Source organism: Cyanistes caeruleus, chromosome Z, assembly GCF_971803275.1.
Source record: "Cyanistes caeruleus chromosome Z, bCyaCae1.hap1.1, whole genome shotgun sequence".
NCBI classification, from domain to species: domain Eukaryota; kingdom Metazoa; phylum Chordata; class Aves; order Passeriformes; family Paridae; genus Cyanistes; species Cyanistes caeruleus.
In genome coordinates, this window is record NC_141732.1 from 35946757 (window position 1) to 36007704 (window position 60948).

Genomic DNA, 60948 nt, shown 5'->3' on the forward strand with positions numbered 1-60948 from the left:
AGAACATCTATTTGGCTTCCATCACTACACAAAAGAAGCCAAACTCCATCCAAGGCCATACAGACAATCTACAACAAAGCCAGGAATAAAAGCCAGACCTTTTCAGTTCAATTGTAGTTTTTCAGCCACTGGAGTTTTACTGATTTAATTTATGAAAGAAGAGGAGGGCACTGTCTGCCTGCATTCCAGCCATAGTGGGTGGCCCATGGTAGTGCAGCAGTCTGCCTTGTAACAGCACAGAGAGGACCTAATCTCTTCTCGTAGTCTTATGAACAGGAATAAAGGGACATTAAATTAATTCAAGGTTTTGTTGTGTGGGTTTTTCTACATCCAATACATTTATTCAACTGTGAATGATCAGCAACTTACACAGTTTAAATCGGTATATTGCAAGAATTCAGACAGTATTCCCTTTGAAACAGCAATGAGAAAACTCCTGCAGACTGATCTTATACCCATGAAAAAGCAGCTTCTGCATGACTGCTCAGTAGCTTCAGGTATCCTACATGATCTATTGCTCAATCTGTCTGATTTTGCCAGCACCTAAATGGACACTGATCTATCCTGTTGGCTCTTAAAACTGTATCCATCAGACTTGGCTTATGCAAAGGCTGTGCCATCCAGCAAGAAAGCAAAAGGAGAGCAAGTACTACATCACAGATGAAAATATCTAGTTAGAAAAAAGTGCCCTGAAAAAAGCTAACAAATAATAACATTTCACGCTCCCTACTGCCATATCAGGGACACTTCTCACATACTGTTAGTATTAAATAGCAATAAATCAAGATGTTTATAAATCAATCGTCTGCAAACCTGTACTAACTATAGAAAGTAAATGCCTTAAATTTGCAAGCCTGAAAGTCTTCCAGATAAATTCCATTTGCTGTTACAGAGTTACATGTTCTCATTTTGGTAAGCTTTTTCTTTAAGAGCCTTAATTTACTGCCTTTAATAACTATCACCGAAAATCTTCTGCTTCCTAATGAGAGTATTTATTTTGAGAGAATGCAAATTCAGTAAAAAATTCTTTTACTTGGTGGAAGAAAGATTGTTAATTACCATGAAATTCTGCAAAATGCAGTTCTACTATCTTACTGCCAAGATATTCAACCTGGCCTTTAAACCTGGCCCTGGGAAAATGTTGATGTTGCCAGTTGTCACTGCAGAATGTGCTTTGGGGACTGGATTTTTTAGAATGTAACAATTTGCAAAGGCTAAAGTCAGAGCAAGCATCTATTAATTTTCCTTTTTTTTTTTTCCTCTGACAAAAAAAAAACCAAAAACCCAACAAACAACGCCAAAATAAATTCAAAACAACAAAAATCCCTTACATTTCTTGAATAAAAGATACTTCCCCCATTCCCTTATAATGGAATTGTTGTCAAAGTGACTCTTAAAAGACTGACAGCTCCTGAGAGACTAGAAAACGTAATGAACTTTTTGTGTTTTTAAACCCAACTGCATTTCTAATGACATCTTAAAGTGTAGCATTCGTGGCTACACTTTAAGTGTGGCTATACATTATCCTTGTCTGCTGATGTTCTTCTGCATCTGAAAATAATTCTGCACTCAACAAATTTCAAAAACCCTCAATAGCAGACAAAATGTCATAAAAATTGTAAATATCAAGAAGTTTCAGAAACATGAGAGTATAGAAGATACAGATCCTAGCAGTAATTCACTGAAAAGGAAAATAAAATAAAAGCTTGATCCTTGTTACGGTCAATCCAGATAAGAGAGTAGAATCCATGCTCCACCAGCCACCACAGTGTACCACCTCTCTCAATTTCCTTTTGTAATGCAGAGTCTTTTTTTGCAGACAGCAAATAAGGCAGAATAGAAAGATCACCTTTTTCATGTGTACCTGCCAAAATCACCCTTTCACCTGTGGCTTCCCCCCTCTGAAGTAAGGAGTGAGACTGCCATTATACTCAGTATGATTTAGAATTTTTAAAAAGCAACTGAACACCCACCTGTGGTGAACCCCATTAAGCACTTGTTATTTACTTTAGCACTTTTCCTTATTTTTCCCTTTAGAAAAGAAATCATATTAGATGACTCCACGGAAGCTTTGTGAGCATGGTCTGACAGTCCATCTAAAGGGCATGAGATGATCTAAATTAACCCTACAATCATCCTGACATAAAGTAACAGGGACCCAGGAAGTCAGAGATACACCTGTGAAGGAGAGAGGCTATTTCATGTAGCTATCCTGGACCACAGTTTTATGACTTCTTTGACAAATGAAGTCTTCAGGGAAAGGGAGAAAAACAACAGTACTTTCTGCAGTGGAAACACATTGTCCATTGCAGTGAATACACACTACATAATGTGTCCCTTGTTTCAAGGACTTGTGGATACACCTTACCCTCCAGTCTTCTAAGACAGAGGTGGCCCTAATGCTTGATAGATGCTGGGACTCCAGAAATTAAAATTTTGCAGGAGAAAGAACGTGTGGGTGAGGCAGAATGTTTGGAGGTTCACAAGAACCTCCACTGTACAAAGTACATGAGGACAAGTATAAGTATAAAAAGTATAAAGTACAGAAAGTAGTAACTTTATGGAAAAAAATGGCCAGGAAAATGTAACTGTCTCTTAATGCCCCCTCCCTGATCTTGTCCTAATACCCCCTCCCCCGTGTCCTGATCTGTCACATACCAGTGGCTTTGAACTTGAGGCAGCCAGTGACACCCTCAGTGCACAGACATACAAACATAGGAGACATAGTGCTAACGCAGTTAAACATTAGTAAAAAGCAAATACCTGAAAAAACTTTTAAAACAAAAACAAAACAAAACAAAAAAACAACCAAAATCACACAAACCAAATCAAAACTAATAAAAGAAAATCACAACAATAACAACAAACAAGCTCTTAAAGAAAACCAGAGCTACTGTGTGGCTGCAGCTGGGAAGTCCCCCTGCAGACCCTCTAGCTCAAACTTCCTCTTCTAAGCAAAGCTCATGAGAGCAGATTTCTCTGCATACAGTCGGACTCCCTCTAGGTAGTTTTCTGATTGCTGATGATGCCCTCTGTCCCTCAGCCAAGGCATTCACAGAGATTCAGAAAAGCATTAACCCCAGTTTCCATCCTGGTATGTTGCTGTGGTGATGGGCTTTTAGCTGGACTTTGTGCTACTGACCACAGAATGGTTTGGGTTGGAAGGGATACTCAAAGGTCTTCTAGTTCCCTGCAATGAGAAAGGATACCTTCCAGTAAATCATGTTTCCCAGAGCGCTGTCCAATGTGATATTGAATGTTTCCAGAGATGGGGCATCTACAGCTTCTCTGGGCACCCTGTTCCAGTGCTTTATCCTGCCCCCCACAAAAAAAAAAATCTTCTTTATTTCTAGTCTGAATCTATCCTTGTTGAGTTTAGAACCATTAGCCCATGTCCTATCAGTATGGCCCCAACTAAAATGTCCAGACCCCTTGTTCTTATAAGCCCATTTAAGTACTGAACGCCATAATAAGGTTATGCTGGAGCCTTCAGTATTGATGAACAGCCCTAACTCTCCCAGCCTTTCCTCATAGGATGTGCTCCATCCCTCTGATCATCAGCCATCCCTTCTCTGGACTCACTCCAGCAGTTCCGTGTCCTTCCTGTGCTGTGACCCCAGAGCTGGATGCAGGGTTCCAGGTGGGCTCTCACCAGAGCAGAGCAGAGGGGCAGAATCCCCTCCCTCCCCTGCTGCCCACGCTGCTTTGGATGCAGCCCAGGACACGTTTGGCTCTCTGGGCTGGGAGTGCCCATGGCTGGGTCATGTCCAGCTTTCTATCCAGCAGTACTTACAAGTCCTTTTCCCTTACAATACTTGAACCCTGGAATCAGCTGCAACGAAGGAAACTTCAAGGAAAGATTTTTTTTGTTTGCTTGGTTTGGTTGGTTTTTTTTGTAGTTTTGTTTGTTTTGTGGGTTTTGTTTTGATTTTCTACCTGTAGGCAGATATAAGCCAATGGCATTTTATTGTTTGTGGATGTACCTGGATACACTGACTGCAAACAGCTTCACCTGCTACACTGACTACAAATATTCCCTCTAAAATTTCAACACATTCCTGGTGTTGTTCTATCTGCTATGGCTGATGATGCTCCCTTCCACAGTGTATTTACATGTCTTCTTTTCTGTGTTCCTGAGGAAGAGATGAAACCTGCCAGCTTCCTGATTAGAGTCCAGGAGACCCTTTCTTTATGGGCCATGTTGGCCCAAGAAAGGCTGCTTCATTTTGGCTGGCAGTGACTACCTGTGGGGGTGGCATGCTGCTGGGACAAGCACCTAGACCCTCACATCCAAGTCGGCTAAGGTGATGTGTCACTGCAGGTGGCTGTATCTGGGGAGTCCTTTAAATGTAAGAAAATGCCCAAGAGGTAGGTTCTATGCAGTGAGCAGAGCTTTTCCAAACCCGCCTCATGACTTTTGGGGAACTAGCTCTGAAGCCCTTTGGCTACAGATTTAAGGACACACAGCGGGAAATAAATTCAGACAGAAAGCAGGTTTAGTGACACTATTTCCCTTGGGGACGTGGTTTCTTCTTACCTTCAGATATCATGGAGAAAGAACAGTTTAAAGGAACTAAGCACCTGCAAACAAGAGGGTTCCTCTTTAAAAAGCCTAGCTTTATGGAAAGGCCAAGAAAATGCAGGATGAGTTTTTGAATATTTCAGGCTATTTCAATGGAAATTTTATTTCTTCTGAACCTATTGAAGTTTTATTACCTCCTGTCACACTGCTGTGCCAACCTGGCTTGAATTGTGAAAAGTCCCTTGCCACTCCACAGGCACACAAACTGTCATGAACCAATTATCTTGGCTCATGAGATCTTTCAGATGATCTGACTGAAAGTCCTGCCATACCTGCACATCCAGAAAGAACATGCAATCATGAGGAGAGCTTGGCCAAAGTGTCCTCTGAGGCCATGTCCTTTCCTGTGGTGGGACAAGGCCTTCTCTCCAAAGGTTAAACTCAGCTGAAGCCCCTTCTCTGGCTTTAAAACAGCTTCTCCTTTGGGTGGCTGTGCTTTTACCACAGTCAAATGGCACACATGGACACAACAGCCTAAAGCTAAGTTAAGATGCTTTAGACCTAGACTGACAGTGACTAATCAAACTTCTTCTTAGAAGGGGTTGTCAAGCACTGGAACAGACTGCCCAGGGAAGTGTCTGAGTCACCATCCCTGGAGGTATTTAAAAGATGTCGAGATGCTTAAGGACATGGTTTAGTGGTGGACTTGGCAGTGTTAGATCGACAGTTGGACTTGATGATCTTAAAGGTCTTTTCCAAACCAAATGACTGTGATTATATGACCTTGCAGTAGTCTGTCAGCTTTTGAGATTAACTGATGGAAAAACAAGAAATAGAGCAATGAAGAGTTTGTTCTTCATCACAAAGCATCTCTTGCTCCCAAACAAACTGTGATGATGAAGTGAAATTTACTTCAGAATAGAAAGATAAAAGTGTTCAGTCAGTTTTTTTTTCTGAAAACGCGTATAAAAACTTACAGAAAGAAAAAGAAAGAGGAAGAGTCTTTCAGGTACTAATTTTTGTACCGCACCAGTAGCTCCAATACAGGAGCTTTTTTAGGATACACTTTTTCCAAGGTAGTCCAGCCCAATGAATCCTGTACTTAAAAGATAATGGTTATTTAAGTCACAGAAATGGCTGCTAAAAATAAGAAAATTCCATTATCATGCACTTCAAAAAAAAAGAAAAAAAACAAAAAACCAAAACCCACAGCTGAAAAAAAAAAAAGAAAAAAAAAAAGTTAAAAAAAAAAAAGAGGAACTTCTGCAACCTTTGAAGTCTGGATTCACAATGTGATGCAGTTCCCTGAAATGCAAGTTTAAAGCTTGAGGATCATAAACACAAAAAAATCAGTGATAAATCCTGTTTAGCCATGAAAAGAACTTTTTAAAAATCTTGAACCATATGTCAATTTGTGTATAAAGTAGCAAAATATGAGGTAGTGTGTCCAAAAGAAGTGCCTAAGAATTAGCACATACAAAAATTGCTAGTCTTGGCAAGATGGCCAAGTAACTAACAAAGGGGATTTTGAATTAACCCAAAATTTCTAGTATATAACAGAATGATGTTAAATGTAGGGTTCAAATCCAATCATTTCAGAAATGTAGATGGGTGCTGAATTGACAAGACACATTTCATGGAGACACCATTAAGATTCTGAATTGTAAAGGTTCATGCTGATACACTGAATGTTAAATAATTTACTTAAAAGTACTCTTTTTCAACTTGCACAGATTGGAGATTCAATTCCTACCAGAATTTTCTTTAAAAAAAATAGAAGACAAACAAAAAAATATTTCAAGGCATCGTGGGGTATTGTATGAACCCAAACCTCTAAGGACTACTTCTTAGATCTGCAAATAGGCAGAGCTTGGTGTTTCCAACAGCACATGATTATCCTGCAGTTGGTTTCTAGTAGCTTAACTTTTCTGAAAGAAAATTTCTAAGGATAATAAGGGGATATTTTATGGGCATAGTTCAGAAAGGACTTTTGAAATGAAATTTCACACTGTGTACAAATCAGTACACACAGCAAATTTTTTCCTTTTTCATTACTTTTGTTCAGGTTCAAAACTCCAGTGGCTTTCTGGAAGTAAAAATCAAAACTAACCTTTGTGCCTCCTCCTACTCCTGTGCCTAAAGTAGTTGGATATTTAATAAAGAGCTGCTGCATTCAGCCTCCCTCCATTGCTTCAGCTCTTAAATGCTGAAGTCAGATTACTTCACCCTCAAGGAACAGAAAAATCAGTCTCTAGTTGGAAAAAAAAAAAAATCAGGTTTTTTTAACATGGATGGGGGAATTGTTGTTCTATGCACATAACATGCAGATGCCAATCAGGAGCATTTATAACTTCTGCTCCTGTTGGCCAAATCCCCCTAAATGAATGGGAACTTTTCCCACCAATCACAGTGGAAGTGGGATGAGATCATAAACCATTGAACTATAAACATGGGATGTGCTAAATGTATTACAGAAATGAATTCCTGAAGAAATCACTAAAAAAATTATTATCCTTTCCCTTCTGAGCTATATTTTATATCAAACTTGTTTTTGATAAATAAAAATTGCAAAGGTCCATTGGTAGATTGCATTTATACTAGCAGCATTTGGTATGGAAAAACTGTTCTTTTATGACAACACCTGTCTGCATAGGAACATGAGCTTTCAAATCCAGTAAAAGATGTAGAGCTTCAAGACAATATGTCTTCAGAGGAGTGCTCTATGCTCTTTTTTCATCAGAAACATATTAAAACAAAAACCTATTGAAGGAAAAGAAGAGACAGCCTACTAGAATGCAGCTCCAGAGCCATTTGATTCAGCCTCTACACAGTACCAAGGAGTAAAAATTGCTTACATTTTGCTTACGTTCACTCCCTCCTCCACGTGGTATGAGGAAGATATTTTGTTTCTTCTCAGAGAAAACAAACTCTTCTTGACTCCAGCAACTATACTGTACAATAGTTTCTCATCCTCAATGGTGTAATTTTTTTCTCATAGGAAACAGAAACAACAAAACAGAAAAATCCATCAATTCATCTACAGGCATGAAAAATGTAAACATATCTTCAAGACAAAAAAAAGTGGGACATCAGGCATTAATGGCTTATTTATTTCTGAATAATTCCAATTATTTTTATCTATAGACAAAAACAAGAGCTAGAGCATTTGTTTTCTCTAAGACAGCACAAAATAATATTGTAGAGAGATGACAGAAGAACAATGCATGAATCACTCATGTAAAACATCATGTACAAATACTCATTGCTATTAAGGTGACATTGAAATACCTGCCCTGTCTCAGTCTAAATAATATATCAAAAACAGCACCAAGCAATTATATCAGAGTCTGACTGGGACTCCGTCATAAAAGACCAAATTCTTTCCGTGCCATACAGGTGATTACATATGACAAGTTCAAACAAATAGGTGAGGTAAATCTTAAAATCTCTTTTACATCCTTTTGCCTAGATTTAAATGGCATCACAAGGAGAAAAAGAGAGGAGAATGAGCTCTTATTCATGCACAGTGACTCGTGCTGTCATGAGTCAGGACAGTAACTATAAACCTAGAGATAGGTATACATTCCTTCTGTTACACGTCTTGTGATGGACATCTCTCATGGCCAGTGCAGTGGGAAAGTGTTATCCTGACCATCCAACCCCTGGCCATAGTCAGAAACCTATAAATCCTAGGAGAAAAAATAAACTTTCTCTTCCTCTCACCACACCTCGAGCTGTGTCCGTGTGATCTATTCAGCACCAGCGGCAACAATCAACTAAGGGTATTAAGCAACCCAGAAAAGTATTTCAAAGCTACTGTTTAACAAAGTCAGCATGCCTCATTTGTCAAGGCATCATGCTATCACAGAAAAAATGCAACATTGCCCATTAAGATCACACCTTGAGCATCTTCATTGTCCAATGTTTCCCAAAAATACGTGCATACTTCTCAAAGGGAATAATTTAGCTTGGTTGTGTTTAACAACTGTGTATATTTTATTAAGAACCTTAAAATTCCCCCGTTTAACAGTCTAGATAACAGTAATGACCTTCTCCCGAGGTTCATTTCAGGTGTTGTAGACAGAGCCCATTTCAGGCAGATGGCCTGCATAACACAGCCTTTTGGACAGTAAGGTGTGCAAAACAGAGGTTTTTAAAATTTGAAAACTTTGATTACAGAGCTCTACATTAGTGGTGTTAAGACACCTAACTGGTATCTGAACTTTATCTGAATCTTTCATTTGTTTCCAGAAGTGCACTTTCATGCTTTACAAATTTCTCTGTAAGATTTGAACAAGTACTTACTAGAACAGCAGAATCCTCTTTATTCATTCTTTTCTCAGAAAAAGGAACTTTATATCATCTTCTCCACACTGACAGCAACAGCAATATAATCTTTAATCCTTTCTGTGTGCACTGGGAAGGTAGGATTGTAAAATATCCCTAAGCTGCCATATTTTACAGTCCGTGCTGTAGTTAGGTAACGCAGGGACTGCAAAAGCGGAGAAAGGTTACTCAGAACCCTCTGTGAGACATCAAAGGGAGAGGTGAGTTCTGCTGTGCAGGTAAAACCTGGCTGCTGCCCTCAATATTCCTGAGAAGAACTGTTCTCTTCTTTAGTATTTGTCATAGACTGTTCTTCCAAGTACTAGACTTGAGTAGCTCACATGATTTCCAAACACAGATCGGTTTAGAGATCTCTTCTTTCCAGTGAACCCTTTCATGTGAACTTCATCTTCCTGTCTACACACTCTTGATCAACCTCAGAGAACATATGTAATTATTTCTTAAACTTCTCCTGTAAACTGCTCATTTTTTGTTAATACCATAAGATTTCTTAATATAGTGAGATCTTGTATTTTATCACTTATCACTTATCACTTATTTATTGTTTATCACTCCAGCAAACACTCCACTTTGTAGTGGAAAATGCAGTTATGGGGGCCCCACTCAGTGAGCTACTATTTACCTAACCAACCAAATTATTTAGTTTTAATTATCCTATTTTCTGTCACAGATGGTTGTCATGCTCTTCCAGGAGATTTTGTGAGCCACTATGAGCACCCATGTCCTCTAAGGAATCATTTCATTCTCCAGTCAAGCCACTATGACCTGAAATGGTGATCTCTTCAACTGCAGCTGTTTAACAAACTTTCTGCCCTCTTTGTGACACTAAACCTCTGGAGGAACTTTACTCAAGGTTGATGCTCCTCATCATTTTCCACGATGAGAACACCAGTGTTACACGTAAGGCTGCTGATGTTGTGTACTTTGACTTTCTACTGCCTTTGACACAGTCTGTCATAGAACACTGACCAGCGAACAGGTGAGACATGGACTGGATACGTGGACCATGCCGTGGGTAGGAACTGCTGGTGGCTGCCAGCAACATCCCCTGGGGATCAAAACTGGCACAAAGACTGTTTCATGTCTTTATCCACGACCAGGATGCTAAGATGGTGCTTTCTGTCATCAGATGTGTGAATGGCACCAAACTGGTGGAGTGGAAAATTCACTGGAGGGAAAGGCTACTCTTCTGAGGAACCTGGATAAACAACCTACAGGAACTTTGTGAAGTCCAACAGGAGAAAACTAAGTCTTGCTTCTTAATGGAATAACCCCATAGAACAATACAAGACCAGGCTGACTGTCACAGAAGCAATTCTACAGAGAAAGATTTTAGCATCCTTGTGAGCAACAAGTCAAACATGAACTAGCAGTGTGACCCTGCAGAAAAGAGGGCCAGCTGCATTCAAACCTGTTTTGGTACTTGTGTATCTGACAGGACTAGTAGGGTTCTTTGGCACTTACAATACTGCATTTAGTGTTGTGTCTATTTCTATTGCTGCAAAAAGGACATTGACAGACTAGAGTGAATCCACTGGAGGCCACGAGGATGATCAGGATATGGAGTACATGAAGTACACGAAAAGGCTCTAGAAGCATGAACAGTTCATCTTGGAATGGAGAAGGGATAGGAGTCACATTTCTGTTCACTGCAACTGCCTGATCAGAGGTTATATAGGGGATAAAATCAGAACATTCTCAACCACATACACAAAAAATACAAGAACCAATGGACACATGTAAGAAGATGGGAAATTCTGATTAGGTAGCGGGAAATATTTTTTGCCATGAAAATAGCTAAATACTGACATAGATTGCTCAGGGATTTTGTCAGATTCATCCTTAGACAAGGTCAAGATTTAATTTGGCATGGCCCTGAGCAATCTGATCCAATTACACCTGCTGTATTTAGGCAGTTATTGGGCAGAACAGTCCACCTCTCCAAATACATCTTAAATTCAGTTTACAGCTTGTAGAATAGAGGATATAAAACAAAGCAAGACAAATACCTCACACCAGTTAGGACTTCATATTTTAAGTGTTCTTTCAGGCTGTTAGGGGAACTCACAGTACACCAAAGCACTGAAAACACATTTCTTGATAAAAATGTAAGGAGCTTTTACAATCCACATGCAGTTTCCAAGGCAATCCAAAGGCAGAATATAGTATGTCCTAGAGATCATGTCTCTTGTGTGCAAACTAGATACATAGAAACTCTAGAGCACCGTACCAACCCAACCACCCAGACTGGCACTCATCTGTCTGCACCTGCCCTTATGCATTCCTGGGAAACTTCTTCCAGAAGAAGGAATAGGCTTTGTTGAAAAAGCTAATAATTTTTAAGGAAAGATTTTTACCTTCAGGATGTATGACTTCACAGTCCTACTTGCTTGAGTCTTACTGTGGTTCCAGCAAGGTAAGGAGTAACTCTGCATACCAAGGCAGACCCAGCTAAATTTAGCACGAGGGTGCTCCAACTTACTTCACTGTGGATTGCCTCTGTGCAGAATTCTGTGTGAGGTTCCAACACAAGATAACCAGCATTTGAGTTTTTATGCCACGTGACAGTGATTTTAACATGGAGTCTCAAATTGCCAAGCAGTTCTGGAGGGTTCCTGTTGCCCTTGCAAAGACCCTCTTCCAAGTGCCCAGGCCTGCCCAGCGCTCTGTTGAATGTTGCCACATTAACGCCCCTCTTCCCACCCCAGTGTATGAGAGAAGAAATAGCTCCAGAAATGATCCTTATGCTGTTTTCCCCGGGCTACACCCATCAGGGCATCTCCTGGTGTGTACAGCACTCATAGCTGCTGAGCATTCCTGCAGATCTGTGGGAGCACAGGTCTGGTACCACTGGTAACTGCACTGCCAGCCCTTTCCACCCAACATCCCCTCAGTCATCTGAAGCATTCAGGTAGTACTGGGCAATGGGTCTTGGATTTATTCCCAGGTATTTATCTCTGACAGCAGTCCACCCACAGGAAAAAGCTCAATGCATTGGCCAGCCCTGCCCTCCACCTTACTAACTTGTTTCTCCCATGAGCTGCAGCATTAACAAAGTTCGACCAAGGAGGCAGCAGTGAAACCTGCAGCACTCCCCTGCTTGCATGAGCTCAGGATAATTTAGAAGTTGTGAATTGTAGCAGTCCCAGAACCTTCACTAAAAATCGCAATATCTGTAAATAATATCTTCATCCTAGAATCATCTGAATGTAGGCCTTGTTCACTAAAATGATGTAACAAATACAAGTTTTTCTTCATCCTGAATTGTCATTTAAGATTTATATTATTCTGTCTGCTTGTGTGACCTTCTTAATAAACAGGGAGGTCCTCCTCTTCCACTCATAAATTATCCATCAGATGTTTTAACTATTCAGTAACTTTAATATGTGAATGATAAAATAATAATGCTTTGAATAATAATGATAACCAAGCATGAATAATAAAAACTTTTTCTGAATACTTTGGAGAGCAATCCCTGCCTTAAGTAAAATTTTTTCATTTTGTGATTTTCAATAGCCAAACTTATGAATCAAACAATCTTTTATTTAGGTGTCAGAGAACACAGAGGTAGAAGCAGTGATGAAGGTGAAAGAGACTAAATTAATCCATCATATCCACTTTTGCCAGATTTGTTCTAATCTATTGTGGAACTGTAGATCAGTAAAGAATATTTTTTAAAAACCCAAATACAGAAGAATTATACCAGATACAGTTCCTATTAGTAAAAAGCTACAATCTATATCCATATAAATTATACTTCTAAAGCTACTGTTAAATTCTTGTATTTGGAGTCTAATTTGACCTACAGTTACAGCTGTCACTCCAGTGAATTTACAGTGATGTGTCCTGAGGTAGAGATGTGCTCAAATCTTTAAGTTGTCCTTTATTTCCACTTCATGACTCAAGGATAAATGATAATGATTTTTTTCATGTTATGACTTCAATGCATGTAAGAAATTATTTTAAGCTTATTGTTTTTTTCCTTTGTGATTTTATTCCAGAAATTTAGGGGTGAGGTTCAGATACACCTATTTCAGTATATATAATGACAATTCAAAAATCTCTCTGAAATACCTGATAGCTTTCTTTTTCCTCTTTGGAAAGCTCAGATTCTAAATTTCCCCACATATTGTTCTTAAAACATGTTCATGCTTCAAAAGAACATATCAGACAGGAAAGCTAAAAGAAAATTTACAATGTGTTTGTTATTTTCCCTCTTCTTAGAAACTCATGATAGACTTCTGATTTTTGCCCGTTTTTCTTATCTTCTCAAATGGAATAATTTATTAACGGATTTGTCATCATTGTAAAAAGAAACATATGCAGCCTGAAAAAAAGAAGTTATAACTTCTGTTGAGAAAAATTAGGTGCTGAAAACCTTTCTGATTTTTGCATTTATGAGAAACTATGTCCAAAAAATTTCCTACGTTTTTTTAGAACCTTTATAAGGCAGATGAATCTGGGAGAAATAATGCTGTTAGGGCTAATTCAATAGTAGTATAGCAGAACTGTCGATATGAGAATGATGACACAATGCATGAAAATTATTCTTGCAATACAGGGGAAAATTTATTAATGGATAGAAAATGGAAAATTTGCAGTAGGCTCAAGCAGCATTAGCTATTCTTGCAGTATTGTGTGAGGAGTCAGCAGGAAAAGTGCTTAGCTTTCTCTGGAAACAGTTTTAGACCTCTTCCAGTGCAATGGCCTTACTCTGATCTCGAGTGATAAAGTGACTCTCTGAGAAAAATCTTTGAGTGCCACTTGGCAGACAGTCCTTGCTGTTCATTTGTGGTAAATCCATGCTGAATCCTGTTTCACAGACACAATTTCTTTTGCTGTTCTCCTTTGAAGGTTTGGAGCTGGGGTGTTTTGGTTTGGTTTTGTCTTTCCACTGTTGAGGTTTTTAACTCAGTTTTACAGCAGGGATATTTCAGCAGATTTTTTTTTTTCAGCATGACATTTCACTGTTACCTGTGTCACATACTTCATGCACATCCACAAACATCAAAATTGTGGGTCCTTCTGAGGTGCCCATGTCAAAGCAAGGGCACGGTCCTCTACACCAGGTACACTCTGGGATGGGAAAATGAATGATGTTTCATTGCCCCACTGCCAAGAAACAGCAGAGGAAGCAGTGCTCCTTGCAGGCATGGCAGTAATAACAGACAGGAACACAGATGTTAGCAAATAAACATTGGAAGAGATGCTGATAAATGCCTGGAGTTGAGCAGTGCTCTGGTCTTGTTCCCAGCCTGTCTGTGGCAGGGGTGAACTCAAAGTCTGACACCAGATTGGATTAGAAAGAAAGAAACTCTTCTATGCAAACCAGGCAAGTCCATGAAATGAAATCCAGCTTCTAACTAATTTCAGGAATACTTCATGCTCTGGAAGACTCTGCACTGGGAGCTGGGAACTATGCTAGGAAAGTTCACTGTGTATTTGCCTTTCTCCTAGGTACTCACCAGTAGCCAACTGATGAATTGGAAGCACTTTCAGAACTTTCCAGTGTTGCTCTCCTCCAAACCTATTCTAGGCTTCCCATTTCCATCCTAAGAGGAGCAGTGTGGGACAGAGAACAGAAGATGGACGGACTGAGGTAAGGAATATGAAATCTTGTTTGCTTCTCAACGCACAGTCCCAGAACACTGGCACATGGTTACATAAAGTGTTTTCATTTTCACTGAACTGTAAATATAAGGCACCCTTTTACCTGGGTCCTTCCCAGAATCATCAATAATTATCTTGCACTTAATCCTCACAAAAGCTAGCCTGAGAGGCCCACAAGGGCCTGAAGCAGTATAGAGCACAAAAGCACAAGACTTTCATCTCAGGCTGTCAATGAGGCTCCACAAAAACAAATACCACCTCACCTGACTGTATCTGGAGATGCTAAAGGAGCCAGAACAGAACATTTTCTCAGCCAGTCAGAAGGGAAAATCTGTGCACCCACTTATTTGTACATTCAGTGAAAACATTGTTTCTAACTAAAGGATAAACATATGTACCGTAAGGGGGTACCCCACCATAAGCTGTGACCACAAGCATAGCAAGACAGCAAACATGATGTGACATTTTTCCAGTAGCTTCATAAGCCAGAAATAGCCAGCTTCCTAAGCTGTTGTATAGCCTGCAGCAGAGCTTTCTCCCATGACTTTACCCATCTGTTTTATACAACCGTATAGAACTGGGGTGGGAGATGCTTGGAGAGATGGTCATGAGCCACTATTAGTGTTATCCCCTGCCCTCTAGCCTGTGGATGAGAAGTGAATTTCCTCTTCTCTTTTCTGCATGCCATTTATCATTTAATAGGCCTTTGTGCATTTTTCAGGTTTTCAACTCTGATGAAACAAAAGTCTGTAATGCAATTTCTTACTTCATCTATCCTGCCTCCTCCTACACCTTTAAGCCTTTGACTGTACCCCTTGTAAGATATTAGTAACAATTCATGCTGTGAGATTTTACAAAAATAAATACTGTATTCTGCACCTGGTAGAGTGTAATTCTGGACAAAAGTATAAATTCAGAGAAGAGAGCAGGAAAGCAGCCCTGGAAAAAGAGACCTGTGGGTGCTGACTGTCAACAGGCTCAATATGAGTCAGCAGTGGGCCCCAGCAGGCAAGAGGGCAAACCAAGGTGCAGAACCAGCAGCTGATCAAAAGAGGTGATTATCCTGCTATATTCAGCATAGGTGCAGCCTCACTTCTAATGCTGTGTGAAGAGCTGGGCCCCAGAGTTTAAGATGGACACAAAGGTCTTTGAATGCATCCAGAGGAGGGCAATCGAAGAGGTGAAAAGGCTGGAAGGCATGTCCTGTGAGGGGCAGGTAAGGACTCTGGCTTGCCTAATTTGAAGAGCAGGGAGCTGAGGGGTGACCTCATTGCTCCCTACAGCTTCCCAAGGATGGAAAAGGAGAGGGAAGTGCTGATGTCTTCTCTTTGATAGCCAGCAATAAGTCATGTAGAAATGGTTAAAATTTGCATCATGGGAGGTTCAGACACAACCTTAGGAAACACTTTTTTAAATACTAACAGGCTTCCTGCAGAAGTCAGTGTTTCATGCCTGTCAGTATTTAAGAGGTATTTGAAAAATGCTTTCAATAACATGCTTTAACTTCCAGTCAGCTTGGACTGGTCAGGCAGGAGGACTAGTTAAACTCTACAGGTTCTTCCACTGAATTATTCTATTATATAACCGATTAGAACTGTGCATAGCATGGACAAGCTGCATGGAATTGTGCAGTGAAATACTGGTGTATTTAGTTTAGTCTTTAACTTCCTTCCTAGTATTACCTAGTGCTATGTTCTATGCCCTTGTTTGCTTATTACTGCTGTGCATTGAGCTGACATTTACATAGCCCCTCTGTAACACCGGGATCTCACACCTCGTTAAAAACAGTCAGCCCAGAGTCCTTTCTGCATAAAGCTAGGATTGTTCTTCCCATGTGTTTTCCTTTACATCTGCCTACACAGAATTTCAGCTGCCTGTTTATGCTCCATTCAGTCTCATGAGATCCTTCTTTGATATAGTCCCAGCCTTTAAAACTCTGAATAAGGTTAGCAATATCAGCAAACTTTTCTCCTCACTAATCACTTCCTTTGTACAAAGAGTTATAAATAGGTTCAACAACACAGACCCTGTCTGATTCCACTGGTGACTTGATTCTAAATTGAAATCCCCAAATTTACCATTTATTCTTCTCGTCCACTCTCTAGTTTAGTTGCTTACAGATCCACAGGACCTGCTGGGAAAAATTATCACTTCTGCTATAAAATTTACAACTATCCTACTGACTTACACATTTGGTTTTGTTGCTTCCTATAAATTACATGAAAGCAAGGAAGCACAGATCTAGTCACTAGGTAGGATGGTGGTTGAGTTGGTAGTAATTCAGGTTAAAATCATGGCAAATTTCATAACTACAGCTCTGGCAGTTGAAGTAAATGCTGTCACTTTATGTTGTCCTCTAGAAAACATTCACTATTACTAAAGGATTCTTAATGCCTGGGCTGGCAGAATTGCTGCAGTCACTGAAATGAACAACATGCATTTTTCTGTATAAAAATAACCTGGCTTTTTTTTTTTTTTCAAAATTAAATGCCAGAGTTGCATACAAATATCTAAATAAAAATCATCAGATTTCTTCTCATGTGCCTCCCAGTATAAAACAGAAAACTCATCTACATAAAATTGCAGAGGTCTGCTCAAGAAAGCAGAGCAATCATGTAAGTACATTTTAAAGTAGAGTTTGACAAATGGTTCAGCCACTGATAAGATTGTCTGTCCATGGCACTTAGTAATGCTTCTGTCACTAATATCTTATGTGCTTGTATTCACACAGAGTTGCAGTTGTTTGGCATGAACTTACACTCTTGTCTAGGACTAAGATTTCTAAAACATATAAACTCAGAAGAAAAAAATAAGGGGGAAAAAAAAAAAGCAAAACTCCAACTCCTGACAAAACAGCAGACACAGAAGAAAATAAAAAAATAAAAAAAATCTGAAAGTTTACATGGTACCCAGATATGTACATTACTTTGCCCATTATACTGGCTAATTTAGTAAAGCTTAGTATTCACACACAAAATCTTGCCTAGTGCCCTCAGATCTTCACAACTACAAAAGTACTAGGAAGACATGAACTTCACACCAGTGTCTCTAGTCCAGTGACATGACATCACATCTAGTCCATGACATGACATCACAAGGCAGCCTCCTACTTTCCTCAGAAGCTGGACCTGACAAATCTGTAACAAGTTCACAGAACAACAATTGCACTGATAGAAACAAACTAAGACTGCTTGGAACTCCTTGCTAAACCAACCAAGATCAGCTTGATTACTGTATTGGCAAATAATATCTCCAATGAGCAAAGGAAAATGTCCCCCTAGGAAATCTGTGTCCCTAGCTGTGCTGAACTCTGGCCAGACTTGCTTTAACTAACAAGGCTTTGGGGAGCATTAGTTTATTATCCAGCACATTGTCATTCCAGATAGTCTTCTTGCATAAGTGGGGTTGGACTCACAGCTGACACAACTTAATGAAAAACAGATTTTCCAAAGATTGGCATCTCTCCTGAATTCCATGTACCGCCTGAAAAATCCTGTTAAAAAACTTGTTTCACAAGTTGTTTCACAAACTTGTCCTGCTCCTTCCCCAGAGCATTTTGCACCCTAGTCTTCTCATACCAGTAAAGACAAACAGGCACTTTCCATTGTAATTGTTTTAATTAGCAAGGGAATAATCAGTCAGATACTAGTAGGATGCCACCACACAGCAGTAGCCCTTCTTTCCTACACTCTGTGCTCTGGAGTGCCTACAGCACACCAAGGATTTTCATAGCAACACATTCCACAGGCATTAATGTGGTGTGGACATCAGCATCCCGCATGCACAGTGACTATAGGATGGAGTCCTGGCTTCTCATCTCCAGTCTGTGCTCCCCTGAGCAGAGCAGTATTTCAGTCAGGGTGCCCAGACTCAGAACAGTTATTCCCAAGCCCTGTAATCAGGATAAAAACATGATCTTCATCCCTTAACTTCATTGCAAATCTAGACACAGAGTTTTTCCCACATGTCTGAAAAAAACCTGAGGTCTACAGGATCAAAAACTACTATACAGCACAAGTGAAAGTGACTGATAGGACACACACTAAAATAAACAGCACAAGGGCCTCACCTAGGAGAAATCTAATTGATTTTACAATGACTTAGTAATTCAAAGACTGACACAGATTTATTCTCCTCCTGTCACTTATTTCCCATGGGTCTTTGGACACATAACCTTTCTAGCTGTCACACTGGTGAAATGGATGATATTTACAAGCCCAAGCACTCAGGCTGCTCTAGCATAGAAAGACGAGTTTCTGGTGGTGCTCCATAATGATGGCAGCATTCAGAAACTCTGAAACCAAGCAGTGTGATATTGCAGTGCATTGGATATGGATGAGATGGAGTTAATTCTCCCCGTAGAGGCCCTCACAGAACTGTCCCTTGCACTGGTACTTAGGAAGGTGTTGGTAACACACCAGTGCTTCATCTGCTACTGAGCAGCAGTACAGCACCACCCCCAAACGCCAGTGGGCTTGGCTGACCCAAACTGACCAAAACCATATTCCACACCATATGACATCTACTCAGGCAACAAAAGCTAAGAGGAAGGATGGCCAGGGGCACTTGTTGGGTTTGTCTTCTGGAGCCACCACTATTTGTACTGAAGTCTTACCTTTGACAAAGTGGATGGACATCGCATATTGATGGGACAGAGAATAAATCTTCTATTTTCCTTTGCTTTCACACACAGACTTTATTTTTGCTTCATTAAATTATGTTCATATTGGCCATAAGATTTTCTGGTTTACTTTTTTTCCCCTGTACCTTACTGAGGACAGGATTGATAAAGTGGCTTGTTGGACACCTTGTGCCCAGCCTAGGTCAGCCTACCACATACAGAAATGACTGCAATCCACTGAGGAGGGGATCCCATATAGGACCAAATCAACTTTCCTTATCCTCTTCTTCCAGTAAAATAAATGGAGAAAGCAAAACCACTCCCCACCCCTACATTATAGGAATTAGACTTGGTAGGGCAATGAGGACAAGGAAAGCTAACATAGCTGCAGTTGTATGTCTTTATAAAAGCTATCAAAGAACAGAAGATACTGGAGAGCCTTGTGGTCCTTGTTACCAGGGAAGTTCACTCATACTCCTCTTGAAATGTGCCAAAAATTGGTCCCTGTTTTGTAGGTTTTGAAGAAAATAGAGACTGCAGAGAAGTGGCTGGAATGGGCCACTGGTCTGTCTGTGCCTGCTTCCCTACACCCACCAGGACCAATGCACTCTTCAGGCAAATTTAGCCAAAGCCTTCCCCACAGGCACCTTATTCCTCATGGAGCTTATGAGAACTCTCTCATAAGCCTCTCCTGAGGTGCTGCATATAACTGCCTGTGTTCCCAACTCTGAAAATGCTCTTCAAACACTTAAGACTGGTCTTAAGACTGCTGTTAGTTTTATCCTCACACCCCTTCTTTTCACACACACAAAGGCACACCCATGTTTCGTTCATCCCTGTCAGCTGCTTTGCGACAAGGTCAGAGAAATTTTTCCTAGTTCTTACCAATATAAGTATCCGCCCATAACAATGAGTGACAGTTGTTTGCTGGGACCATAGGAAGTTTCTAGTAGGAGCATTATCCTGATTTGAAAATAAAGTTCACTAAAAAAAAACAAAAAATATAAATTAGGAAATAAATAAATAAATAAAGTGGAATATATTTGGAAAGCTCCAGGTAGGGAAAATAGGTTGGGTTCATGATGTTGTGTCTTTACAAGGGCGTCACAAATACACAGGTGAGATTATCTATTCTCCTGAGCCCACTGCCTTTGTTTAGAGGGTCAGATATTATCACAGCATGAAATTCCTCCAAAAGCCCCACTGTCCAAAAGCACACATCACTTTTAAGTGCTCAGACTTTCTGTTTGAAACACATTTTCCTCTGAATTTTCATGATGTTGTTACCCAAAGGGAGACAAAAGCCAGTATGACTGATCCTCCAGGGTAGCACAAATGCACAGCCTAGTGTTACTGGCTTGGGATTGTATTGCAAAGGCTATAAACAGTGCCCTTTTACTCAAATTGAAGTCATCAGGTTGGCACCCCATCAAATTCCCAAATGCTCATGCCCCATTCATTTCCTGCAAGAGTGACTCAGAGTGAAGTTGTTGAGTAACAAACCTGCCCCACTCACCCACTTCATGGCCTTAATGGAGTAGGTGAAGAAAAACAGACTGACTAGTTTGGACACAAAAATACACACTAGAGAATCAATGCCATAAACCAAGGTGGCAGCAAAAAAGCATCACAAATAGACAAACCAGAGGGCTGCCATCCTGATTTCTTTCAATGGCTCTGAAAGAGCTGTGCTTCGTAAACCCCTACAAATCCAAATCCTGCAGTCCCTGCTCAGCTTTTGTGGAAGCAAGCTTCCCATTGACGTCAAAGAACACATTACCTTATAAAGGACTGCAGGGCTTCTTCCAGAGACATCACTCGTTATTCACTGTGACTGCACGCTTTGTGTAGAAGTAATGCATCTTCATTCCCCCCTCATGCTGTCCTATGGAAATTAAGAGCAGTTTTCAGTGATGCAAATGCATCTGCAAAACCAGTCCAGAGGTCGGACTGCTGCACACTGCTACGCTACGTTATACAGACACTTACAAAAACACACAGTTTATCCTGGGGCGTAGGGAGAACACATTTGATTCCAGTCACTGTGACAATTTTTCTTCTCTATGCAATAAGGATTCCTGCAGATTCAGTAAACTGTCCAAAAGTGGGCAGCAGTCTCCACTCACATTTTCAGTCCAGTCACCATGGGATGACTAGAGTGGCTCCAGGTTGCAGATTTCTGTCCTTCTCCCCTGCTAGCTGATGAGGCAGGCTCAATGTGTTGTGTGCATGCTCTACAGCTGCCAAAGTTCACAGGAAACATTAAGAAAGAAGCATCCACAGGGTGTCTGTAGGAGGTATGCCTTCCATGCAGTATCCTTCTGTTGGTGTGAGAACAGCTGCCAGAGAAGGGAGGCAGAAAGCAAGGGTGGAAATAACCTTGGATCAGATGAAAACATGATGCTGGGTGCAAAAGAATAACTGCATTCCAGATTCAGTGAATTATTTGTCAGCAGAGTCAACTTGTCAACTACAAGAAGCCACATGGGAAAGATATTTCATGTTGCAGATCGAGTGCTTGGTCAAATAAATACAGACCATATGAAAACAGTCTTCTGTTTCCAGTTGTATGTGCCAACAGGGCTAACACAATAGTCAAGAATAAACTAGAATGCATGGCAAAAATGAAAATGAGGCTAGAGTTAGGTATAAGCAAAACCAGACTAGTTGTTCCATAATATTTAGTCAGATTAATCTTTTACACATTAATCTGCCTCTTTGCAAACAAATGGATTTAAAATACCCGGTAAGTTATTACTGAATAAAAGCAAGAATGTCAGAATCCAGGTTGAAATTGCTCTCCTTAGCGATAAGAAACACACTTTACATCATCATGGGTTAATATTTCAGCATTCTTGTCACAGACCATTCAACAGTAATTACCAAAATAAATAGGTGAGGACTGATGGGATCTTCCATTTAGATTTACCATTTATAAATTGCTCTTACTGTCAGCTTTGTCTGGCTGGAATTTGCACTCATACATCTGTAATCAACCAGTGGATCCAGAGCTGTCAGGTGTTATACTTGGTTTGATGATTCAGATCCGTTTTTCTTCTGCACCATTGCTTTATTGTACACAAATAGCACCCTGGTGGGACATTTGGTCCAGTGCTGAAATCCAAGATCCCACCATCATGCCTCTACATGCACAGGCATTTCTGGGGAAAGTATAGTCCAGGGGAAAATGTTCTGCAGACTACTTCCTTTCTGCACTTCATATTGTTTGACTCATCTGCTCTATACCCTATTGATATGCAAATCCATGCAGAGTGACAAGATGTAGCTACTGTGTTCAGATGACTGGTCTAAGGTACACATCACCACATTCTCTGTTAATTATTATCCAGTCATAAAAATAAATGCAAATCCTTGCCCATTTTAAAAGAGCCTTCTGCAACTTCAGCAATTGTATCTTCTGGAAAAGCAGAGATTGAATTTGGAGCTCTGCTAGAACCAGTTTGAGGAAAGCATCCCTTCACACAACAGCATATTTCAGCCCTTTCCTTCAAACTCTCTAACCAAAGGTGGGTCCACTGGCTATCTTACAACTGACCCTGGTTGCCAGCTACATTCTTGGTTATGTTGCTGATCTCATATATCTCGTGCCCACTGACAGTCTTCTGCTTCAAGAGAACTAAAACTTGGCAAGTTACAAGTTTTGCTGGTGTATTTCAATGATTTTCCTTGCTGGGCCTCAAAATTCATTATCTTTGAAAAACTCTTTTATCTTTGCAGCACCCTTTTTCAAGTATGAGTAACCACCGTTGTCTTTTCTCTGTCTGAGTCATCTGATTGTCATGTCCTTCTCTTATTCCACAAACTCCTCTCATTTCCACAGCACTCCTTGTGCCCCTCTCTGCCATGAAGGGGGACCTGAGAGTTTCACTGAGGTTTGTCCTGCAGCAGGTTTGCTTGTTTTACTCCTTCAATGCACCCTGATTTTCCTTTCACCTTCTGGGAAGTAACATCATGGCTTTGCCCCTATTTCTCTTCTGGAGGTGCACAGGTCCTTACTACTGCCTACATTTCCCATTTCCTGGTCCTGATGTGAAGCATGTTGCTATTTTGCCTTCCCCTCCTTCAAGACCCCATCTGTTTTTCAGACAGAGTAAGGAACCATCAAATGTAGGGCAGAATACGAAGGGCAAGTGGACTTCCACATTTTTCTAACAGTCCCCAAGTTGGAAAAAATAATGAACACTATCTGCAACTGTGAGTCCAGGATAGCCATAAAACTGCTCTTCCATTACTGACCCTGCTGTACCAGACCCTCTATTCTCTCTGACCAGCTCCAGCTTCTGACCTTCCTGAGCTTTACGAGACTGGAAAAGTAGAATTAGCAACCGTTTATTCTGAATATAAATGAGTGGACAAGCACAGAGTTCAGGTACCTTATCTTTCCACATGTAGAAATTCAGTCTTTCAGCACATTTCGTTCACTATTAAATACTTAATTAGGTGTCTGTCACTCTCAGCAGCAACATTTCTTACCTAACTGCCTGCCTTCCCCTACTTCATCCTTAACTCCCCTTAGTGCAGTTTTCTCCCCTTTTTGTTATATCCCATATTTCAGGGTTATACTTCTTATTTCAGTTCTTAATCCCATGTGTATGCCCCCCTGAAGACAAAATCTGAGACTGAAAAGGTACATCACTCATGCAAATGCCTTTCCCTGGCCACTGCCCAGCATTGTAGCTGTGAGCCCATATGCTGGATGATCTCCAAACTGTGACACAAGTGATGCAGTCCAGGCAAAAAATCCTGGCACTATTCCTGAATATTTGTAGTGGCCTCCAAATGGGCAGAATACTCCTTGCAAGTTAAGCACATCCATCAGTCAGGGGGCATAATAGTGACTGGCATGGTGGTGCCCATGTGAATTAGTAAAATTAAAAAAAGTGGGCTTCACAGGGTCACTGTGAAGTATATCCTGTTACTGACAGGGAAATAAAATATTTCTGAGGAATGCCTGCTCTGATCCATTGAGTTCTTTGCCCATCCCAGCTTTGGAGGAGAGGCAGTTCTGGAGATGAGATGTCACCACTCTGTACATCATCATACTGCAGCAGGAAGTCTCTTGCAACACAGAGAGAGTAAGTGTTAGGTTTTGACATTTGTGTGACTGTGAGATTTCATCTTTCAGAAACAGGGACACATCTGTAAAGCCTGTCGATGCTAAATGCTTACGAATGGGCAGAGTATGAGACAAACAACAGAGAAAAGATGCTATCTATTTTATAAACTCCATCTCCATTGCTGGCGTTCACTGGAGAGGAACAAGCACGTAGAACATGAGCTATTTAGTAAACCACCATGGAGATCTCCCCACCAGGGAACAGAGCAAGGCAAGACACACACACAAAACAGATATTAGCCCTGTTTTTTGCTCACGGCAAATATCTGATGCTGCGATAATGGACACACTAACAGGACAGAAATGGGCATCCTGCTGTGGAAAACAACACAAGTCTCAGGAACTGCACCCAAGCAAAGCCATCAGCAACCCAAAAGCCACTCTGTAACCTTTATGAGAGGTAAAAAGAAAAATGCATACATAAGCAGCCTCTATTTGCCCTGTGGAGCTCATACACTTCCCTGCAGGAAACTATGTGCGCTCTTCACCCACACACAGACGCTGCATCCCTGGCTGTCTCTGAACTGCTGGCCTGCGTTAGTGGAATGGGAACAAGGCACCAACTAATGGGAGACTTCTATCCAAGCTCGTTGATGGTTTTGTTGGCTCAGTTACTGTGATTAATTAATCACGGTAATTAATCAGTGCTACAGACCACTGGTGGTTGCTGTCTTTGTGCACTGCTAATGCCCTGATGTGTTTCCCTTGTTCCCCTTCTTCTTTACCCGGAGTTACCCGGATGGACACACACCACTTCTGCATGCTTTGCAGCACTGACCCAAGAGGAATATAAGTACTTTCCAGGTGCAGAATACCAACAGAGGAAGCTGTTGGCTTCTCCACAGTCTTGATGGAACTGACACCACAGAGACTTCATCCTAGCAGCTCTGTCTGTTGTAATCCACAAGCACACATTAGAGCTCTGCTCAGCCCACCTGAAGATGTGGGAACAATGATCACTGCAAGCTCCTTCCTCTTCCAGCTGCTGAAGCTCTGGGAACTTTCCACCAGCATAAGGGTGCATATCCAATACATTCTGCAACAGATTCCATGCATGAAGCCTCAGATTAGCTCTCCTGTTGAACGTGAACCTCTCTAGAGCATTTAGGGAGTTCCAGCTTGAGCCCCTTTAGTGCTGCTTTCACCTAATATCATTCATGAGCATGGTCTGGTACAGGTTCTCCTCATATGAATGGGCTCTGTTAAATCCTTTTACCTTCTGCCTATGCATGCAGCATTCAAGCACATTCATACTTCATGCACCAACACCAAATTCCAACAAAGCAAACTAAAACAAAAAATATGATATGATGGAAAGGCTAATTTCAATACTTCAATTAGAGTGCATGATGTTAATCTTGTGCATTACGCTAATCTTGAGTCTTCTTTTTTGAAACCTGTTTTCCTCTCCACTGCTTCAAGTGCACAATGTCCTTAGCACAGCCACAGGAGAAATTACTTGACTTTTGCAGACTGTCTTGCTAATGAGAAAATTTGGGGGGGTTTATTGCAACTTGATGTATATAAATATTCACTGCAAGATAAAACTCTTAGAAAAATGTCTCATTTTCAAAGTGTCCAGGGACACAGCAGGGAGAAACAAACAAATTAATTCATAAAAAATTTCACATTGGGAAAATACTTTTTTATCAGTTCCCCGTAACAAAAATAATAATAATAACAATAAAAATTTTAAAACATAAATCCAAACCATGAAGGCATTTCCATTTTAATTCCAAAGGAGTATGGCACAGAAAAATATACAAGCATAGGAAAAGCTCCTTCCTAATATAGAAGGATGGTTCCTGTAATCAGAACTGGGGAAGGGGAAGGGGAAGGTTTAGAAGTTTTCACTGAAAAAGACACAGAGGTGACTCTCAGCAACTGACCAAATATACCCAGGAACCAAAGCACAGTGAAATGGACCATGGAATGAAGTGGAGAAAAAAGGCAGAGGTACGTATAGTTTTAGCTCTGTGCAGTGGCAAAGACCAAATACAACTCACATCATGAAGCAGCTGAAATTTATAAGGATCTATCGTAGTACATTTCAATACATTCTAAACCTGAACTTTAGTTCATGCATTAGATATTTTTAGTATTTTTTGTAGCTTTTGGGAAGTGGGAATTACAGCATGCACAAATCAGCAGCTTGGCCCCTGAGATCTGGATGCACAAGTAATATGGCTGTGTTCACAGTGCATTCTGCACGACTGCAGTCCCTAAAAGCTTCACAGGGATTTTGAGACTCTCTCACTGGAAGTAGCAAAGTGGTGGATTTGGCAAACGGAGTGTGCACGAAGTTTAGCAAGTCTAAAAATATATGGCAATGCACTTGAACAAAAATAGCTCAAACTTTTACGTAAGCTGATGTTCTGCAAGTGAACTTTTATGTGCCATCAAGGGAAAGCCCTCTGAGTCACCACATGTAACTCAGCACTGTCAGATGCCCTGAAGCAGGTGAAGCAGCTACACTGTGCACATGTGCTGCAAAGCATGCCACCAAAATGATCTTAGGCAACTGCGTATTTTCTTCTTTGTGTAACAAACAGGAGTCTGGGGCCAGTGCTTGGAGACAGTTGCCCCTACAACTTTTCTCTTCATAGACCAAATAGAACTTTCCCAGGAGAACCTGGAGCAGCAAGTAGAGGCTGTTTCTCCCAGCCTAGCTTTTCAGCTCTTCATGTGGAGAGACGATGCACTGAAAATTGCAATAAGCTGCAGGCTCAGCCATCACTCTGCTCCAAATTTTGTTGCTTTCAGACTGTCTTAAAAAACATGGCAGGGAGTGTGAAAGGAAAGGATTGCACTTTTGTCCCCATCTTTTTTGAAACCCCAGGGGTGAAGCCGTGAAAATGTGGTATACCTCGTGGGATCCCTGTTCTGACATCTAGCAATTGCTCAGGTTTTTGCTGCCCTTCCGTGCTCTGTCCTCCAAGATTGATTTCTGTAGCAGATGAAATTGATGGTCAGGGAGGATTTGTGCTTAATTAATTAATTAAATTCACGTTTAAGTGCTGCACCAGAAGCAAAATCTTGTGCCCTCCCTCACTGTTTCCAAAGAGTGCTATAATAACCACCTTTTGGAGGTTTCTAGGTGATGGACCATCCCAGAGGCCTGAGGATGCCCATGGTCAGGAGATTTCATCTTTCATCTACATCAGGCCCATAGCAGAGCAGAGACTTTTTATTCCTTGAAATATCAAATATAATCAGAAATTACAGTAGTGTGTCAGCCTCTCAGAAAATCAGGCTAAAGAGGCACCTCAGCAGGAACAGCTAGACCTGAATGACCCAGAGCAGACACTTGCCAGTCTGTTATTGGACAATTTTAACATCATTTCTATACACTGTCAAGCCACATGTCTGGAAAGTATCCAGACAGACTGAAAGTTTTACCTTAAACCAGTGACTACTAGTCTTGCCAGTAGATATGACAACAGGTTACTCATTTCTTCAATATGGTAGTTTTTGCCACTTGCAGTCTAAATCCCAGTGCCTTTTCAAGCCATTTCTCCAGATGGAGACTTCAACAGACTGGTATCAACACATCTTCTGGCAGTCAGCCCACCTTTCAGACTCCAAGCCATGCCAAGGTCAGCGTGGAAACTGACCTCCCCTTCCCACCACTGTGTGGACCCTTTCAGGCCAAGCAAAGGTGCACCAAATGCTGTGGTAAAATCACTCCCCAGATTTCCATGAGCTGTTTATCAACAACTCTAAACTAAACATGTTTAAAGTCTTTGAAAACAAAACAATCTCCTAAGTGCCCTCACACACACACACACCCACACAGAGGCTAATTCTGTTTGCAGTTCAGCCTTTCTGATTTAAAGCTGCAGGAGGTAACCCTGCTACCAGCACTGCCAAGTGGCAGGATTTTCTGTCTTTCTGTGTTGGCACTGCACATGCAGACATCAAGGCCTCACACAGTCCTGACTTTAGAAGGGATACAGCTTCAAGAAGAATAGGCCAGAACCAAGGTTGTTTGAAAATCCCATGCTACAAAATCAATATTTAACACATTGGATTTCCTAGTGAGTCTTTAGAGACAAGTGCCTGACATTTGAGTTGTCCTGGGTCAATATTAATTGCACATAACTTCTCATCTGCATTTACTGCCATGTTTTCACAATTAAATTATAAAAACTAAATGAAATCTCTGAGTTTCCTAGCTAAATCTGCATGCTAAGTTAATTAACACTGTAATGGAAGCCATAAAAAAAAAACCTCAGGCCTGTCTGATCCAAGGCCCATTAAAATGACAGCTTGATTATAATCTGAAGCAAATTAATAGCCATGCGGCTTTAAAAAATGGGGTAGTGATGAACTGTTTCATCATTGTCAATAAACCATTTTGCATGGAGGCCAACAGAGAGACCCCTTTCTGGCACTGTCAGCATTTTTGGCATCTACTGAGTGCGCCCTCCCTGTTTTTCATCAACAGGACACAGGGCAGACCTTGCAATGTACACTAGCAGTCTCACTGTTTCCAGCTGTTCTCTAGGAGGCAAAATGCTAAGAAATGTGTCAGCTGGCATCAAGGCCACCAGGAGCCATCATCAAACAATGGGCTGAGCTCCAAAGGAAGATGCCAATTTTACTTCATGAGAAGTGCAGGGCACCAGAGAGTGCCACAAGATGCCACAGTATGCTCCTCACACATAGACTTCACTCTTGCTCTTATTGCCAAACAGCATTAGTCTTTCAATCAATCAACTGTTTTTTATAACTCTTTAATGCATGACACTTTAGAGCACTTTCCAGCAAGAGCAACAAAAGCAACAAAATTAATACTAAAAAGAAAAAATAGGGACAGGCAGACTTCAAAGAGAATAAAAGCCAGAATTTTGGCTCAGTGGTTAAATCAGAAAGGTGAAGGCTTATTCACCATGTGTGGCACTTGGGCCTTTGTCAAACATAGCACATACTCATCTAACCAGCTTTGGCAAGGCAGGGAGTTGTAAAATAGGCACTGAGATGCTGTCATGATCAGCAGCTCCCAGAAGCATCAAGTGAAAAGCACCAATGATGCACTACGAGGATCCTGCATTCAGAGTCCTACAAGCTGCGAGTTAATTATGCAGACAACTGAACAACAAATTATTGGATTCAAAGGCATAGTACTGAAAGGAAGAAGTAAACACCTGGAATATGGATGAGTTTGTATAACCTGAACCTGCAAATGTGGATTTGTTAGTCATAAGCCAGCTTCAAAATATAGCAGGAGAAGTGTTGCAAAGCTTAATATGGTTAATTGAAGTTAATTATACCTAATTATGTATGTAACATATTGCAGAGAGTTATCTCAAAACAAGTATGTTTAATAACTACAAACAGCACACAGGGAACACCATGATGAAGTTTTAAAGAAAAAACATAATAGATGTGCTCGAAAGCAAAAGCAGAGAGTGCCAACTGCTGAAGAGCAGCAACTGCTCACACCATCTTTCTGGCAGGATCTGTGACTGCCCTGGACTCCCTTCTCTCCACACACTCACTTGCTGAAAGAAACCCACCACCTTCCTCCTTCCAGGCCCACCCCATGGAGAGCATCTGGGCCTGACCACCCAGGGGTGCCCTCAGGCACAAACCCTCATCTCAGACTCTGGGATCTGCAGTCCCCACAGGCTAACACAAAATGTCACTGCCAGATCATGTGGACAAAGATGCCAAGAAACACTATCCTGTCTCTGTCAGCAAGCTGCTCCTGTTCTAGGTCACCAAAGGAGGTGCAACTGGTGACCTAATGGTCAGGTCCAAATGTGTCCCAAAACCACTGCCTGATGTCCTGCATCAGAAAAACTATGTATTTGAGTACAGCCACCTGAACGGGGACTGCTAAGGAAGCAGGCTTGGAGAAGGGAAAAAGTAACAATCAAACCCATCACCAGATGAATTATTTTACAAAATGGTAATGGTGGGACACAGCACAGGCTTCTGATTTAGCAAGACCTTTATGAGGTGAAAGGGGAATCGGACCACATCCGATTGCTGGGCCTTGAGAGCTTGCCCAAGACAAATTATATCAACAAGTCCCCAGGAAGATGGTAAGGGCCTGAAGATACCTCAGACACCCTTACAGAGGCCTATGGCTATGTAGTACCAACATCTCCTTTATTTAAGTGTTCACTCACTGTGACTCCTATAGGAAATGGATTTCATGCACCTAGAACCATTCTCTCTCCTCCAAAGCAAAGCTGGAGTACACGATGGATTCATATCAATCAGTTTCCCTTAGCTGTCAGCTCCTAGGCTTTGGCTGGGTTTTTCTTAGCCAAGGAAAAAGAATTACCTGTGCAGTACTTCAGCTTTGAAACCTGCAATTTTGTCCAAGTTTTTTTGCCACCACCAGAGAAGACCATTGCCTACCAAATGATGGAAAAGATAACTCACTCATAACAAAGACCCACAATGAAGACAGTAAGATCAGATCTAGGGAAAGAACTGTAATTCTCTGACATAGCAACTGAAGAAAAAATTACCTTGACAACTGAGTGAGGAATTTAAAGAGTCAATAGACAGGAATGAAGGGATCCAGCAACAGAAATTAAGTTCTAAGTGTTCTTCATGCTTTAGAAAATGAAGGCAAAAGTCTGAAATCACGGCAGTGATGGGAAGACCTTAAAAATTTGTAGACATCAACAGCAGATGAGAAGATTAGGCATGCCAAGCATCCTTTACAGCACTCCTGAGTATGAAAAAGAATCCCTGACAAACACACTTCAAATTCAAATAGGAATATGCAGCCATGACAAAGGAAAAGAAAAAAAGGAGAAGATGGCTGAAGACACATGGGACAGAATAGATCTTTAGTGCTGGTCAACGTATAGAGCAGAAAACATACAGTGAAGAAAGACTTTCTCCAGAGGAATGAGATGAGTACCTCCCATTAGAGGTGAGGTGCTGCTGGCACCCAGATAATGAAAAGGAGAATTAAGCAGAAGGAGCTGTGATGGTCAAGAAGAAAGGAGCAGCAAACCTAACATGAGAAAGAAGGGCAAAGAGAGGCTCAAGGAGAGGACAAACAACATGGAATAGACAGAAAATTGTAACAGAGAGAACTGGAAACCAACCTCCAAACCAGAGAGGGGCAGATTTACATAACAAAGGACACTGGGGGGAAAAAATCTGCCAACTGAGGAAAAAAAATAAGGTTATTTGAGTAGCGGGAGGCACAATGGTGTTTTCAACAGAGAGGGAGTTCAAAATACCAGAAAGAAAAAAATTTAATTACCTTAAGGTACTAACAGAAATTTGAGGGGAAACAGTCAATTAAGAGGAAAGGTCATCAGTGCCCCCAACTGGCAGCCCCGCAGCTGGGTGGAAGGCAAAGAATGAGGTGCACTAAGTACAAGTACAGCCTCCTATGGGAAAAAGCAATCAAAAATTCTAGGAAAATTGGACAAGGACATTCCACTGGAGATGAGGAAGCTGTAATACCATCATTCAAGGCCTTGGTAAGATCATGAAAGGTACAGCATACTGTCCTGCTTATGTGCTTAGGGATGAAGTCAAACTGCAGAGTATAAAGAGTTTTTAATACAAAGGGGGGAAAAAAAGAAAAAAAAAAAAAAGATCTGGCCTATTTAGCAAAATGAAATCTCGGAGGGAGTATGTTTGCTGTCTATAAATACATCCAGAGAGTAAACATCAGAGAAGGAGAAGAGCCATTTAAGTTAAAGGACAATGCTGGCACAGAACAAATGTGTGCAAGCTGACCATAAAATACACTTAGCACTGAGACAGGCAGTTTCTAATCACCAGAGCTATCAGGCTCAGCACAGCCTTCCAACAGGCAGGCAAAGAATTCTAGAGAGAAGTGGGAGTTGTTCATGGGTGCCATGACAGGCGCATGATGTGTGCAAGACCAGCAGCCTTAGACACTGTCTTATGAAGTCACTTGTGTTTCAGCATTTGCTAATAACTTCCAGTCTTTTTAATCTTAAAATATTTCCAGTGGTTCTGCAGACTTTGATACAATGAATTTATGTCCCCTGACACAAGTTTAAGCTTACCAGCCCTTTAAAAGCAGTTTACAAATGTTCCCGTGAATCAAGGAAAGCCCCATGTTACCCTGTGTCCATGGAGAGTCAACTGCCCCCATGGGGAAGCTGGGGACTGACAAGGAAAAGGCTGCACTTTGGTGGGGATCACTTGTAATTGCAAGCTAGGAAAAGACCAGACAAGCAGCTGAGATAGGGACTGAGACCTCTAGGAGAAACAAGCTGTGACAGGCAGCTAGGACAGCAGTTTTGTTACCAAGCCATAGCAGAAACCACAGCTCCACCATAAAAACAAAAATATGTAGGCATCATTCAGGCAACAGCCACGGTGAGCCCTCAAGCAGCAGGGAGGTACTTCCTAAGCTGTAGATGTGTGTAGATCTACAGGAAGGCAGAGTCACCATGCTCTTTGTATTCCAGAACCAGCCAGATTATTCCTTGTCTCAACATACAAAGGAAGAAATCATGATGCAAGTGAGCTACACCTTCCTAGCACATGACTTTTGCTTACAAGACAGCCCCAGGCAGAATGATTTCCCTATTATTCTGATTGAAGAAGATATTAATGTACACTTTCAGGAGTCTCACTGGAGTGAGGAACCCTCCACTCTTGCCTAGAAATTCCCTTCTGTAGAAAATTCAAGGTCGTTTAGGCTAAAAAAGAAGCATCCCAACAGGCAACGAAGTTTAGTATAGCATTCACTAGAAGGTGACTTCTAGTCCTCTTTAAAGAGCAAGTTATGCCCTGATATTAAAGAGCCAATGAATGAAATGCAATTCAGGTGCACACAAATTCAGAAGTACAACATCTTCTGAGGAGAGTCTCCTCTCAGACAAAGCAGCATCTGTAGAGAGTTCTCAAGATCCCTGTGTCAAGTCCAGTACCTAAATTTTGGACCTGGGCAGATGAGACTGACAAGACACCACGCTCCTGAATAAGTGAAAACAGCATCTGATCCATCTCAGCTCACCTGATGCACACGCAGTCCTTCCTCCCCTCAGATGCAAACAGGTTCATTGTCCTGACAATGACAAACAGAGACAAACAGAGGAGAGTACAATATCAAATTACATGACACAGAGCAAAGTAACCTTTTTCTCCCAAATTAGAAACTTAGCTCCCCTTCCCCTAAGCCTGGAATAAACCCTGCTGTGCAGATTTTGGCTTGGATAGAGTTAATTTTTATCACAGTATCAAATATGAGGCTGTGTTTCATATTTGTCCTGAACACAGAGTTGATAATATAGGGATGTTTTTGTTATTGCTATGCAGAGCTTACACAGAACCAGAGCCTTTTCTGCTTTCCATACTGCCAAGCTGGAGAGGAAGGTGGGGAAACATCGGAGGCTGGGAGGAGACATAGCAGGACAGGTCACCCAAGCTGATCAAAGGGATATTTCAGTCCATTTCACATCATGCTCAAAATTTAAAGTAGGGGGAAGAAGGAGAAAGAGCGGGGCATATTTGGAGTGATGATGTTTGTCTTCCCAAGTCACTGTCAAGTGTGATGGGGCCCTGTTGTCCTGGAGATGGCTGAACACCTGCCTGCCCATGGAAAGTGGTGAATTAATATCTTATTTTTCTTGCCTTGTGTGTACAGTTTTTCCTTCCCCTATTAAACCATCTTTATATCAACCCACAAGCTTTCTTTCACCCTTCCAGTTCTCTCCCCAGTCCCAGTGGTGGTGGAGTGAGACGGTGACTGCATGGTGCCTGGTTGCTGGCTGGGGTTAAGCCACAAAACCATATAGACCTTTCAAACTTCTTAATATTTTTATTAGCACAGTCATTGCTCAGCAGAAGACAAAGAACAGATGTATGATTGCTGCTCAGGTCCTGTGATGAAGGCCTAAGTAGAAGCTAAGAGATGTGTCAGTCTTAAGCCTTAGTACAACACCGATTTCAAAGATATGGGATTTCAAATATATCAAATATTCAGACTGAACCAAAAACCTAAACAGAAACACATTTCAAAATAATCTGAGAGCCCAAAGAGAAGGACTTTGAGACACCTTTTGGCTGGCAGTGTTCAACAATCTTTTATGATCAACTTACCAGCTTCCTAGAACCAACATAATAAAATACCACCCAGGTCCCATCATTAGAACAGCAGTTAGGAAACTGTAAGCTTCCAGAAAATTTGCCTGAATTTAACAATTTTGTGACATAAGTAAAGAAGTCCTTGTTTAAGTAATGTATCAAATAGTATCAAAGAGCCCCAAGCAACCCAGTCCAACCTCAGGGATACGCCTGCCTGAGCAGGTCTGACTGGGCACCTCTTATGGTCCCTTCCAACCTAAATTGCACCATAATCTTAGAGTGAAATCACCTTATTGCTCTTACAACCCTAACTTCTCAAACATTTTTTCCCTTATTCCAAAGCTCCTAGCACTAGCAGTTGCCAGGAGAGCCTTATATGTTCAGCTTCTAGTATAGGCTTTGCTTTCTCTGTTTTGAATCCTTATATTTTCTTCCCAGCCTCTCTGTTTCCTATTTGAAATGGCACCCATTGAAGCAGCATTTACAGATGTTTTTTCATCACTGACCCAGCAACCAGTTAGGTCCAGACTTGTAGCCTTATGTGGGTCTTTTTCCAGCATGTGTTCTCCATAAATACCCTGCAGAGATAAGTCTTTCCCATAAAATACTGTGAAAATTAGAGAACAGCAGGCTCAAGCACACAGAAATATGCTTGTGGAACTTGTAAATGGGAAAGAAGAAGAAACAGAAAGAAACACAATGGGTTTTACCTTCAGAGTTTCAAATTTCTAATTTCTAATGTATTTTTAGTAACTGCATGTAGAGCAATTATTGCAAGGAGATTTCACAGCCCATAATGTCCCCTATGGAAACAGGAAAAAAGTAAGAAGTAGTAGGAAATGGAGTAAGTTATGGTAGGTTACACAGCCATCATGACTGAATAGTCAAAGCTATGACAACCATTTGTCAAACTGGCACAGAAATAACAACACATATATCTTACCATAAACACAGTGTGGGAGAAGAGGCAGACAATAAAATAATGCACTGCTTTGCACTTTGGTGGCATAAGCTGAGGATCTCCATCTATTTTACAAGCACACATTTTAGCTTCAAGCCTAGAGTGCAAATAATTAATAGCTCTGTTGTCCTTTGTGCCGCTGAGCCACTACAGAAAGTTAAGAGGCTGATCTGTACATTGCTGAAAACATCCAGTTCCGTGCACAGTAAGCAAAGCAAGCCCTCACTGCTGGTTATGGCAGTGCCTACTCCCAGCAAGGCGCCCAACCCACCAAGCAGAGCTCCCTCAGCTCCCCTGTGAGCCGAACAAAACTTTGAACCAAAGATCTGCTACCCCTCTTTGGAGACAGGAACTGGCCATAAATGACTACCACTGCAACACACAGAAAGCCCAGACTATGATTGTGAAGAGACTGTTGGGAACATATGTTCCAGGTTGGTGTTGTTCTACAAAACCTTATACACTTGCTCCAAACCCCGCCAGAATAAATCTTGAAAACAACTTATAAATTTTGGAAAAGGAAAGCATGACTAATAAAGCTGAGTGATAAAACAGCTGCCAGAAACTCAAAACTACCTGCAGCAACTAATTTATGTGACAGACTGATGTGGCCAAGTGGCTTGCAGTTCTCCCACCTTTTGTTGCACACAGATACTCTTTTTTCAACACGCAAACGAGGCTGAGGAATTAGGCACACAGAGGTCAGCTATGAACACCCAAATGGATATCCTAACTGTACTGTAAGGGGCCACTAGCGAGGACTGAGGTGATCAGCATTGTTCTTTGGGGTCCAGAGACCTCTTCAATGACCTTTGTTTGCAGCGGTAGGTCAGCCCTTTTTTTTTTTTACAATAATGCCAATTCAGTCATCAACAAATTATTCTGTGTAGGTATATAGATAGATGTTGTACGGAGTCTTATGTCTATTATTATTAATGTAACAATATAATTTAAATGGGTTTAGACCTGTTATCCAAGGAAGCTGACCTTCAGCGTGCAGGATATACTAACAACCATACTGTGTGTCTATATGTATGTGTGAGTGTTTAAAAAGTATCCTGTTACTGAAAATGTGTCACAGTGCAAAACTGTAAATAATCTGGTGAAAAACTGGGCTAATTCAGAGTGGCAGTGAAACACAGGAAGTTTATGAATAATAAATAACGTGGTGAAACAAGTTGGCAGTGAAACTCCTGAGTTTTCATATTGGTGCTTGGAAGGCAAAGAGGTGTTTTGGGGAGAAGCAGGTAAGATGTGGAAAAGATTAACATTAGCAAGCTGCTCCACAGGAGGAATAAAAAAGTACAGCAGAATTATTAATTACATTATTAATTTTGGGTGTTAGCCTGGCCTCTCACAATGCATAGCAATTAAAGATCAGTCTCCTATCACAAATATAGGGAAGAAAATGTCCTTTCTTTAGAAGATGACATCCAGGATGAGGAAGACTGAACACCTGAAACAGCTGTAGGAATACCAGAAGAACCATACCAGAGAAGCCTTGCTGACCACTTCTGACAGTTGCCAAAATGGAAAGGAAAGAAACATCAAGAAATGCTTTGTACAAAAAAAAAAAACAATTTGTTGCCAATGGAAGGTTTGCTTTTTCCTATCTAACCACTGTAAGTTAAAGGCTGAGTAATAAATTGATACATAAAGGTTTAGAATTTTTCTTAGTTTTGTATTTATTTAGTGTTAAAGTTTTCACCACTCACAAGAAATAGTTCATTTTTTAAAGTCCTGATAATCAAATTATACAAATCACACGTTTCCCTCACACATAAGTTTACATTGTGTGCCAGGGAGTGAAGGCACTTTTCCCATTCTACATATAATAAGTTCACTAAGTGTTTACTTCCCGCTAACTACATCTCCTCACAGAGTGTTTGTACCAGGGTCCTCTGGATTAACAGCTGGATTGAGATTCACACATACTTTCTGAAGCAGTATTTTGATGCTCAGCAGGTATTCCAGAAGGTGTGTGCTATACTTTATAAAATCCTGTGTGTCCTCTATGCATTCACTTTTTAAGAGTGATGGAGTGAGTTCTTTTCCAGCACCTGAAGATCTTCCCCAGTAGCCCAGGCACTCCTCACAAGCAGAGCCAAAATCACAGCTCCTATAGCAAAATCTTCACATGGCCACAGATGAGCAGGCCAACAGACTCACTCCTCAAGGTAAGGGACAGCCTGGGAAGAAGAAGAGTTAAGGATGACTGGGCATAATATACCCAAGCAACCCTTTTCTCAGGGGACACAAGAAGGCTGGTCAGGACTTTTGTGTTTTCTCACATAGTCAGTGTTCCATGGGACCATTGTGAACAGGAGGGAGAGAGAAAAATTCCCTTTCTTTTGTCTGTGTGGTCCTATGGTGCAGGATGGCACATCCTTTTGATACTTTTTGATACTGGGCCAACAATACTTCTGGAAGGTGCAGCCTTAGACAGCTGGACTCCAGTCAGGACAGCCTCCCACCAAGTGTCCCTGAGAGGACCACTGCCGCCCCATGGAGGACCCAGAAACCTCTCTGGCGGGGAGCAGCTGCTGCAAAGGAGACCTGTACCCCTCTGCCCGAGATTACAGCTGTGTGCTGCTGCTCCTCAGGGAGGTGCCAACAGGGTCTACCCCGGCGGGACAGAGGGAGCACGGTCGCGTCTCTGCAGAAAGCTGAACACCGGATAACGCCACACACACCCCTCCTGCCACCAACAGGTGCACTTGCGCTGCTGGAAGAGAAAACGATTTGGAAAACTGCTTTCTCTCTCTCGCTTGCTCCCCTGAATGCTAATCAGCGGCGCCGGCTAAAAATACCCAGCAAGGCTGGCGTGCGCACGGCAGATAGGGAAAATGGGGGAGCTGAAAGGCTACAGCTTCCCGGAAGAAAAAGGGACTAGCGAGGAAGAGCCTTCCCCAAGAACCCCTTGCGGGACTTGCCCGCTCCGAGGCTGAGGTTCCAAGCTCTCCCTCAGAAGGCCACTGCAGCTGTTCCCCGAGGAGTCGCGGGGCCACCATCTACCGGGGCAACTACCGGGGCACCACCCCAAACCGGTTCCCAGCCTCGGCGCTGCAGGCGCTCCCGGACGGGGCGTCCCGAGCGTGTCGCCGTGGCCATTCGTCCCTCGAGCCCCGCTGCCCACGGGGTGCAATCCCACAGCGGTTCATCGGCGGTGCACGAAATAAAGAGGGCTGCTGGGGACCGCCGCCCCCGCGGGCCCGGAGGACCCGGCGCGGCGCTGGGGCTCGGTCCGCTCGCTCGCTGCACCAGAGCCTCCGACACACCGCAACGCGGTCACAGCGATGCACGGCGGCTCGCCAGCCTCCTGGCGAGCGCAAGAGATAAGTAATAAATAAATAAAATTAAGAGAGGGAGAGAAGGCAGGAACACGGAGACAAGCAGCAGCCCTCGGCAACGGAGCCCGCGGGGGTGTTAAAACCCCCGCCACCCCCTGCCCGAGCCCCGCGTCCAGACCCGCGCTCCGCGGTGCGGGGCCGGCCGGAGGGCGACGTGCGGCCCCCCCGCACCACGCGGGTGGGAGGGGAGGGCTGGGTAGCTCCGCCGCCCCCGGCCTCGCCGGGGGTCGTACTCTGCCCCTACCACCCGCGACGGCCCGGTGGGCCGCCCCCTCCGTCCCCCCGCCCGCCGCGGCTCCCATCCATAATTAATCGCCTCCCCGCAGCCGCCGCGATAAGAGAGGGCGGGCGGGGACGAGGAGGCGGCGGCGACCGGGAGGCGGTGGGGGGAGCGTTGCGCGCTCGCCGCGCCCGGCTCACTGCGGCCGGCAGCTGCCTGCCGTGCGGAGCGGAGCGGAGCGCAGCCGCCCCGTCGGGGAGCGCCGCGCTCGCATGGCCGCGCCGCGCCGCGCCGCCGCCGCCGCGGGGCCGGGGGGGGCCGCGGGAGGAGGATGAGGCGGACGGCGGGGCGGCGGCGGCGGCGGCGGCGCGGAGGATGAAGTGGAGCGTGCGGGGAGCCTGCGCCGCGCTCTCCAGCTGCCTCCTGCTCGCCTGCGCCCTCAGCGCCGCCGCCGTGGGCCTCAAGTGCTTCTCGCTGGGCTCCGAGCTCAAGGGCGAGCCCTTCCGCCTGGGCACCGCCGCCGGCGCCTTCTACTCGGGGCTGCTGCTGGCCGCCGGCCTTTCGCTGCTCGCCGCTGCGCTGCTCTGCTGTCGCCCGCCCGACGAGGCGCCCGTGGCGCCGGCGCCGGCACCGGCCCCAGCACCGGCACCGGCCTCTGCTTTGGCCCCGGCCGGCGACCCGGACCCGGCGAGCGGCGGCCCCGGCGGGGCGGAGGCGGCGGCCGCGCCGTCGGGGCCGGTGGAGAAGGCGTCGCCCGGGGGGCGGCAGAACTTCCTGCTTCTGGGGGTGCTGGTGTTCATGCTGGGCGTGCTGAGCGCCTTCGCCGGCGCCGTCATCGACGGCGACACCGTGTCGCTGGTGGAGAGGAAGTACTCGCACTATTGCCTGCTGCAGCCCGGCGGCGCGGCCCGCCCGCGGAGCGGACCCGCGGCCCCCGACGGCACCGCCGCGGCGCTCCGCTGCCAGAAGCTGCGGGACTACCAGCAAGGCTTGGTGCTCTCCACCGTTTTCAACGCTCTGGAGTGCCTCCTGGGCCTGCTCAACCTGCTTCTTGTCAAGAACTACAAAGCCGCGCAGCAGCGCGGACGGAGGCGGCGGCGGCGGCGAGCGGCCCCGGCGGCGGCGGCGGCGGGCGGGCGGCGGCGGCGGCGGAGGGGCGGCGGCGGCGGCGGGCGGCGGGCGCCGCGCCACAGCCAGGGCTCCCTCTTCTCCGGCGGCGAGCCCGAGCTCAGCCCCGGGGATTGCCCCTTCCAGGCCGTCTCCTACATCAACGTGGGCGTCTTCCACGTCTTCGACGAGGCCGGCGTGGAGGTGCACTGCGGCGGACATCCCTCCGTCGAGCTGCCCGGCTACTCGCCCATGGACCCCGAGCTCAACGCCTCCTACCCCTACTGCTACCCTCTGCCCAGCGAGCAGCCCCCCGCCTACGAGGAGATCTACCCCGGGGAGCCCTGCGCTCACGGCACTTAGCGCCGACCGCCGCCGGGACGCCCGGCTCCCCGCCCGGCCCCCGGATCGCCGTGAGAGCCAGGAGCGGGCCCGCCAGCAGTGCGGGGCGCGGGGACAGTTCTCGCACCACCGACGGGATGGTCCCGCCGCCGCGGGCGCAGCGGGACACGGGCGGCGTGCCGCCGTGCCTCTGGCTCTGCGGAAGCTTCTCCTCCCTCCCTGCCTCCCTCCCTGCTCTCCCCTTCCTTCCCCCCCTTCCCTCCCCCACACCGACCCTTCCTCCGCCGGCGGCTGAATTTTCCGAAGGCTGCGCAAGAAACGCCTAAGGGTTGGTTCCTACCGTCGCCTCTCCTCTGTAGCCAAGTTTAGTTCCCTTCAAGTGATTCATCAGTCTCCAGCTTTAGCAGTCCAGAGTTACCCATTTATGATAACCAGCCAGTGTAAGGAAAAGGTGTCATGAAGCTTCTTTACCTCTCAAAAGAGCTAAATTTCTAAACAACGCAGAGACATTTGTGTCACGTTTACTAGAGGTGTATTGGGGATCTTTAACGTTTACACTACTCCTTGGGAGAATTGAGTTCTGTTTTAAGATTTAGTGAGTTAAAACATTCGTTGGTCTTGTAAGATGCACATTGAGAAAAACCTGCACTTTGAAAAAGAAACAGGAAAAAAAATCAACAACGTTTTTGTACACTAACGTGCCTGCTTTTGTTGATAACTTCTTACTGTAAAAGCTTTCAGAAGTCTATAGTGAAAATGTTTGGTAAATTCACTGCAGTTTAAAATTGATGATTAGTTCCTTTACTAAAATAACTGAGATGTTGCTAGGATATGGCAGTTAAAAAGGAAGTCCAAATGTAGTACACATTCCTTTTTGTAAACAGGTTCTGTGTTTTTAATGCAAGGCAGGATTTCTTTTTGTTTTGCACAGGTGAAGGGTATAATTCTATTTTGTACAACTACATGGTTTACCTTGTAAAGAGTTCCATTTTACCTGTTACAATTCATCAATCTGGTAAGCTTGAATATTAAAAGTTTTATTTGAAAAATACGTATATTGTAAACAGCCTTAACTGGTGCAGTACTCACAGTTTTAAAGGATAAAAAAAAATATATATATATATATAAACCATCCTGGAAGACATCTTCCAAATGTGTTTTCAAAACAGTATTTATACTCCTATTTTAAAGCAAGGATTTTTGTTTGTTTGTTTGGTTGGTTGGTTTGTTTGTTTATTTAAAAAAAGGCCAGTCTCATTTCTGAAAAGGGGGAGGGGGATCGTTTGGGATCGTTTGCTGTTAACTCTTCATTAACTTTGAGGTATTAAAAAGGGTTTCTGCAAAGAGAAAAATGCTAAATCCTCCTTTTGGATTCTGCTGTGGAATGCCAGTACCAGATAGTATAAAAAAGTGCTAATTAAAGAGAATCAGATGCGGCACATTTTATTACATCATCTGAGAATAGACAAAGGCTTGATTTCATGTTGCACGAAGAACCAAAGAGCAACTCCCCTCGCTGCCTTTGGTTCAATACCCTCTCCTCCAGTTAAGGCATATTGAAATGAAGTATTACAAAATAACCTTTTTGTTAATCCTGTGTTTGGAGCCTGCTACAAAATACCAGTGTATCAGCTTCCCGGGGCTGGGGGGGTGGGGGGAATGTGGAAGAGGAGGGGAGACAGTGAGTGTAGAGAGAGTTAAGAGTATGCAAAGTTACAGTCTATTTCTGTGGTTCATGGAAAATTATTTTGAACTTTTTAGCTGCAGAGAGGCTGACGTAATTTGCAGCCTTAGAACTGGAGAGAGAAATTTGATTCTAAAATATTCAAATATCTCTGCACTGTTGTTTTCTAAAATGTTTTGACTTGCACACTTTGTACAATCTAAAATGCAGAATGCCTGAAAAGTCTTTAAAGTTGCAAACTGATGTCTGTGAAGCTCACGATTAAAGCTCTAATCTAGGGAAGGGAGTGAAAAGCAGCAGTTGCCAATTTGTCAAGTAGTTCTAAATAGCAGAAATTTAAAATAGAGCTCCTTTTGGCCAGCAGATTTCCTGGTGTGGAATGCCAGTCTAAAACATATGCCCTAGCTAAGTCCCATTTTAGTACTGAAGACTGATTTTATGCTGCCTCTCTGCAGATGCACCTTCTTAACCCCTTACGGGAAAGTGAGAAGTGCTGTAATCTTTGCCTATAATATTGATTTAGGCACAAGACCAGTTCCATAGCATACTTTATTGCTCATACAAATGGGAATCTGCAAAATGACTAACTAAAGCAGAAAGCCTAAATTCTTATGGAGGTCTCCATTTGAATGAGTTTATGAGAGAGCACAGTACCTGATACTGAATTAAATGGGAACTGCTAGACTGCAGAGTGATTTTGAAAAACAGACGAACCAGCTAGGTGCCTAAATACAGATGCAGATGTGTAATAATAGTTGTTGGTTTTTTAAAAATTGGCTACATACATTGTAGTTCATGGAAGACGTATCCTAGTTTTACTTAAGGAATTGATTTTTTGTCATAAAAAGACAGCATTATACTTAAGATAATTATTTTAGGAATTATGAACTAGACAATTCTGAAACTCCAGATGTTCCAAAGATCAGTGCTCAGGGAAATAAATGGAAAGTCAAGAAAGCTACCTATTATACTCAATTGTTTAAATGTAAACAATTTTAGACTATGGATTTTTAAGATTGTTAAAGTCATAACTTTTTTTTGTATGTATGTGTGTGTACATGCCTGTGTAGGTGTGTTTGTGTTTGATTTAAGTCTTTTCAGGATGCCATTGAATTAGAATATTTATTTGCGGCTCAGTTTTAGTTCCCAAATTTCTACTTTTCTTCATTTGGGCTTTTATCCCCTGGAATAGTTTCATTTAGTGGTGGACAGATTGCCAGAATAATGTCCAAATCAGACTCCCACAGAAGCCAGTAGGCGTTGTTTCGTTGACTTCAGTGGATCTGGGCACAAACTATATGTAACACCTACTCTAAATAATCTTTGAAGTAATCTTGATCTTCTGGCATGACAGGATGCAGCAGTGGCATATTATTTCTCAGTTATTTGTGATCTGTATGGACAGCAGTATTAAGGGAGGTCACCTATGGTATTATACACGTTTTTAAAAGCAGGAAAAGAAATTGGCAGGCAAATTGACCAAACAAGCCATGTTTTATTAAAGATGGTATATCAGTGTTTCAGGTATCTGGTGACTAACTTTTCTGATAAAACACAAAACACCACACAAATTTATTTCTCAGTGAGAAGAAACTTATAAATACAGGATATGAGATGAAGCTTCACAGGCATGATTGCAGTATTGTGAAGCTGTTTTTAGTAAACCTGAGTCATCATTCTATCTTCTGAGCAATAATGTTAGAGTGTATAAACTATACTGTGCCAAAATTGAAAATAGGCTGGTGTGGGAAGCATTGGAGCTTAGGTTAATTACCTGAGAAGACCTATACTGTCCCTTTATTTCCCATTCTCCATCACAGTATTGTCAAGGTGAATGCAAACCTGATCAGTTCATGTCACTGAAGGGTGATAACTGCAAGGCTTCTGCCTAAAGCAGCAAAATCATGGAGAACAGAAGATAAACTTGTATGTGCTATCAAATCTCCATTTTGCCTACCTGAAATAATGACAAGACTTATTTTTGCCCTATGGCTTGTTTTAATTTGTTTCCAGCTTTACTCACATCTGTTCCAAGGGAGGGAAGAATAGGCTCATTACTACTGTTTTGGTCACAGTGAAGTACTGATTTAGTAGCAGACTGCTCCACAGCTTTTGTGCCCCTTCTGCAGGTAATAGTGTCTATCTAAGGTGGAAAATCAAGTCTGCTGTCTTTGATGAGACAGGATTTGCCTCCAAGTGGAAAAAATTTATTCCCACCAGCCTATTAGCAATTCACATGAATTATTTTCACACTCCAACATCCTTGCTTAAATCTTACTTATACTAAGCATTGTAATTGACAGACAGAATATACATGAATCTAAAAACAAGGAAAAAATTATGCTAGAGGGAAATTGTATTAAAGTAGTACAGATTTTACTCAAAGTTTGATTTCACTGTAGGACTTCTTTGGTTCACCAAAAAGCGCTATGGCGGCTGGTACAACTTGGATATATTTCAGACATACTGTTTAATAATCAGAAGAGGTTTCTGAATGTTCACATGAGAATGGCAATCTGTTTCTGCTTTTGGATATAGTACATATGAAAACCTTTTCTTCATTTTGCCATTTAATCCAAGATTGATCCTCAAGAAAATGTCAGTAATTGATCTTGTAACTTTAGGATCAATAAAATAAGTTTTAAAGCACAGCAAATCCTATAAGAAAAGCCTAATGCTCTTCATTTCATATTCTTTGTCTTAGGCGAATGTCTAATAGTACTACTGAAACTAGTATTTAATTATCATTTTCATTACAAAAACTTGGTTTTCAGAGACTTAAAACTGGTACAAGCGGAACCATGGTATAAAATGCCAGGTTTTACTGTGAAGTTGAGTCTGTTCCCATAAGTCAGGTATTTCTCAGTTACAAGATGTACAAATATTTTATATAAATTCTGCTGTAAAAATCTGTTCATTTCATATGATGCCACTCTACACATGTGCTAGAGTAACCTCTCCTTAATACAGGTACATATTTCCAATTAAAATGCATAAGGATAAGATTCAAATTTGTCATGATCACTGTCCAGTTTTTAAATTTCTTAATTATCTGTTATTAGTTAATGGCATGGGACTAGGGCTTGGTGTATGTTCCAGCTCATCTAATAACAGTTTAGCAGATAACAGATGGACTTCAGGAAATCCACAGGCTAATGGAGTGCTGGGGGAAAAGCTTCAATTACCTGTTGCAACCATTCACAATACAGGGCTTTCTGCCCCAGAGAAGGCACTTCCCAAACAAAATAACTAGAAGAAATCTGAGATTTTAAATTGAGAGCATTGTGCTCTCATAATACCAGTTCTGAAATTCTTTCCCTGCATAGCTTTTGAAGAGTGAAATCCTCAAATTTGTCATCTTAAAATGTGATTCAAGAAACTGCCTCACTTTCTGTTGGCCAGGTGTGCTATGTACTCTCTAGACAATGTTCAGGCACCATGGTGAAGTTCAGTTGAAGCTTATGGCCATGTCTCCTTGATGTCAGCCTAGATAGTCTGTAATTGAAGACCAAGTCATCTAAGAAACCATAAGACTCTCTTAGGTATACTTCCTTTACAGAAGAAAGTCGTGCTGTCCTGTTTCATTCCTTCTTCAGAACTAAACACCTTAAAATTCAGTGAATTTACCTTGAGGCATGAGTGGACATGACATTAGAGTTTGCCAGTACTTTGGTTGTGGAATTTTAGATATCTGGAAGATGTTCTTAAGTTTTGTGGAAGGAAACACTTCTAGTAAAAAACACATACTGACTCATCACCAGAACACAGAAAATTCCAGTGTAGATGTAGTCCCATAACACTACAACATAGCAGAAGTTCCCAGGGTTTCACTTAGGGATTACTTCTGGCACGGGTCTGTCTGATGGGGAAGTTCATTTGCAAATGAAGGGATGGGGAAGGTCTTTGCAAATGAATCATTTGTTTCACTTCAGCGGGTAGGATTTAAACACCTACTAAATACCTCAAGCATCCTTACCAGTTTGTCTCCTCTGTGGCCATTGTTAGCAGAGGATAAAGTGAAGTGTGGGAGGAGAGAAAGCTTATCATGATCTTCTTAATGGGTTCAGAGGACTAAACGTTCCGAAGCATTCATTGGTTTTATATTAAGATTTGAGAATGGAAGAATACCTATAATATCTAAAAGGATTATTTTCCAGGGTTTATATTTTTGGAAACCTAATACTTAGGTTTAGAGAAGGTTCTTTCAGAATTTGCGTTTTCTCCCAGGTTCTACATTTTAAATGAAAGCTCATCTCACAAAAATACTCAGTGAATTTTCCAGGCATTTAAATTATTAAATTTAGGGAGATTAAGTAGAGCTGTCCTACAAATTACTGAGTGTCACCAGTTCCTGTGGAGGTCATGTAAGGAATCTGACATATGGTGCAGATGAGGCCTTATTTGCCAACGTTCAAATTCTGGCATTTCCTCACAAGTGAAAGAGGCAACAGCACAGAGCTGTGCTACAGAAAAAAGAAAGTTCCAGGCAATCAGACAGTCACGGATTTTGGAGGAGGTATGTACAGTCTCGAGGTCTATGCAGCTGCCATCCATTCATGATTAAAATGTAGGCCCCCACAAGGGACTGTCTGTGGTGGATCTGAGTAGAGGTTGATCTTGCTATGTCTAGGTCCAATGGCTTCTAGAAACATGGAAAAGTCCTAATAAAACAAGATCATACTTTCACTGGAAAGGAAAGAAAAAGAAATTACTGTTTCCTTGTATTTTGGAGTATTCACCATTTCCTGAATGAAGCTACTGGTATATGCATATTGACTAAATTAGACTCTTAGAAAAATAGAAAATTGAAATGTAAGTGTTGAAAACTACTTAATCTGTCCAAAACCTTTTGATGTGTAATCAAAAATTATAGTAATTCCAGTAGCATATCCGCCTGACCTGGGCACTCAAAATTACTAGAATTGAAAAAATTACTACCACCAAAATAAGACTGGGAGATTGAAAAAAAAAAATCATATTCTGCTTTCTGATTCATCTTTTGCTCTAAATCAAAAAGAAAGAAATTCTGATACAGCTCTTTGTGAAACTGTTGCTAAGAAATATGGTTTGTTATTCTGAATGGAACATAAGGTTGCTTCTCTCAACAAACTGGGAGATGATAGCTGCACAGAAATGCATTTGGCTAGCACAGAGACTTCCTTATCAGTAAAGTCCTTGGAGATCCAGCTACCAGAAATATATTGAAAGGCACCATCATCATTATCATCATCATCATCCAGGTTTACCTGGACCATTGTTTACCGCATTGAGCTTTGTGTTCTACTAGGCAATGGAGCTCGTCTTGTCAGTGGGAAACAAGCATCTGTCTTTTGTGACACACTAATCCAGGACCTGGATACGTGCAGGGAGCCTCTGGGCCCCTGAGAGTCAGTGTGTTGTGGCACTGTCTGTGCATGTGTCGAGAGCGGGTAAGGTGGGATGTGCACAGCCCAGGGGAAATGCTGCTCTATGTTACAACAATGAAGAAAGCAGATTGCTGTCACAATGCCAAGTTCCAGATATGTTATGCAGTGGTCCTGGGGTGCAGCAGGAGCTTGGCTGCATTTGGGGAGGTGCTTCTGGGTCATTTCTGCTAAAGCAAGTTGTTCAAGTCAAGTGGGATGGGAAGAACAATAAATATCTTTACTGCTACCCTGTCTCTCCCCCTCCAACAAAATGAAAGTGATCCAATTGCAGACCTTCACAACAGAGGTGTTAAGTTGTGTCTTGGGTTCAATATTTATCCTCTGCTCCCTCTAGCAACTTCTCCAAACGAACAGCTCAGGAATGCCAAGTGCACACTGTTGGTTGCCTCTTTGCTTAGGGGGAGAGCCTGCTAATGGTGTACTGAATTACTTAATCAGCTGGTGGGACAATAAATAGAAATGAGCAACAAACAATATTTGGCACATTTTGAGAGCTATGAGCTGCTCTGGGCTGTCCTTCACTGACGGGCTGTGGCAATTCTTGTCTGCTTAAGGTCTGCAAGATCCAGAAGTCCAAGAATGAGGGTCCCTGTTAGAAGTTTTCCTCAATGAATTTATCTCAAAAGTAGAAAAGCAACTGTTCCTGTGTTTCAGTAAATGCCTCTTGGCATCCAAGCATGAAAAGGAAAAAAGCATAAACAGGGCAGAACTGTTGATTCATTCATGGTTCATTAATTTTTCATCAAGGGCAGCAAAAAGACAAACATTAGTGTTAACATCTCAGATTCAGAGAATTGCTTCATTGTAAGAGGTTTTGAAGCTGACTGATAAGGAAGCAGCAGAAAGTACACCAAAAGAAAATTGATATTTCACAATGCTACTGTCAGACCATTCATAATGTTAGCAAAGACTAACAAGAACATGAATTTCAACTTCCCTTATACATGCAGCTGGAAATGCTGCAAGTCTCCAGATGATATTCAAAAACTTCTATACATGACTAGACTAGAGCTGCAGACCAGTACCCTCTGTATTCATAGCTCCGTGTTGGGACCTTTCAGGTGTGTGTGTGTGTGTGTGTGTGTGTGTGTGTGTGTGTGTGACTGAAAAATGTGTGTGCTGGCTGCGGACAGATGGCCATCTTCATCTTCCCTACTGCCACTGCAGAGCCAAGCTCATCCATTCTGTTCAGCACTGCAGCAGAACATCAGAGCACCCCCACTCAGCCACTACATCTCAGCAGAAGTGCAGGCACTGCCAGCATCGTGGAGCCACACCTGACCCTTCCCTATCACACTCCATGTGGGGCCCCAGTGGAACCTGCAGGTCCGTGGACAGAAAGATACTGGCGCAGTTTTTCTCCGGAGAAAAATGCAAGCAGAGTACTGCTCAGATCTTCATCTTCTCACTTTATAATGCAGGCCCCTGAGATCCTCAGCAGCAGAGAGCCTCAGTCACCCAAGGGTGCAACACACCAGGTCAGGTGCCCAAAGAAATGCCTTTCTTTCCTGGAGGAGGAATCACTGTCACAAGAACACACAGAAGAGAGACCAAAGCACTGATATTCCTAACTTACAGATTTACATAGTTTCAGATAGGGCCAGGGTGCTGTCCTGTGACCCCCAGCCCCTACAGCTTATCACCTGATGCATATTGATACATGGCAAACCAGGGTGAGCAGAATGACAAGCACATTTAACCAGTTAAATTAAATACTGATGGACCAGCCAAGGGTAAGATACGGAGTTAAAACACAGAGAGGCAATATAATCCTCATCCTGCCCTCTCCTGGGCACATACCCGGAGAACTTCAATAGGTAGGGATTTTGTGAAGGGAAGTTTTAGTTGCATCAAGTGGAAAGAACACCCCTGATTACAGCGGAAATATCAGGGTATTTCCCCCCAAAATGGTCACCTTGTTACAGCAATGTGGAAACCCAAATGTAATTCTCAGGAAAGGTAGTGCAAATAGAGACATCCAGCTAAAACCCACGTAAACAGAGTAGAAGCTGATCTCAAAATTTCACACCTCTTCTTTTGGAACAGTCACATCATTTCGTTCTTTGCATTTTCAGCTCCAGCTCTCAGGAAAGATAGAAGCTGGTAGGAGGCAGACACTGGTAAAGGCTGTACTGGCAAAGTGTCAGGTAAAGGGAAACCATTTTTACATTTCTGTTCTGACAAGAGAGGACAATATATTCTAGCCTGAAAGCTTAGATGGCAGAAGCAGCAGTGATTAATTGCTCTAATTAGGGCTCCAAATAGGAAAGAGTGAGTTTCCTGAGCTATTGCGCGCTGAATTTCCTCGCTTCTATGAATAACTGTATTGCTCAGAGGAGATGGGCATCGGAGTGCATCATCAGAACAAACATTTACCCACTTCAACCTAGAAATACCACTACAACCCCAACACAAATAACCAATGCAAAGAGACAACAGGCCATTTTGTCACCCGGGAGGCAGCATAACAGTCTGGCTCATCTGCTTCCCTAAAGAGATCATAAGTCAGAGAATCACAGAATCATGAAATGGCCTGGGTTGGAAGGGACCTTAAAGCCCAACTAGTTCCAACACCCCTGCCATGGACAGGATGGTCTGAAAAGACCAGATGCCTGGTCTTTTCACAAGACCAGGATGCTCAGAGCTCCATCCAATCTTCAGGGCCTCACCATCCTTACAGTAAAGAACTTTTTCCTTTTATCTAATCTAAATTTACTCTCTTTCAGTTTGAAGTTAATTTCTCCTTGCCCTGTCACTACATGCTCTTGGAAACATCTCTCCCCTTCTTTCTTGTAGTCTCCCTTCAATTACTGAAAGGCCAAATTACAGCACCCTGAAGTTCTCTTCTCCAGGCTGAACAATCCCAACTCTTTCAGCCTTTCCTCATGGAAGAGGTGCTTCATTCCTCCAATCATCTTGGTAGCTTCCTCTGGAGTTGCTCCAACAGGTCAATGTCCTTTCTGTGCTGGGACCCCAGAGCTGGATGCAGAGCTCCCATACTCAAATGCTTGCATGAAAATGGGTGAGCTGCTGGTCTACCACACTACCACTTGCTGGTTTCAGTGAACTACAAATTTCTTCTGGCTACCAAAGTATTAACAGGAGATTTTTCTGTAACAAGGCTGATATCTTAATCCTTTTGTGTTCTTCACTGATGTTTATACCCTTCCACCTCCACCTGCCTTTCAGCTGCCAGTGGATAAATGTCAGGTCCTGATTCTGACCTCTTTGATGTGGACAAATGGAAATAAAATCACTACAGTCAATAGAATTACACAAAGAAACCTACCTCATATCACCAGAAAGAGAAAAGATCACAAAAAGTGCTGACTGTCAGCTTTGCAAAATGCATTATGGGAAATTCTGAGTACATTTCTTAAAAAAAAAAATAAAAAAAAAAAAAATAAAAAAAAAAAAAAATAGCTGGAAAGTGTTTAGCAAAAAAAAAAAAAAAAAACCAAAAAAAACCCCACAACATTATTGTTGGAATATATCCTACACAGCCCGGGAGTCAGCCAACTTTAGCAACACTCTTCTGTCATATGCAGGAAAAAGCTTTTGCTTCAGCTGAGTCCAGCTGCTTCTTATTGACAATCAGATGTACTGGCAGAGAGAGCATCTAATCTGGATTGTGGCCATCTACAAGTAGCTAGAAGCACACAAATAATAATGGTTCATCATTGCACACTGATTTATACGAGGCGGGCAGTGACATGCATATGTCCATTATTTTTCTTTCAGTCTTTGTTTTAACTCCTCACTTGCCTGACTAATAAAACACACTGATAGAGGCCATCAGGAAAGGAGGAGCTTAGCATAGGTGCATGCCAGCAGCACTTCACATTCAGTAAGTATAGGGTTCCTTTCACTGCCTGTGCCTGTCAGAGGAGTTTCTACAGTTTGCTACATCACTAGAGAGCCTGCCATCAGGGCTGCAGAGGGTTGCAGGCTGGTCTGAGAAATGTTCCTACTGGTGAAGCAAAGCAGAGCAGAAATACGCAAAGCAAGCCTCACTGCTGATAGTACCCTCTCATTTGTATGCTCAACACTCTTCCAGTAATGAATCATCAGCCCAAGTTCTGCTCAGCTCATCATGGCTAGAAATGCTGCAATAGCACCAAACTGGGTGGGGGGACACAGCTCCATCTCCAAACAGCCAAGCAGAAGAGATAGTAGATGGCTATGAAGCTGGCAAAATGATACTTTGCTGATGCTGGAAGTGTTATCATATACAGGTATCCATAGCAGAGTTGAACAGAGAAGAGATACACCCTGACAAGGTGCAATGTGCAATGTGTGTCAGTTGTGAAGCAAATGTTATTCCCCTCTGGAACTCCATTCTGGAGTACAGCAGAATTACACAGCTATGTCCACATTTCCTTTAGTGAGGAAAACTTTTCATGTCAGGACAGGGGAAAGCAATGTATGCCATGGGGAAAGAGCACTCCATCCCTTTCCAATCATCCAAATAATCTAGGGAACAAACACAATGTTTTAGACAAAATGCATTCATACATTCCCAGACAGAAAGGCACACTCTGTCCCAGCTGTCTGCAGCACTTACCTTAATATGGTGCCTGGAAATTGCACCCTGGTGAGCAACAGAAGGGAACTACCAGTCCCACAGACACCTAAGGCCACCTATGAACTTTCTCCTAGTGATCCCATCTCTGGAAAAAGATGTACCTGTGCCTGCCAAGAACAAAGCTTTTATGTGGAGATAACAGAGTGACATTGTAGGGATTTTTTTCAAGATTTTATGATGAGAGAGTGAAGGACCTTTTTGTTAACAGCTCACTTTTGGTTACAGAGATTTATGCATCATCTTAGCCAACTGAAACAAAGCAGAGGGATGGAAGAACTGGAGGGACACACCAACTCCCAGGTACTGCCTTTAGCCAAAGCTGAACTCATATAAAACTCACCCTGTCTTGGTGCCCTTCAGGAGACTAGCAACAGGTGAACAAATCCCAAATGCAGAGGAAATTAAAGATGCATTGATGCCATATATAATAAAGGGGAGACACGTCTAAGCATGATTTCAAAATTAAAAATATAAAATCAATTTTGTAAGGTGACATTTTGACATGGAGCCATTTGTCTCCAGAGTCAGTGGTCTCTCACCTCCTAGAGGATCTTAGTACCTTCTTGTTTTAGAGGACTACATTAGGCCTTTGAAAGCTCTGCCATCAAGGAAATTTGGGATCCTTTATAAAGCCCATCCTGAGGAAATATAGCTAATATGGTTTCCTGTTTTGTCATTATCCACTTACACAGAGCAGTAAAAGGAGCAAAGGCAGGAGGATCACATATGTCATCTTCAGAAACAATTAGATATGGAAAAGGGAATGATTAAATGGAGATAGAAAAGGAGGAAAGGAACTCGAAAAAGTGGATTTTTAGGAGAGCAGGGGTAACACAGAGAACATAACAGCTTTATTCTATAAAATACACAGACTGGCCATGCATCTCAGTTAATGACCAGAGAAGTATTTTCTTCCTCATGGATTGACCACGTAGCTCCTAAGACTACGTCTGCTCCTTTTCTTCTATCTCAGTTCCAGAAATTGCTGCCTTTGCCATTTTTGCTGCCTGGCACTACTGTGGAAGGAGGTAGCAGCTCTCCATACCATTACAACCAGGACAGAGAGTGCCCACAGGCCAACAGCCCTGCACAAACACATTAGCTCCAGGAATTAAGACACTTCCTTTTCGTGCTATATTGTTGCTAGGGAGCTCCTGAGGTTCCCCTGGATACCATGCAAGGGATAATAAAATGCTGTCATCTGTCTGAACTGAACAGTAACTGCTACCAAGTTTCTCTGGTATTCTCTCCTTTTTTTTTTTTTTTTTGTTTGCTTCACCCCTCATTTGTCCCCAAAACAAAGGTATTGCCTAGGGTTGGTTTGGTACAGGCAAGAGTGCAATAAAATCATGTACATTCAGCCTTGCTTATTGTGCAGACACTGAAGCAACACTGAAGCTGCTGTGCATATCAGCAGCTTAGTCTAAGCCTGCTGGAAGAGGCAGGGATGTGTTCAAGGCTGTGACCTAATGCTTATGTTGAGTCCAGGCCCTCACTACATAACAAAGCAGCACTTCCAGGGTGCATTCACAGCACTTCTTTGCCTCTTAGTCACTCTCCTTGCTTGCCTGAGGTATCTGCTTATGTGCATCTCAAAATGCATGTAGCAAATTAGATTTTGATTTGAAGTCAAAGAAATAAATATCTTCTTGTAAACCACTGTGACCCATGTGTTGACTGTGAGGATGCAGGCTGGGGAACAGCAGATCTGAAGCAGAAAAAGAAATGTCAGATTGGCTAGAATTTGAAGTAAAGCCAGAAAGGGAAAAGTGCTCCAAGTACAGCTGTGATACCTCTGCTAGCAAAATTTGAAGAAGACAGTTTCATCTGTTGGATTTTCAAATGAGCCAAGATTCAAACATGCAGCATCACTGAAGTCTTATTCATCTACTTTTCAGCTTCCTGAAAATCTCATTATTTTTCTATACCCCAATATTTTATGTTCAAATCACAGCACAGATCCTATCTGCAAAATCTGCATGATGGAAAAACTTCACAACCAGAACAGCAGGTACAGACAGCCACTGTATCAGATCTAGCTGAGACCATGTACCAACAATGATTCATCATGGCAGCTTAAGCAATAATAAAAAATAGTCTGCCCAAGGCTCTCAGTGGCCTAACACATCTCAGGTATAATAAAATCTCTGCAATATTAAAATACTTCTACTAGCCAGCTCCAAAACCTCCTTGATAATCATCCATTGTTACTGGGGCCACCTACAGCCTTTTCTTGAAGACAGATAAACCCATCTCCAGCCTTTCAGTGAGAGGAATACTGCCTATTCCCAGCAGGTACTGCTACTGGCATCCCAGTGAAAATTAATTTCCTGGCTCCCTTCCAGGAAAAGTGAACCTTGGAGTACTCAAGATCAGCCAGAGGATAGGTGGGGACCAGGGTGGTGTGACATCTCATTCAAAGCATTTTTCTAAATCAGGACAGAAATGCTGAGTGACAGATGCGTGAGCATGTGTTTTCCTCTGCTTTTCATATGCTTTTTCCTTCTCTTGTGAGAGGAGTTCCTGTGTTTCTCCTTTTGCAACAACTTGCCTTGCAGAGTGACATCAGTCCCCACCTTGGGACTGCACTGGCACACAGAGCCCAAACCTTAGAGCAGAAATGGGATACAGCAGAAGGTTGTTTGTCCAGCTTCTGTCTATTAGCTGCTGGCCACAGCACCACTAAGCTCCCACTGGTGCTCCAGAGGGGTAGGTTGTTTCGTCTGGTGCAGACAGAAGGGAGTACCAGATCAGAGATCCTAGACGGTCCTGAGCTGATGGTGTCTCCCTGTTACGACGTGCCTTGGGGGAGGCAAAGAGTTACTTTTCAGATAAGCATTGTCCCACCCCAAACCCCTTGTGAAAGGCAGCCCAGGAGTTCTGATAGGGTTTGAGCCCCTGGGGGGTTTCTCCCTCGCTGTGTTTCTAGTGGTCCCTGACCCTGAACTCCACCCTCAACGGTGGAGACCCTCAAGAGTTCTGTCCCTCAAAAACCCCTGCTGTGCCTCTGTTTGGGGCTCTCTGTTCTGGATCTGAGTTTGTTCCCATGCTGAATAAATGGTTTCATGAATGGGAGGCTGTCTTGTTGGTGTTCCATGCTGGTCCCCAGAATCCTGCATCTTCCCTGGACGAGATCCTGAGGTTGCGGACTCCAACATATGGTGGAGAATGAGGGCATACAGCGAAGCACCAGGAGAACAGGACCTGGCTCCATGGACACCCCGTAAGTCCCCGGCTGATGGCTTGAGAGCCGGTGAGACCCCCGCCTTAGAGAGGAGGATGAGAGAGACCTGGCAGGAAGGCCACGTTGAGAGTGCCTCGGGCATGGGGGAAAAAAAGGGCTTACAGAGGTGGGGGAGCTGTGAGACACTGGGACAAACACCTTACATCACCCAATGAGACGTATTATGGACAGTTTGGGGTTTTTTTTATATACATGGGAAGGACCTTTATGGACGATATTAACATTATGGATTATTATGGACGGTATGGCTCTTCTTGTGGACTGTTTTTTTTCTTCTGTGAAGTCTTTCATTATTTTTTTTTTTTTGGTGTATACCTCCCTGTACCTTCCCCTTTCCTCTGTTCCTAAGGGCAGGACAAAGGGTGAAAAAAGCCAAGGTGGCTCGGGGTTGCTGCCGACTCTCCGTCACCCCGGTGTCTTTCTGCCATCCCATCCCATTTTCCTGAAAGCAGGCAAGGGACGGAGAACATCCAGAGTGATGCGGGTCTGCTGCCGTCTGCCCGCCGTTCCGTGTCCTCCTTCAACCCCTGTCTTTCCACATTCCCCGTTCCCTGTCCGGGAAAGTCCGTCCCGGACCCCCCCCATCCCAAGATGGCGCTGGCCACGCGGTCTGGGATCCCTTGTTTCCCACCTTGCTCCTTCTATTCCGGTCTCGAACCTTCCCTTCCCCCGGTAACTCCTGCTTTGCTCCCACCCCTTTGTTCGGCTGCTCCACCCCTAGGGGCTGTGCCTTTGCCATCCTGGGCAACACCTCCTCCAGGGAAATCGAAACTGTAACCTGGGCTCCCAAAGCCAGTGTTTCACCGAGAACATTTAAAGCGGTGAGGCCCACATGGGAGCCGAGCCGAAGCTGGAGATCGAAGAACTCTGCCTCTCGTGAGAGATCTAAGAGCTGCACCCGTCCTAAAAGAGAATCCTAAACTGGAGGAGAATGAACTAAAAAACATTATGTTTGTATTAAGTACCATCACTGTTTAATTTGCCCGGCGTGGTCCGAGATTTAAGTGTTTGTTTTTAATTTTCGTTTTTTTCTGTTTGCTTAATGTGTTTTGTTATTTAGTTTTTAGTGTCCCACAAAGCAAAGCAGGTGCTCTGTGGAGGAGGTGAGATTTTTATGGTGTAAGTTTTGGAAACATTTTAAGCTCCTAATTCAAATTTGAAAAAAAATAAAAATAAAAATAAAAAAAAGGAGCAGGTGTTGTGACGTGCCTAGGGGAAGGCAAAGAGTTACTTTTCAGATAAGCACTGTCCCACCCCAAACCCCCTGTGAAGGACGGCCCAGGTGCTCTGATTGGGTTTGAGTCCCTGAGGGGTTTCTCCCTTGCTGTGCTTCTAGTGGTCCCTGACCCTGAACTCCACCCTCAACGGTGGAGACCCTCGGGGTTCTGTCCCTCAAAAACCCCTGCTCGGCCTCTGGGGCTCTCTGTTCTGGATCTGAGTTTGTTCCCATGCTGAATAAGTGGTTTCATGAACCAGGAACCTGTCTCGTTCGTGTTCCATGCTGGTCCCCAGAATCCTGCTGCTTCCCTGGACGAGATCCTGAGGTTGCGGACTCCAACATCTCCCAGCCATAAACTCAGCTCAACAGTTATTCAGAAGCCAAGGGAGATGTTGGGAGAAGGTCTTGACTCCCTCAAAGGCAGAGTGGTTGTGCAGGGAGACCTAACAAATTACAGGGCTGGGCAGTCACCAACTGTTTGACTTTTAACATGGGAAGGTGCTGATTCCACACACGGGACAGGGCAGCCCTAAGGGTCCTGGTTGATAGCAACCTGAACACGAATCAGCAGCACCCTGGCATAGGAGGGCCCCCCGTGTCCTTGGGGGCATCAGGCACAGCATCACCAGCCAGGCAAGGGAGGGGATTGTCCTGCTCTGCTGTAACTCAGCACCAGCTCATCCCTCCAGGCAGCTTCTGGGCAGAGCATTTGTTCTCACCATATGCCATCCCCACCCACAAATGTAAACTAAGCAAGGACACGAGATACAGCAGGATGAGATGGCTTATTTCGTCACCACAGGTGCCTTGTGATGCTGATAGGGCCCATTCTTACTGGATTCTGCCCCTTTAGGTTGTGGGCACCACACTCACACCACTCTTAATCTGTAGGGGATGAATCAGTTCTGCCTCCTCCTAGAGCACCACAAGCAATAGTTCAATGCTTTACAAACCACAAAAAGCCTGGCTTTTTACAGGCCACAAGTTGAACTACAAAGGATTGTCTCAATAGAGAGACATGAAACCCCCATCCTTTATGGCTCCCTTGTGCCCACCCTTTGTGGGTAATAACTCAAAAATGCAAAACCAAAAATGAAACCTGATGGCCATGTTCCACATAAAAGATATGATCCTGGCAGTTTTAAATCACTTCCTCTTCTCTTCACAGATCTTAAAAGAACAAGAAGGTGATGTCAGTTCATCCATTTCTTCCTCAAACACCAGCTTCAGGGTTGTGATAGAAAAAAAAAAAAAGTAAAAAAAAAAACAACTCCCTATTAACAAAAATATCTGTACAATGAACTGATTTTTTATACTTCCCCACAGACCACCATCAATGGAAATGGCTCCTGAGAATACAACACCAAGAATTTCCTGCAGAGAAGGAAACCCAAGCCTTTGTAAGTGTTATTAACACTCATGTCAGGCCTGCCCTGATCTTCTTTCTTCCTTTGACACCCTCAGCCTTATACATCGTCTTCTATCCTATTTGCTCAGCTAGGCACATCCTTGATCTGTATTTCTGAGATGATGCCACCTCACAAGGCCAGGAATAATCAGTAGTACATACACAGCATAACCTAACTTAAGCATGTGAGCTGGAGGCATGTACTCAGCAGTCATTAGACAGAGAAAAAGGCTCTTTCAAAACACAAAGCAAGGCAGGAACCCAATTTAGCTGCACTGAATTGCCCTCTGGAAAAGAACAAGGTGCTTGATGATTAATCAGGAAGATAATCTCTCTAGATAGCTGAGGATTTACCAAATATACCCAAAATTATGTGGCACGCAAGCTCACGGGCACAGGGACTGCACCGAGTGCAGAAATGGAGACTGGCTGCACTGCACGAGGCTAACGGGGAGCTCACCCATGGCTGGAACACACCGCTGCTCAGGCATAGATGTGGTCTCCCAGAAATCAACAGGGGAGAGCCACTTGCAGCCCTCGATGCCCCAGTCCCCTGGGATGGCCAGCAGGTGCCCAAACATGGACAAGTCCCTTAGCATTTTCATTTTGCTGCACTCCAGCTCAGGGGAGGTCTGTGCTGCTGCACGTGCCATCACACAGCGCCTGGAGATGAGCCCTACCAGCAGGCAAAGCACAGACCTACTCCTGCTCAGCGGCTGCTCAGGGGGTGGTTTCCATTACTGCCTGACCCCTGCGGTCAGGGAAGTGGAGTAATTCAGCTGCTTGGCTAAAAATAGAAGGAGAGACTTCCCTTTCTCCCTTTGGCCTGTTCAGTGAAAGCTCTTCACACTGATTCAAGCCACTTTTACTGTTGTCTGCCTCTTTCCTTCCCTAGCCTTTCACAGATTTGATACTCTCTGCCCCTACATTTCATATCCAGTCTACCCACCTCTTCTCTGCCATGCCACTTCAGACTTCTCTGTCTTCTTCTGCTTTGGAAGCTGCATCCTACCCCTGCAAGCTCCCTTTCCTCACCGCTATTTGTACTGTCATGTTTAGGGCATCACAAATGCATGCAGAAGGTATATGAAACCATCATTTTTACCAGCACATTGCTGCCATGCCCTCTGATGGTGACACCTGGCAGGAGTAGATGTCTTCAGGCATCTGGGCTGGTGGATTCGAAGCTCTGCAAAGCCAGAGAGCACAAAAAGTGCCAAGAAATATGATCCCTCACACAGCACCCACCCTCCTTTGACAGCACAACAGCATCAGGTTAGCAGGTACCTGAGTGATGAGAAGGCTGAGGGCATGGACTGAGGCATGTGGCAGCTTGGAGCAAAATGAGACTCAGATTGTACAGTAGCTGTATATGAACTATCTTTGCTTAAATTCTTGTGTTTGCTCCACATTAAAGGTAATCCAAATGAGATCAGAATCTGGCTTTACTTTCCACGTGCCCCATGTGCTATTACATAATCCCTTCCAAAAGTATTTAATTGCACTTGTAAATACAGTGTCTGTGATACTAGAAAACTCCAGTGGTGTATCCAGCTAAAATCCTTTGGCCAGCATCCACTGTTCCATGGAAAGACACAAAAGTCTTGGGTACTGAGTTGTTACCAAGTAAGCTGCTTGTAGGCTGTTTCTTTACAGCCTCCAATGAAAAGCTGAAGGTTAATCTCTGCCTGAAAACATAGGACTGAGTGTGCTGATTGCTTTCTTGTAACTCCTTTTTGTAGTTTAAGAAGAATGCTGGTTTTGATCCCGATTACAAAAGTTGTAATGCTAGATGCTAATATACAGTCTAACATTAACCTAACATTGAAACTTGTGGGTAGAAAGATAATGAGACAGTATTCTGGTCTCAGAGCTGCCACAACATTTATGTAACATGTGGTCTACTGACCACTTTTGTGGAAAGTAGTCCACGTTCTAATGTCTCCCAAAGCACAGTATTGTCCAGAATGGAATTATTCTACTGAAGATATAAATCAATGCATATTTATTTTAGGCATACATGGCAGAAACTGTCTTACTCCCTTGCAAAAATTTCAGTGAAAAGCAGAATTTACACTAGATGAAGCAAAGTATCCCTGGTGCAGAAAATGCATAACTACATGGAAAATGTATCTCCCAAATGAAAAAAAAAAGCCTACAACTTCTCATTAGGTAATTGAAGATACTATCATAAGACATGAATTATCTCCCAATGACTAAAGTCATTCATCCTTCCCAAAGGTAGCTTAATAGGTTTACCACCTCTCAGGAGAAAATGAAAAGCTATTCCTGTATGGTCTGTATTGCTGATGCCCCAACACAGTTTCCTGGAGTCTCCCATATAATCTCTCCCTCACACCTGATGACCATACACAGGCTGGTTCCTAGACTCCTGCTAAACATGTAACTGTGCAACAGATTTTTACTGATTTTGGAAAGAAAATAGGTTTTCTGACAGAGGAGATGTTGGCTGGCTTGCTTTTAGTTCTTGTGAGAATGAAGGTAAGTGAAAGTAAGAACTGAATTTGGTGTCCAAATGCTTTGTTTTGTTTCAGAAAATGTAGAGTGCCCACAGCAACAAATTCTGGCGCAGCACATTCACGGTGATAGTGGTAGTCACAGACCGCCTCCAGTCCCTGTTTTGTATTTTTTTCCTAACGCACTACATCCTTTGCATTAGGTGGGACAGCCTGGGCAGCACAGGAAACTAGTCAGACTGAAAAGAAGTAATGTTCTCTTCTAACTGGAAAATAGGTAAAATCCAACCGAGGCTTCTCTTGAGCAACCAGAGCTTTAGCAAGGGACCAGGTGCTAGGTGACTGGGGAGAGAAGTCTCTTCAGCTAGAAGAGAATTACTGCATTAGAGGTGAAACAACAGACAATCCCAGCCTAGGCAGAGAGACTTGAACATATTGGTAATGAGACAAGCGTGTTTTGCAAAATGATCATCTACAACCACCTCACAGACAGCAGGATCTGTAAAACCTCAGGTCTTCAGCAGGTGAAAGACAGAATTCTGCTTTGGGAAAGTTGTCAAGCATTACTCCAAAGCTCTTACTTTAACAACTGAAAGCCTGAGTAAAAGATTATATTGAAGAAGGGTAATTAATCAACACAA

General features: G+C 43.0%; 1 protein-coding gene and 1 long non-coding RNA gene across 2 annotated transcripts; both read left to right on the forward strand.

Annotated features, from left to right (window-relative positions):
* Positions 1-39190: 39190 nt before the first annotated feature.
* TMEM271 (transmembrane protein 271) lies at positions 39191-44617 on the forward strand. Its single transcript, XM_086868069.1, has one exon. The coding sequence runs from the start codon at positions 39191-39193 to the stop codon at positions 40283-40285; it is 1095 nt and encodes a 364-aa protein (XP_086724195.1). The 3' UTR covers positions 40286-44617.
* A 2735-nt stretch (positions 44618-47352) lies between these two features.
* On the forward strand, positions 47353-53174 carry LOC147648356 (uncharacterized). The gene is made up of 4 exons (XR_015280549.1): positions 47353-47377; positions 49450-49521; positions 52185-52259; positions 52933-53174. It is a non-coding gene; the product is annotated as an uncharacterized LOC147648356 (long non-coding RNA).
* The last annotated feature ends 7774 nt before the right edge of the window (positions 53175-60948 follow it).

Excerpts from the sequence above, each read along its gene's own strand:
- TMEM271 (XM_086868069.1), top strand. The coding sequence starts at position 39,191 with ATGAAGTGGAGCGTGCGGGGAGCCTGCGCCGCGCTCTCCAGCTGCCTC.